At 44.0% G+C, this 70,656-nt stretch overlaps 6 protein-coding genes, 1 long non-coding RNA gene and 1 other non-coding gene across 9 annotated transcripts; 5 read left to right on the top strand and 3 right to left on the bottom strand.

Annotated features, from left to right (window-relative positions):
• Positions 1-11,405: 11,405 nt before the first annotated feature.
• Positions 11,406-14,957, top strand: LOC129591492 (uncharacterized). 2 transcript variants are annotated; one of them, XM_055487162.1, is made up of 5 exons: positions 11,406-11,767; positions 11,900-12,067; positions 12,128-12,310; positions 12,515-13,756; positions 13,847-14,957. In XM_055487162.1, the coding sequence occupies exons 4-5, from the start codon at positions 13,066-13,068 to the stop codon at positions 14,524-14,526; spliced, it is 1,371 nt and encodes a 456-aa protein (XP_055343137.1). In that variant the 5' UTR covers positions 11,406-11,767; positions 11,900-12,067; positions 12,128-12,310; positions 12,515-13,065; the 3' UTR covers positions 14,527-14,957. The 2 variants fall into 2 exon arrangements, with proteins under 2 accessions (XP_055343137.1, XP_055343138.1); XM_055487163.1 differs by having other exon boundaries at positions 12,515-14,957.
• A 3,469-nt stretch (positions 14,958-18,426) lies between these two features.
• Positions 18,427-19,233, top strand: LOC129591503 (uncharacterized). Its single transcript, XM_055487174.1, has 2 exons — positions 18,427-18,543; positions 18,656-19,233. The coding sequence occupies exons 1-2, from the start codon at positions 18,431-18,433 to the stop codon at positions 19,053-19,055; spliced, it is 513 nt and encodes a 170-aa protein (XP_055343149.1). The 5' UTR covers positions 18,427-18,430; the 3' UTR covers positions 19,056-19,233.
• On the bottom strand, positions 19,023-21,099 carry LOC129591502 (uncharacterized). Its single transcript, XM_055487173.1, has 3 exons — positions 20,849-21,099; positions 20,238-20,754; positions 19,023-19,195 (listed from the first exon to the last, which is right to left on the bottom strand). Exons 1-3 carry the CDS (start codon positions 20,942-20,944, stop codon positions 19,038-19,040), a joined length of 771 nt encoding a protein of 256 aa, XP_055343148.1. The 5' UTR covers positions 20,945-21,099; the 3' UTR covers positions 19,023-19,037.
• Positions 21,100-24,805: 3,706 nt separating this feature from the next.
• Positions 24,806-25,875, top strand: LOC129591525 (uncharacterized). Its single transcript, XM_055487194.1, has 2 exons — positions 24,806-25,194; positions 25,723-25,875. Exons 1-2 carry the CDS (start codon positions 24,893-24,895, stop codon positions 25,865-25,867), a joined length of 447 nt encoding a protein of 148 aa, XP_055343169.1. The 5' UTR covers positions 24,806-24,892; the 3' UTR covers positions 25,868-25,875.
• A 9,910-nt stretch (positions 25,876-35,785) lies between these two features.
• On the bottom strand, positions 35,786-37,464 carry LOC129591510 (uncharacterized). The gene is made up of 3 exons (XR_008690852.1): positions 37,144-37,464; positions 36,703-36,992; positions 35,786-36,555 (listed from the first exon to the last, which is right to left on the bottom strand). It is a non-coding gene; the product is annotated as an uncharacterized LOC129591510 (long non-coding RNA).
• A 1,611-nt stretch (positions 37,465-39,075) lies between these two features.
• On the bottom strand, positions 39,076-40,191 carry LOC129591516 (uncharacterized). The gene is made up of 3 exons (XM_055487186.1): positions 39,896-40,191; positions 39,540-39,836; positions 39,076-39,323 (listed from the first exon to the last, which is right to left on the bottom strand). The coding sequence occupies exons 1-3, from the start codon at positions 40,123-40,125 to the stop codon at positions 39,197-39,199; spliced, it is 654 nt and encodes a 217-aa protein (XP_055343161.1). The 5' UTR covers positions 40,126-40,191; the 3' UTR covers positions 39,076-39,196.
• Positions 40,192-51,076: 10,885 nt separating this feature from the next.
• On the top strand, positions 51,077-51,150 carry Trnan-guu (transfer RNA asparagine (anticodon GUU)). The gene has a single exon. It is a non-coding gene; the product is annotated as a tRNA-Asn (tRNA).
• A 7,920-nt stretch (positions 51,151-59,070) lies between these two features.
• Positions 59,071-60,910, top strand: LOC129591454 (uncharacterized). The gene is made up of 3 exons (XM_055487113.1): positions 59,071-59,193; positions 60,383-60,489; positions 60,609-60,910. The coding sequence occupies exons 1-3, from the start codon at positions 59,071-59,073 to the stop codon at positions 60,862-60,864; spliced, it is 486 nt and encodes a 161-aa protein (XP_055343088.1). The 3' UTR covers positions 60,865-60,910.
• Positions 60,911-70,656: the final 9,746 nt, after the last annotated feature.

Raw genomic sequence — 70,656 nt, 5'->3', positions numbered from 1 at the left:
GAATTACGGCGGAAATATTGGGTTTTTGCCGTAAAATCTATTCGAATTTTAATTCGAAATTGTCGTGTCGTATCGCCTTTTCGATCTCACTGTTTAAACTTTAATTCTGGTAGAAATATTAGAATTAAGACAAGCCGAAAATCGTGGAATTTACCTTCCACTGGTGACCCAGTGAAGGAAGTCGGAAACCGCTGATAATTTAATCAAATTATCGACCGTAATTTTAAACGCTACCGAAATCATTTCAGTTAATTTCCGAAGACAATTTCGGTGAATTAATGAAATTGACAGCCGTACTATTGTTGATGAACCGCTGGAATTGTATCAATAATTCCAAACGGTTTGTATAGCACAAGCCGAATAACCGAAATTATTTCTATCATTATTCTCAGTGAAATACTGGGGTTTAACCGCTGTACTTTCGCTGAATCAGCCGGATTGGCATTGCAGATTTTTATCGCAAACTTGAAGGGTCATCTGGGCCTGATTTGCCGGACAGCGAGAAGGTTTATCAACCTTCTAGCTGGAGACAAACCGAACAAGGGAAAGCCGAAAGTATATTGCTACCCAGTTATTGATTTATTTTAATAACTAAAGTATTGAAATCTATGGAATGCCGATCATATCAGTACAAAGTATAGAGTGTTGAAACCGACACCAGTAATCAAACGTAATAACAATTGCCGAAATTCATCGACGATTTGCTTTTCACTTTAATCGCAAGTCATTTTGCGACTTAGTCGATTATACACCGACCCATTTATGGGAAATAGATAACGATCCGCCATTTGATTTGCCGTATTTGTTATTAGAATATAATCGTAATAATTATCGATTATTTTTCGATAATATCGCCGATATGGAACGAACACCAGTAAATAAAGCGAAGCAGTTCGCTAATAATCTTTTACGAACAGCCGACCGATTAATTCGAAATCAGCCGAAAGAAACAGAAATAAATGATAACGCAGCCCGCAATGTTACCCGCGGGAAGGCGAAACAGATAGTAGCCGGTGGCGATGAGGTAGTACATCAGGTACTACAAACAAATAAACGAAAGCCGAAAAGAGCACCATTAGCCGATCTACCAGTACCAGAGTCGGTAGAACAGCCGGCCTCGCCAATGGTTCCTAAGGACCTGAACGAGGCAATGATTGAAGTAGAGACGCAGCCGAGTTTAGAAAGAGTCGATAGTATAACAGAGTCGACAACGTCGACCAAATCATCGGTATCGCTGATTAACGTTAGCGAACCAGAGTCCAAGGAGTCGACCGACTCCTCGGACGAAGACGATAACGAGCCGACAACGGTAGTACCGTTATTGCCGAAGGCGCATTCCAGTCCAAGCCTCATTGAGAAGGTTTTGGGAAAGGATCTGACGCCGGTTTTAAAAATCCCGCCGATACAACCGACAGGAGAGAAAGGGCCTCGTATGAGCCTTTTAATGCAAGCTACCGATACAGTGGTAGAACTGCAAAATCAAGTCTCGGATCTTAGGATTCGACTTGATAAAGCCGAACAGCTTATCGCAAAGCGTAACAAAACGATTTGCGATATGACAGCCGACCAGGACAATTTAAATGAGCAGTTACGGACTGCCAAAGGCGCCCATAACCAGGCGAATAAAGCCGCTGTAGGGCTTGGAGCCAAAGTCGTCGAACGCGATAATATAATTAAACAGCTAAAAGCCGAACTAAAATCCGAAAAGGATTCGTCGACTAACTTCCGCAATCAGTATCTCGAAGCTATACAAGAGAACGGGAAGTTGAGTACGGAGTCGAACGACCGACTCATTTCGATCTCTAAGCTGCAAGAGCCAAATGAAAGAGTCCGGTCGGAGTTTAATGTATTAGCCGATAGATACAACAGCCTACTGACAACGCACCAGCAGATGGTGGCTGCCGCCGAAAATCAAATCGAATATGAAGAACGGCCGGCCACGCGAATGCGTACTGGCCAGACCGAGACCATGCACTCCCGCATGGAGCCGGCCCCAACAATAGATCATATTAGCCGACAACAGGTATCCCAGATCGAAGCGATGGCAATTTGCGACGCTCTGAGGGATGAACTGCGTAAGTTAAACAAATGTACGAGCCGAACCAATAGTCCAATTAGGAAAGCCGACCTAGCCGATGCCATACGACAGCCGGTCCCTAGGCCGTCGTACAATGGCAGTAAAGAAGACATTGATAGTTTTCTTATCAAGTTTGAGCAAGCCGCAAAAGAAAACCGATGGGTTAGCGATGAGCGCAAGATAGCCGAAATAACGTACTGTCTAAAGGACGAGGCAGTAATCTGGTACAACGGCCTGCTCACGTCCCCGAATAAGCCGACTACGTACCGGGAGTGGCGTAACCAATTGGTTGCGCGGTTCGGTGATACCAGACGCTCTGTAAATGCGTTGTCCGAACTCACGAACCGAACATACCGTCCAGGTCAGGAATCGCTTGAGAGTTTCTTTCAGGCGATGATGACGCTGAGAGATAAGGCCGGTTATGCCGGTACGCCGGATCAATTTGTGACCTTTCTAATGAAGGGTATTAAGTCGCATGCAACCTTGCATGACAAAATCGAGGGCATGGATCCTCGTACGCCGGAAGAATTCCTGGAGAAGATTCGCTACTTGACGGCGAGTAATCCCGAAAAGTATGTGATTCCAGTCGGCAGTAAACGTAAGAACCAAGACGCCGACTCTGTGACCGTTCGTACGGTACAGACCCAGTTGAAGCCGGTGAGCTATGCGGCAGCAGCTGCTAGCCCGCCGCGTCCCAATAATGGGAATAATCGCCGACCTTACCGACCACCTAATAATGGCAATGGTAATGTTAGGCCGGCAAGTAATGCCAACAGTAATAGTAACGTTAGACCAGCCGGTAGTAATAACAATAATCAACAGTCGAATCGTTCCCAGCTGTGGGCCGAGAACGCCGGACGTATTCCCGAGAATACTGACCGGACCCCACGGTTGGAGAAGCCGATGAGAAACGGCCGAGTCGTTGAGTACTGCCAGCAGTGCGATGTTTGCGGGCACTACTTTGAGGCATGTCAGTTTAAAGACGTTCCCCGAACCGAAAATCCAATCTATTTGTCGTATCACGATCCGGTTACGGGGAATCGCCGGTACGCCCGGGATTTCCGGAGCCGAAGCCAAGCCGGTAGTGGAGCGGGCACGCCTAACAGCGGCCGCTCCCGAAACAACTCACAGTCGCGTGTCCAAGGCCAAGGCCGACCGAACGGTCCAAGGCCGACGTCACAGTCACCGCCGCCGAAACAAAATGAATATGCCGCATCAGCAAGTAGCCAGGAAAACGACAACGGGGAGTAAATTCCGGCAGTACTCCCCGGTTGCCTGGTGAAATGCCGGATACTACTGAAATAATAACTATTAGTGGTATCCGAATCACCGAAGCGATCGAACTAAATGAGCCGATTATAAACGAAATCAATATTGATGATTCTAAAGTCGATTCAACTAAAGAGCCGAAGCGGGCGCCACCGTTAATGGTGTGGGCACGTATCTTAGGCACAACCGTTATGGTTATGGTCGCCACTGGAGCCGAGACGTCACTCATCTCGAATGAGTTCGTTGACGAACTGAAATTAGAAAAACTACCGTTAGTTAAGCCGTTAAACATTAGAGGAATCGGTGGTATGTGTGGATTTTTAGTAACCCACTACTGCACGGTACCCGTAAAAATATTTGGCGAACTAATTAACCATTCTTTCTATATTAAGCCGACCGTCGATGACACTAAAGTACTACTAGGTCAAGACTTCTTGGCCGGTACTACCTTTGGTGTCCGTAATAATGAAGTACAATGGATCCGTAGGATTAATACTCTTATAGCCGATCCATTAACTATTGAATCTATAAAGCCGAACACTATTCAAGAAATTGTTCCGATACGCGTGGCATCGGAACCAACTATTAATGCTATTGATATTCTTAAAGAGCCGACCCCTAAAGCCGAAATTGTTCCGATACCCGTGGCAAAGGCCACGAGCAAAAGGAAAATTAAACTACCGCCGCCTAGAAAGTCGTTTGCTAAATTATGGCAAGAATATCGAGTTTTTGTATCCGAAGTACAAGAACTGACGAAATTGTTTTATAAAACCCGACAAGATATTCTTGTCTTAGGAGACGACAGTACGCCGATTTCAGGCATTAGTCCTAAGGAAGCCCAACAAATTGCGAATAATCTAGATTCCGCTTTCACAGCCGAGTATCTCTTGATGCTAGAGAAACAAGAGAAGTTGAAGGAAGCATTTGAGTACTTCAAATTTAATGTACCATATGTTTTGCGAGCCGATTTAGAAGGAATGATCAAACTAAAACCCGAATCAGCTGTCAAGCTGCCCTATCGATTAAAGCCGAAATATAAGCCGGATAACATGCCTCCCGAACTGGAAGGCATAACTAAAGCTAACCGAGCGCCTCGGGCACATTTTCACCCAATGGCGTCGGTAATCGAGTTCAGCAAAGACGAACCGACTATAGAATGTAGATCGCAACCAAAGCCGAACGGTGAAGCCGCATGTAATTATGCGAACGTCGAGTCGAACGAGCAGAATCATGCCGATACTATTATAGCTAATAATGTACCAGATTTAAACGAAACTCTACCCAATATTCAATCCTATGACGCGTCTAATCTAATCATTGCAAATGTAGAGCCGGTAGTAAATACTGAATCTACGCCGAATAATAGGGAATCAGCTGAACCTGATCAGTCAACTGACCCCCACAGCTATTGATAAGACTTGGGAATTTTCTGAGTCGCCTACTATTGAATCTACTTCTCGTAGCCCACGCCTCCAATCGATTAAGGTGTTCGCTACCGATAAAATTCTAATCAATCCTGGTATAAATATGGCTGCAGTAGTAGCACGATTCGACCCAACTGAAGAATTTTCGACCGATAAGTTTATGTTCTTGCCGAGCCCACATGTCTACATGGAGAGGCATATTAAGCCGATTGAAGGTGTCGTAAGACCCGCTAATGGGAAATTTGAACTGGGATTGTTCAATTTCCATAACAGCCGAAAGTCGATCAAGAAAGGTCAATTCATCGGTTATCTCGAGCCGTACGAGGAGATAGAAGATGATGAGATCTGTATTAATTCCGTTAAACTAGCCGAACGAACGCCGGAAGAACAACAAGAAATCCGAGAAGCCGTTGATACGCTTAAGATTAATTCTAAGCTAACAGCCGAACAAATAGCGAAGATCAAGGAAGTATTTCTCGAATATCCGGATCTATTCGCTACTAAACGCCGACCTTTTGGTGATGTTACAATTGTGAAGCATCACATCGATACGGGTGATTCCCCGCCGATTAAATGTAAGCCGCACCGTACCTCTTGGCGAGGTCGGGAGATAATCGAAGAGCATGTTAAAGAAATGCTCGAAAAAGGAATTATTCGGCGATCAAATAGCAACTGGTATTTCCCAGTTGTGCTGGCTTCTAAGAAGAATCCAGACGGTACTATCGGCACACGTTTCTGTGTCAACTATATAAAGTTGAATGACGCAACGAAAAAGAATAATTACCCTTTGCCGTCACCGGATGAATTGCTTCAATCCGTAGCCGATAATGAATACTATGTAGGCGTCGATTGTAATGCCGGGTTCTGGCAAATACAAATGGCCGAAGATTCAATTGAAAAGACTGCGTTTATAACGCAAGACGGTCTTTTCGAATTTTTGCGCATGCCCTTTGGTGTGTGCAATGGGCCGGCAACATTCCAAGAGACTATGAATAAGGCTCTTGTAGGAGTACGCAATGAGAATATCTTTGCGTACTTAGACGATATTATTGTAGCCGCAAAGGATTTCGACGATTTGATTCGTAAAATCCGACTAATGTGTGAATGCCTCGTAAAGGTCGGCTTCACGCTTAAGCCGAGCAAGTGCCATGTCGGTGAAACCGAGTTGCACTTCCTTGGACACATAGTGTCTAAAGCCGGAATCAAAACCGATCCGGAGAAAATCTCCGCGATTCAACAATATCCGAAGCCGCAAACTGAGAAGGATCTCCGATCTTTCCTCGGTCTATGTAACTACTATCGCAAGTTCGTTAAGGACTTTGCTAGCCGAACCCGAGCCATGTATGGCTTGCTAAAGGGCGAAATCGATGTGAAGAACAAATGGACAGCCGAACATGATGCCGAGTTTGTCGATTTGAAAAATGCGTTGATTAACGCACCGGTTTTGGTCAAATTTGACCCAAATAAGCCGACAGTTATCGAGTGTGATGCTAGTACAATAGGGATAGGAGCTATCCTACATCAGGATGGTCATCCCATCGTTTACGCTAGCAAACTCCTAACTGATGCCGAACGTAAATATCCGATCACCGAATTGGAATGTATGGCTGTAGTATTTGCATGCCGTAAGTTCCGTCACTTTATCGAATATTCACATTTCTATGTGCAAACCGATCATCAAGCGTTAACAAACTTGTTACGCTCTGTGTCGAGGAAAGAAGGCTTGAACGGGCGCCTTACCCGTTGGGCACTTCAACTGAGTAGTCACAAGATGACTATTCAGTATCGGCCGGGCAAACAATGCGACAATGCCGATGCTTTAAGCCGACATCCAGTCGGACCACCGGTCGAAACAGCCGACGATGACGACTGGGACGACATGAAAGATCGGAAGTTTAGTACTCCGACCATTCGAGTCGTCACTATCACCGACCCAGCCGAACATGACGAAATCGAAGATAATTTTAAGTATTATCGAGCCGAACAGGAAAAGGATCCTGTAATCGAAAAGCGAATTCATGCCCTTGAGGGCCGAGCCGAAAGTACTACTTAATCAAACGCGATCCATACTTGAGTTATGGAACGGCGTTTTATACCGATTAACCGAAAAGACGGCCGCCTTGATCGACGGTTCGTCGCCGAAGCATATGCGTGTCGATATAATGCATGCTATGCACGATACACCGGCTAGTGGACATTTGGATCCACTGAATACGTACCAAGCAATTGCGCTTCGTTATTATTGGGACGGCATGGTTGCCGATATCGATAAGTATGTACGCAATTGTTATTTGTGCCAACACCGTAAAACGGAACGGAAGGCACCGCCGGGTAAGCTACAACAGATAGCTATCGGAGCTCCATGGTTCCGAGTACAAGTCGATCTGAAAGGTCCTTTGCCGATTACCCCAAGAGGTAATACGTACATAGCCGTCGCTATTGACGAATTAACCAAGTTCGTAATAGCTAAGCCGATTCCTAACGCGAAAAAGGAAACTGTCGCTAGTTTCCTTATTCACGACGTATTTTTGCCTTATGGCACGCCGCACATTTTAAATACCGATCGTGGAACTCATTTCCACAATAAGCTTCTTGAAGCGATCAACCATCGCTTAAAGATTCAGCATCATTTTGGTGCTGCCTACCATCCAATTGGTAGAGGCTTAGTCGAACGTCAAATGCAAACTATTGCCGATTCGTTGGCAATGTATGCCGCCGACGGACGGGAAAAGAATTGGGATACCATTCTCCCGTTTGTTATAGCCGCTAAAAATCGAGTGCAAAATGCAACCACTCACATGTCGCCGTACTACATGTTGTACGGACGTGAACAAGTTATTCCAGCCGATACGGTCACTAAGACCAATGTACCAGCCGAACATCCGTCGATAGCTGAATATATGGAAGAATTTTGCCATAATTTGGCGCGAGCGCATGAGTTAGCCGAAATTTATATGCGAGAAGAATTTATTAAAACGGCCGAACGTTTTAATAAAAGCGTCGAGAAGACGATTATCAGATCGGTGAACTAGTTCTTCTAAAGCGAGAAGAAAAAGGTGAAACCGAATCTTTTCGAGAAAAATTCGGAGGTAGATGGAAGTTACTGGCTTCCCGCATACCAATGCAGTCGAAATCGAGAATAGGGATAAGCCGGGAGAAACTCGCATTGTCAACTGCGAGCGTCTCAAACGTTTTAATACAACCGAAGAGGATCGTAAAGGAATAACCAGTACGATCTCCTTGCCGAAATCTGCCGAAAACGGTTTAAATGTGAACGCTGAGCCGTTCATACCAGCTGACACTGTAGAAATCGTTGAAGCCGTAAATAATAATACCGAAAATAACGCCGAAGTTAATAATGATGACGATCAGTGGGAACCCGAAAGCGTGGTTGCCGGAACTACTAGTCGCAAAAATATTAAGAAAAAGCCGATTAAATTAAAACTACATGTACGCCGCAATAAAAACGGATACGTACATGTGCGATAATTGCCGACTATATCCCCACTAATATGAGGTTCGTACCTCCTGCCGAATTAAAATCCCCACTATTTGTGTGGTCCATACCTCTTATCGAATTTTTAACCGCTCCTATCTGGGGAATTTCACTATTAATCTCGAATTAATCAGTGACTAGCCGTTGATTGCAATTGCCGATTAATTACTGAATTAATTTTCGAATTATTCATGTAATTATGAGCCGTACAATTCACCGGGCTTACTGTGTTGTAGGCAAGTCGGGATGGCCAAGGCCACCGTCAGCCGCAGCGTCTGCCGGGATCAGGTAACACTATAACGCCGCGAACGCCGCCGAACACAGTCCGTCTGAATGTTGTGGCACATGCCCAATCAGACGATGAGCCGGTCGAAATACGGACAGTTCGAGTTTCTCGTTCTGCCCAAACCGATCCAGTAACCATTATCGATCATGATCCGTTACATGAATTGATAAGCCGAATGCAGGAAGACGATGGCGAGAATTTTCCGCCAGAAGAGTCGCCGGAAAACTTGCAAAATATTCAAGCCGAATCTAATATTCAGCCGACACAAAATGTAGTCGTAGTACAGCCGAATACTCGCACGGTGGCAACACCGGTGCCTGTACCATTATTGCCGATTAATTTGAACGTATCTCGGAGTGAACCTCCGTCTACTCAGCCGGCACAAAATGTGCAAGAATACAGCTGACATCAAATCACGGTGTGATTCTGATTGAATTACCCAGCCGCAGCGAGATTCGTCTCACACAAACGCCGGTTATTACCCGCACTGCCTGTGGTACCTGGTGGTCCGCAGATGAATTTAGCTCGAATCACCATTGGTGATCAGAGACATACGCTAATTGTGGGACCAGCAAATACCCCACTACCATCGTCGATGCGGCCGCGAATAATTAATGTTAGACCGATTTTGCCGTGTCCTATTCCGCCGGCGCAGCCGCGTATGGTTGTTGCCCCGCCGAATACCACGGTGCGCTACCGACCTACGGGTAGTAGTAACACACCGTCACAAGGTCGATATATTCTTTCGCCGACTGATCAACAGTTTCCTGTCAGTACTCTAGTACGACCGGGGGTTGTTCGAATAAGTACGCCGACTCGTATGCCGAATATTTCTGTACCGAAGAGTACTCAGCCGGTGGCACAGTCTGATCGTGTGTCCAAGCAGTCCAGTGATGGACAAGCCTCGCCGAACAAAATACCACGGTTGTCTCCAGAAGACACCGGTAATCATACATCCGAAACGGCTCTGCAAGAGTCCGAACGCCGACAAAAGTTGCGTCAGGATAAGGAGGAATTGCAACGACAAATCTCCCAAGTCCGTGACCAATTAAATCGTAGCTACTTTAGTAGCGAAGACGAAGATGAGCCGAGACTTGTAATCGATGAACCGACCGTCGAAGTAGAGCAGTTGGATCAGTCGATGCAAGATCAGACGGGGGGAAATATTAATAATTCCCCGACTGTTCGTGTGCCGTCGCCGGAAATTCCGGAGTACACGTCGATCCTTAAGAAACCGTCGCCAGATAAATTATCCGATAAATCGTCAAATAAATCGACGAGTAAATCGCTGAATAAATCAGAAGAGTCTTCGCCGTCTAGTGCGTCTCTTCCGTTCGAGCAGGACCCACCTGCAGAAGAGTTACCCGTCATGATCGATGCCGCTTTAGCAGCTTTTAAGGAGCTGAAGAACAAGGAAAGAGCCGCTTCATTCACCTTCCTATTTCAATTCTATAAGGGAAGGGTGAATTACAATGCTAGTCGTGAACGTTTCCGATTAGCTATTCAAGGCGCCGTTAATCGAGGTGAAATGCTAGAAGTGTACTTACATTGGTCAAGTACCATTATGTATTCGCCGACAGATCTACGCCGTCGTTGGTATGAGCGTATGGTTATTAGCACGCCAGAAAGTTTTAGAGAAGCCGTCACTATCGCTATTCACGATATCCATAACAGACTTGGTTCGTCTGTAGCCGAAATAGCTAATTATATTACGCTAACTATGCCGATGCGACTTGTCGCCGCCGCACAACAGTTTCCTATGATTTTTGAAGCTGTTCATGAATTAGTCCGTAGGGAAATAATTGTGGAAATTACCGGATTAAATGTGCGTTATGCGTTAGCCGATACAAACCGTACGCGGTTGAGTGCCGTCAGTGGTGTCCCAGTGAGAGACTTGGGTTTACCACCGCCGGATAAAAAACGTAAGAATGTTACAGTCATCCGACCACCGCCGCCACCTCCAGAACCTACGCATGCTGTTCTGGCAGATGCCATTGGTCAGATCTTGAGATCTCGACAACAGCCGATTTTAGGGAGAATTACCGATACGTTAAGACACCGGTATAGCGCACAAGCCGTAGCAGTCGCGCTTAATCGCGAATATGAACAGGGCCGACTTGTACGTCAGTTTAATCACCGCCAATTAATGGCATACTATACAGTAGCGCCGAATGTTTCCTTCTTGCAAGATTATCCGTTATTTGACGCCACTCAATGGCAGGAAGTAGTCATCCGTACGATAGCCGAAATTAATGATCCATTGGGATCGACAGTCGATGAAATTGTGCAGTATATTCGCACAGTTCGTCCCGAAATGGGAGATCGTGTCGACCACTATGTCGAATTAGCCGTGTCCGAGTTGGTGTTTGAGCCGCGCATCATTTCGGTTAATGATCCGGAACGGGGCATCACTTGGCGAATTAACCCAGCAGATGCACCCGGTCCATCACGCCGATAAATTAATCGATAATAAATAGCCGATTTACGATAGTAATTGGTTAGTTACTATTAAGCCGTATAATAGTTACCGAATAATAGGTAGATTATTTATTAGCCGTTATTATCCCCTGCTCAATCGTGGTCTGTGCCTTTCGCACAATCACAAACAGGTCGATTAATTTGAAAAATAAGTAGCCGACAGAAGCAAGCCGAAAATTAACTATTAAATATGGTGGTTAAATACTTTAAAGCCGCTATTATTCCCCCACTAAATTGTGGTTCGTACCTTGTCGCTCTCTAGTTAATTGCCAATTAATTTCCAAATAGAGATAGCGTTAAATAGCTGATTAAAATAGCGTCCAATAGCCGATGGTAAATTAACCAGTATAATTATTGTAGATAATATGGAGCCGACGCAGTGTTATCGCTGCCGTTACAACACTAACCGCCGAAAATGCGCCGAATGTCTCTTCGGAGATAATTTGTACAGCGAACAGGAGAAGGATACCGTCGTAAGCCGACTGGTTAATGAAGTCCTTTCCTGTAATCTGGATGCGTATGTCACACTCGGTGAGACGCATTTCGAGCCGGTATTCCAGGCCAAACCTTGGCTGCGTATCAGGATGAACGATGCAGCCAGGAAACTCATAGTCGCCCGCGAACCACAGTGGTGTGATATGCCACTGCCTGCCGATTTGCCAACACAGCCGAATTATGTTGCGCCGATGCAGCTGCCGATCAGTTATCCTGCACAAGTGCAGATGCCGATGAATCAGGTAAATAACTCTGACTCCGATACCGACACATTTTCTCTGAGTGAATGGGAATGTGTTCCGCTAAATCGTTGTAGTTGTAATCCCAGTCAGTGGGAAATAGACGTATTAAAGTTAACCGATAATATGCCGCAGGGATATACAACGAATCCCATGTCGCCGCAGCAGATGTTGCAGTACCAGCAATATCAGCAGTACCAGTCGACACAGTACCAGCCGGCGCAATATGCGCAATACCAGCAGCAAGCCGATGCCGCTTTTAATCAGCCGCAGTATCAAAGCTATCGTCAGCAGCACGAGCAGGTAATTAAATTAATTATTCCTACTTGTAAATTACAACCGTATAATGAACTGCTTTTACAGCAGCCGCCGAACAGTGCCGACAGTGCAGGGACTTCTGATCCCTGGCTGAGAGAGTGCGGTTATCCGGGAAATACTGCATCACAGCAGTATCAAAGCCGTGCTGCATCACAGCAGCGTCCAGCCGAAGTGCAGCCCAGCACGTCGCGGGTAAAGCCGGACGCGCGTGTCGGACTGTCAAAACAAGTAGGTAATCTCTCCATTGACGACTCTAAGACGTCGGTGAGAGAACCGTCCTCTAGTGACAGTAGCCGATCAGTGTTTGGTGCTCGTCACCGTATTGAATATACCTTAGAGCCGTCTGAAAATCACTCCCATTCTGGCAAGAATATTGTAGTTGCCGGGAGGGACTTGTCGAAATATGAGACTAAAGTTTCCGCTGATTTGCAGAATCGTGGCAGACAGCGCGGAAATCAGCCGAATATTCGATCTGCTAATTATCAGCAATCGAATATACAGCGTAAGGAGCCGATTAAACCGCAGACTAATCCGCCGAATGAATCGCAACAGCCGCAACGTGAGAGTAATTCTCGCAAATATCGTGGTAATCGACGACCACGCCAGCCGACTATCGACCCGAATCAAGTAGTGCGCGATATAAAGCACTACACAGCCGATTTTAATATTTATATCCATAAGCTCGCTACCGTCGCCGGTATTACGAAGACTAACGAGCGAGAGATGATGTACTTGCGCCGATTAATGACGTACGCCGTCGCTATATTGGAGAAAACCGGGTTAGGAAACTGTGTGATGGAATTTGACTATTCCACAGTCGATCTGTCGCGTTCTCTGGAAATCCGAGATATGCAACCAGCCGCCGGAATAACTTGCGTTCAGTGCTTGATCGTAAGCATTTGTTCACGCCGTTTACATCTGTCGATATTGAGGTTATTTCTCAATTTCGTATTTATGGGGACGCTACGCCGGAAAAATTCCTTATGCAGTTTGTACTCCCCCAAGCCGACCCTGCGAAGTTTTATTTCTTTTGCAAGGTAGCCGATTTCATGAATTATGAATTGGACCAACGGGATATTAAATGGGAAACGATCCCGTATAATTCTGGATTAAAAGCCGCTGTATTGAACATGTTGGCCGCGCTACTTGGTAGCCATAGCGCCCATAAAGCAATTTATGGTGCTATTAATCGGCCGGAATACGCCCAGATCACTGACTTAATTGGTATGCTGGGTGCGCCGTTAACTGAACAGCAAGAAGAGCAGGTGTTAAAAGACACCATTGCCGCAGCCGGCCCTGTCCACATGGACACTGACCAGCCGGAGGAAAGCCGTTGTTATGACGATATTGATGACCGTATGAAGCGATATGGTCAGCGTAAACAACAGTATGATATTGGCCAGAGTTATAAGAAAAGGCCGCTACCAGATTCGCCGGATACTCCTACGGGAAGTAAAACTGTACAGCCGGAGCAGAAATTCCGTAATAATCGGAATAAACAGTCAGGTGATCCTGCGACGCCGCAATTGCGAGTGATGGGCGGGAAACAGCCTGTCAAGCCGACTCCTCCCATTACACAGCCGATTATTATTCCTGTAGTCAAGCCGAATTTGCCATTGGCAAAATTCGGGTCTGCTCCATCGCTGTTGGGCACGACTACGGTCAAGTCCACAGGTACGAGTACTGAGCCGCATAAAAATAAGAATGTTTCACGACCGCCGAATAATGGCAATAATAAAGCCGCTAATAAAACGGGTGTTGCAGAAAAAACACAGCAGTTGCCAGCTGTGCCTGCACCTGTGCCGCCGATCCCAACTGTTCCTGTTGAACAGCGGTCAGCAATTGCTGCTAAGCCGAATGAGCAACCAGCGGGTGTTGCATTGTCGATTTCCGCCGAAACGCAGCCTGTTAATGCTGCCCCGCCGAAACGGAAAGTTAACAGACCGAAATCTGTTAATACAGAGCCGAGGAGGAAGGACATCCTTGTCGAGCATTATCTGGTAAAATTACCGATTTCTCGAATGTCCGATGCCGAATTTGAATTTTATAAGACGACGAAGTCTTATGAAGATGAAGCCGAACCGAATTCCGACGATTATAAGCGGAATACGATCGCGTGTTTACGCAAGATGAGTGAGTCCGATATGAATAAGGACCAACTTGCGTTTTTTAACCGATACCGTTACGAATACCTAGATGAATATCTAGACGATGCCGATGTTACTGAACAGCCGCTTATTCGATTGCCGCCACCGCAAGGTGAGGAAGATACCGAAATATTCCACGATACAGTGGAAAGCGTGCCGGCACAAAGTGTGCAGCCGATGTCTGAGATATTAGGCGATGCTTTACATGCAGTCGCCGGAGCCGCTATAGCCGATTCTATTTCTGACACTGCTGTCGCTGCCGCTGACGCTGACACCGATATGCTGAGCGATGCGTGAGCGACGATGCCGAGATGCTGCTCTGGAGGACAAGTTATTCTCCAGAATGAGACGAATCATCATGGAATGGGATCTCATCAAATTCGCCAAATTTTTGTGATTTTTCTAACCTAGTATATGCGCCGCAAATTGTGTTCGGTCGCATTTTGCTCATTATTTTTGTGTTGTTTTGTTTGGTGTGTCCTCGCGGGAGCTCGGTGTTCCCACCCGTGGCATGCTAGGAGGCCGGTGCCACCACCCACGATAGTGGGGCTGCGTGGATGCCGCACCGTCTCTCCGGTCTGTTTTTTCGATATTCGACTGTGCATTAAAATGCACAGTCTCATTCCGTGATTTAGCCTTCTCCCAGCCAAGAATATCTTGACTGGTCGACCTGTGTTTTCCTGTTTGCTCCCATCTGGGCTTAGATATCATCCTGCGGATGATTTCATAATTAGTCGGGCTTCATTGCCTTTATTAAAATTGTCATTTTAATAAAGATCTGTTTGGTAGCACGCTAGAGTCGTCCACGTTTCTGTGCCACGCACACAGCGTGCTTTCACATGTACCAGTAGTCTGCGCAGCTTCGTACAGTTTCTTTGGCTTGGTGCTGCTTAACGTGCTACCCTTCGTACACTAACAAATTTAAATTATCCCAACATCCCTGATAACTACTCGTATTTAACTTAGCAATATTACTGGCAATTTAGACTTATTGTGAGGAGGTCTGCACTACGTATGCAGATGCCTCCCCGGCATCATGCGCTCTATCTGTTGTGACGCTTCCAGGCTCGAAAAAGACCATCCGACTTCCGGGCTCCAAAATCCCCCGACTGCTGCGATGCTCTAATAGGTGGATGAGTCAATGATCGAGTTGTTTCTTGGAGGTAATGCCAATACAGCGCAGCGTGCACACTCCAAACTGGAAGCTAGTATTTGGTTGAATGCACTTCCTTGTGCCCACACTGACAAATTCATGGTTAGCAAGATTTCTGAAGGTGTCAGTAACAAACAGTGGTAAAAGATTGTGTTTAGTGTCGACCGGTATTATTTAGCGGATTTCAACGCTGTTTCTTGCGCGAAATGTTTGCTTTTCCCGCAGTAATGCTGTAATCAACTCACGCTGACAGCTTAGCTACGCCTAGCATTTTCACTGCGCGGAAATCCTGCAAATTTGTATAACTCATGATTCTGGCTGCAACGATGTGTTTCGGAAATCAGTGAAGTGTTGCCGCGCACTGAGCCGGTGATATTGCCAGAAATTAAAATGACCACCGTGGTTAAGCAAAGCAATATTCCCATTTCTCCAAAACACACTTGAAGTCGGTGCCTACCGGCGGAAAAAATCGTTAATGTAAGCATAAAGAACCGAAACATCCGTAAAGACTTACATTATTTTAGGCCCAACTCGAGTGGTTTTCCAGAAATTTTGTTGTAATCCCTATTGAGCATCCAGAATTGAAGAGTGCTGTGTGCTTCGAAAAGCGCATAAATGCATATGCATACATAAAAACGATGTCAGTACCACGAACCGAAAACTTACTACTAAGAGAATCGGGAAAGCTGAAGCAGCAGCGAAACCGTACTTTTCAAGATTCGAAAAACTATTTAAGCACAAAGTAATCTCTTTGCATTTCACATTGTTTTACCGAAGTTTGAAAATTTACTAGAAAAGTGAAACTGCATTTTTTTGCTAATTTTTGTCATGAACCCAAAAGCCGCGTTTATTGTGACCTTTGGTTTGCTGGTGTGCTATACGGTAAGTTGACAGTTAGCTTGCTATTTTCAGAACGACTACAGTTTGTTGTCGGCTCTTCATTATAGTGGATGGCTGAAGTGGGTGGTCAGAAATGGGCAAGAAAGGCGCCGCCCAAACCCGATTGCTGCCACGCCTGGTTTTATTACTGCGAAGAACCGAACATGATGGATCCCTATCCTTATTGGAAACCGAATGTGCAGAATAAGTCATGGCCAATGTCATGGCATCCTTGCAATAGCAAGGGTGCCAAGGGCTAACTGGGTTTTTAACGCGGTCCTCTCCGGTGCCCGTCATATCTGGCTGAAAAAGAGTTTTCCCACAGTATGCTAAAACGTCCAACTCTTCAACTGCTTGTCTGCTTATCAGTTATGCTGCAACGCTACGCATTCCGCATAATTAGCTTGATCTGAAAATGAATGTTGTGCAGATCTTGAAAGTTAACACTCGCCCTCGTCCATGTGCCTGAGAGGCACATTTAATCATTCAGAAATTCATGGAACGTTACACTGGCAGTGGACTTCTTCCTATCTAGGCTGAATTCCTCAGAAAATTAGTTTGCTTTTTACTTATTCAAACATTTACTAAAAATAAATGAACTGAAAACTTTAAAACTACGAATTCCAACCGCTTCCGGTTGGTGAACAAATGGCAGCCTCCCAGTATGGCAGCGTGATTTGGCTTTGCTGCGAATATTTTTTGCGAAGTCCTCACTTCTTTCAAATTCAGTTTACCGAATTAAAAGTAACTCTTTATATTTGCGTTCTTAATAAAAACGAAGAACAAAGTGTAAAAAACATTTTGGATGAATATCAGACCGTTCTACACTCAGATTAGGACAAATCCATGGGCTGCGCCTGCGCGGCACATAACAAAACTCCGTGTAATTAAACCATAGACGAGTGCGAGTGTTAATATTTGTTTTCCTTGAAGTGCGCTTGGCGCGGTACGCACTACGCGTATATGAATTTATGTACCTCATACATGAATTCATTATATACCTACTAGCTTTCCGTTGAATTAATACTAAATTTGTTAATTCATCAACAAGCTTGTGTATTACTGCTTCCAGTTTTATGCGTTGGTCCAATATTGTGCGCGAAATGTTAGTTTATTCTTTGCAATAAAATGCTTGATTCCGATTAACGAATTCACACAAGCACCCTTTCGTAAGCTTCGAGCGTGAAAGACTGTGATCACTTCGGTTTGGGAAATTATGAGTAGTAATTAAGTCATTGCTTTATGGCTGCGTAGTACGGCTTTATCACGACTGATAACTTCAGTTCCAAAGATAACTTCACTTTTTATACACATCCCTGTTTGACTGACCGCTAGAATTTATACTGTATCATCCCTCTAAAACGGACAGTCTTGCAAGCTGACGCTTTACTTTTCACGTAACCGTACCGACTACCGATCATCGTACGCAGTTACAAAACTTAATAATTAGAATCATAAGAAATTTCCGCGCCAGGAGGTTGGATGTTATCCAACCTCCTAAGGCTACGATAGTAATTTACATACGTAAAATAAACAAACTAAATCTCTACGGCCGATGTTGCACAATCAAGATTAAAAAAAGCTTCTTTCATGGTAAAGTTACTAAAACTGCGGCCGCGTTTCTTTTAACAATTGCGAGGCTAATACGATCTTTTAAGAAACCCGTAGATCTGTTTTCTCCCGACCTGTCCTCAATTTTACGTCCGAGAAAGCTGACCATTTCTCTGGCTGCTTCGATGAGCATAAAAACTATTACAGTTCTCTAGCACAAAAACCGCGACCGCGCGCTGAACTTTTACATTTTTAAGTTGCCACAAAAATCGATGGCATTTAGTGCCCGATTAGCTGATGACGCATGCAATGCGATTAGTACAGTGTGTTGCCAGGCTACGGATAGTTCGGAAGAGCGATCTTCGCCTGTGATTGCCTTCGCCCCCATTTCAATTCAGTACAGTTTCGATCTCCGTTCACTATTGAAGTGTGCACAGTGTCAGTTTGCGTGTCCTGCATTCCCCAAACTGCGAGCTATTCACCTATTGTATTTGGTTGTTGATTTCCTCTCCGGCTTTTTTTTGAACGCCAACATTCTGTGGAAATAATCATACATAAAGCAGAAGCTTTCATTAGCTTTGTTCACTTACTTTCGCGATGGACAAAGAACTACCGCAGATGAAAATCAGCGCTCCGGCACAGGGAACTTCCACGTTCTCGGACGTGCCCGACGAAGTCATTTCGCATATCTTTTCGTTTTTGGATGTCATCGACATATCCAACAGTACCGTGTAAGTACTTTCCATTCTCCAGCATTTTTTTTATTTGATAATATAATCCTAAAAATGACGTTGTTAACCGTTACACCTATGATCACAACCTATGAACACTTTATATTCACAGCGTGTGCAAGCAGTGGCAACGTGTCAGCAACGCCGTCGAACTACAGAAAAAGGTCATCATTGATCTGCTGAAGTGGAAGACTCATCAACCTCTGCCTGTGCCGGTCGAGATGGACGACTATTTTGACTTCTGCGATATAAAGGAAGTTGGCCACCGTGCTCTGTTAAAAAAATTTGTTACAGCAAGGACTCGCAATATCATCATCCGCTGGCCAGTCGGCTCCTCGTCGTCGCCGGAGCCAGTGATGATCGAAGACCATCCCGATCTTGAGTATGGCGAATCATTTCATTATTGCCATTACGAGGCTGTTGCAATCCAGCGGCAATTGGTCGACATCTTTGGGTCATTTCCTGGTGCCGCTGCCACAGGCGGTATCTTTCCATCAATGCGAACGCTGTGATCTTAACTGTTCGTCTTTGCCAAATGTGACGAAATCCTTCTCAGGCTTAACTTTTTTGCGTTCAGCGAATCGAACACACCCAGCAGTTAGTTCCTGTATGGCATCCATAGCCTGATGGATCTTCAGTATCTCCCATTTGTCTGATAAGACAAAAACAGGCAACGTGTAGAATATCAAATAGCGGTATGAACAGTGTAGTCCTACATACAAGCTCAACGTGACAAGCTTTATTTACGTGTGCTCACTTTCTCGTCAGACTGGTACATAAATCATGATAAATGTGGTAAATAGGGGGCAAAACCAGACACGGTCCACAGTTCCCCAGTACTGCTGCAGTCACCCGGCCGGTGCTTCACGTTGTGGTTAAACATGGTGCTTATGTACCACGCCTGATGTAACCATATGTACTGCCGTAACGTTACACTCCATGCGGGTGACGTCAACTGGGGAACGGTGGACCGCGTTTACTTTCGCCCCTTATATGTACGACCTTCCTGGTCGCGTGTATTCCTTTACCACAACCCTGCTAATTCCAGAATTACTTGGTTCTGATAATAATTATGTGCTGTGGTGACGTACATCTGTACGAAGCAGTCAGTATGAATACTGGCTGCCTCTGGTTAACAATAAGTATTAAGTTGATGTAACAGTAAACTATACATAATACAATCCTTCACAATAATACATACAGTGTTATCATAACACATGCAGTATTATCATAATAATTATTATGTATGTGACCTAGTTTGTGCCAGCCTTTTGCAGGAATGGTACAATATCACCTAAAGCTCGTTTCCCTACTGGGTTGTGCAATTTGTGCCGCTGTGGTCAGGCGAGTAACAGGATGTACTGCCTTGTACAAATGCCACACAATGCAACATTACAATTTATAAACTACAACGCTCTGAAGTTTCAAATTAAAGCGAAAATATAAAGGGCATCTACAAAATAGATGCTTTGCAAGCAAGTACTGCATTATTTATGCCACGATTCACAGCGGACGCTTGCATGTGGTGAGGCTCAAAGCAGCTTTTGTAGCTGCAATAGATACCGTACGCCTGCGCCACGTTATAATACTGTGATTATAATTTTGGACAAGATTTTTGGCATGTTGTCCCTATATCTACCGGGACTACAGTACTCGGTTCGTGATATCGTTACCTACAAAAATTTGATACTCACCGAAGTCGTCACTGTAGAATTTATAGGGAACGGTTTTGTTAGGCCAGAGTAATCGCTTCTCCACGTAAAGAGCGTTTGGAGCAGTTTCTTGAGTTGCACACGGGAAGCACGTGGAGTATTTGAAATTACAAGAGGAGTCCGAATCAGTTAAATCGAAACCGCCAACCCTCCTGTGGCATACTCCATAGTCGTCTGAGGCTTTTACATTCTCACACTGCAGTCCGCTGCAACACGGTGCGTAAATGGCAGGTCCGCACTTCTGTCCAGAGGAGGTGCACATCGCTGGACCGCGTGTTGTCGGCGAGGTGACATTAACTGCAACGGTGGTGACTGGTATACCACTGGTATTGTCCGTTTCATCGTCGTCGTCATCTGGGCCATTGCGGGGTTGCGTGCACGTCCCGAATCCATTCTCATCAAGATCAACACAGCGCAGTACCGGGCAGCACGGTTTCAAACCCGGTCCGCATTTGTCTCCTTGGAAACGACATCCGTTGGCAGCATTACTATTCCGGACCTGTGAACGGAAACAGTTGACCAATTATGAAATGTTAAGAACTTCAAACCCCCGAAAATATTACGAATGGCACAACACTTGTCGCAAAACGTACCGTGTTGAAGAGTGCCAATAAAGCAACGATCATCCCAAGTAACGACCCGAACGTACGTACATGTATTCCGCTCCCGTTGCCCCGAGCAGTAGCCATTGACGTAAGGAATTTGTTGCCCAGGCAATCGAAATGGACTAATTATTTTCGAAAAGCACATCAAAGTATTGATCTACGTCCAGGGCAGATCAGCAACGCATTTTATAGGGCACATTTCTCACTGATCAGCAAAGTTGCTTTGTAAAATCGCATGACTGCACAGCTAAACGAGCCGGACTAAAACGCACATGGACACCAGCCAAGAACTACAGTAATGCATATAACAGAATCACCGACGCCTGAAGTGGTTTGGAGAATTTTAAAATTCTGCTTACAAGTACAACAGCAAAAGTCAGCAATACTAGGAAAGCTCTCGACAAGCAAAAAGAATGTCAGGACTCCCGTGTAAAACAAAAGTGTTTACTGGGAGCACTTAATAAAATCATGCGTGGCATGCACTTCCCCAGCACTTCACGCTGCTGGACGTCGTGTGGTTCGTCGCAAAAATTCTTTGCGAGGAAGTTCAGGTAGCTGGATACTTCCATTCTCAAGAAATACCTATCTATGATACTACACATGAAGAGCAAAATTACTCACAACTCACAAGTGACAAATACAGTACTATATACCAAATATAATATTTTCAGTAAAAAGAATTATGACAGGAGAAACCAACTCTACGCAAAAGAAAAACTGTTTTCCAATCATTTATGTTGCTAATACTTTTTTATAATTCTGCACACTCGTTAAGATAATCAGCATGTATTACCGTATAGGCTGTGAGGCGTTAGGTATATACCATTTTTTGAATAAAATAGTGCAACAGTGGCACATGTACCTGTATTAACCCTTATACCTGTATTAACTTTTTGGGAGCACACAGCCGGTTTGGTTAACAAAGGTTTGTTGAACACATCTGATGTATCTCGTTTGTTTGTTTTTCCATCAGCTTTTTTGCTACTTTATTTCTAAAGGCCTTTTTGTGATGTATATTCTCCCTTTTACAACGGCGCCAAAATTTTGTCTTACTGCCAATTAATAATAATTATTTGTTTTTGATTTTCTGCCTGGATCGAAGATCTTGTACGTCTGCAGCTGGGCCGGAACGTTTAGTGAGACTAGAGAACGAAGACGTATACCTTGCCTTTAAGTTAGCTTTAGGTTAGCTAAACGGGAATGATATTATTCTGTAGTTTTGTGACATGGATTGCTTTGGAGTTAAGTAACTGAGATGGGCACATCGTTATTCAGCGAAAACAAAGTTCAAAGTAGAAGTACTACATTAAAAAATATTATGAGTGCTTTTGTTCTCGGCTTCTGTTCGGAACGTTTAGTGAGACTAGAGAACGCACTCAGTATAATGTTTTGATTGACAGTCCAATGCAATGCTCTAAGAGTACGAGAGGAATGAATATTGGGTTTGCGGTGACAAACTGCATCTACTATACACGAAATCGATACATCCAAACAAGTGACGTGACGTCACGGTGACGTTTGAGCCATATATACAAAGCCTAATTCTGAGCGGACTCTACGTCAGTTGTTTGGATGTATCGATTTCGTGTATAGAGCAGTTTGTCACCGCAAATCGACTAATGTTTTTCTCGTACTCCAACGTAGAGTTACGGCAACGGGCAGACGCTAATATACGAGGTATTTTACTCTTTGTCGGTAATTTACCTGAAGACGATCAAATCATAGCTGATCAATTACCAAACAGACCAGAGTCACCAGACCATACTGGTTGCGAGTTGTCAGGTGACGCGCATTACTTCTGACGGCCCAGCAAATCTGTCACGACGTGGAATTTCGTACTCTTTAATAATTCTTCAACTAAATACGTAAACGACAAGAAGCACACAAATACAACAAGTATGTAGTACGACATTGTAGTGGCATATCTTGCCATGCATCACATCTCCCTTTGTTAAGAAAAAGTTTCTTAACAAACAAAACTGGGGATTTTGCATGCATTGAATTGCAGGGAAACAAAAATCCACATATTAGTGAGACCGGTAATTATATTTACCGTCTCTGACAAAAGTTTAATTAATCCGGTATGCAGAGTACCGCGATAAAGGTACCGCAATTCATTTAGTCTAACAAGACATAGATACATCCAGCGATCTGTAAAAGTAACGAAGAAATGGTATTTTACCGTTTGGCTCAACAAAAACTACCTTGCAACTGATGCGATTTCTTAAAAAGAAACAAAAAGTTGAACAAAAAGTCATGAAGGACACTTGCACCACAGCCCAACAATACTCCTACCCTTAACTCACCATCGGTTCAGTGTGCCTGCACCAAAACCGTTGTGCAAGTTTGATACTTCGCTTACAGTAGTTCAGTACTGAAACTAAGAGTATGCATGCCACTCTAGTTGTCACTTGACTATACATGTAGTTTTCGTACATACCGTAATTCCGTCTCAATAAAAAGCTAAGTTTGTTCAAGATGGTATTGTTATGTTTCTCTAAACTACAGAATGCCAGTCCATGAATTGAAAACGCTTATTACATAATTACGCAAAGCCGCTTTCTTAACCTTCGCTACGTATTTCGTTATCGTACACATTAAAAGCTGTACTAAAGTATTTCCAAAATTTTACGACGTTCATTTTCAAAATTCCGGCATTTAGGTGTGGAGATAAAGAAAAGTTTTTCAGGGTCAAACGACAAGTGCAGTATTGTGAAAAATATTATAACACGAACAACAAGATGTGCCTTCAAGATGTCTAAAGATTTTTCAATCTGATTTTTTCTAAATCGTTTCTATCTTGTGTAACCGCGATCCGTCGTCTGAGGAATGGTTGGCACGGTCGGAACCATCCTAACATTAAGCTGACTGTCAGTAACGGATGCGGCAAGGCTTAGAATGCGCGATATGCGTGATTTTAATTAATTTAGGCTTAATGTGCGGCTAGAATAGCAGCCAACCGGTATTGTTGCGATGCGTGTACTTTCTATTGTGGTACGGTGATACAGTGTTGAATTGTGGAAGATAGTATTTTGGAATCCGGTAAAACCGATATTCGATGTTTAGACATCCATGTTCTGTCATAAGCGGCAAACGGTTAGTTTCCTTCGGCATTTATTGGCTAATTATACAATATCTCCTCGTAGAAAGTGCAGGCGCCGAATCAAAATATAGTCCCTGGGGCAAAATGCATTTTCTCTCTCTTGCAAAACTGATTAAATGCAGATGGCTCTGCGTCGGGTACGTGGTTGCACTCTACCTTCCATTGGATTTCGAATGGAATAATTTCCGAAGTGACATCACCATGCCGCAGATCCTACGCGAGCTAATTAAGCCATCCCATCTTGCAGTTTCAGGGTTCAGTATATTATTACTACACATGTCCATCGCGCTTTTAACTCCGCAAGGTGAGTTTATTACGAAGTAGTTCAATTACTCACGTATGTGTTTACTTTAAACCACAAAATCGTACTACTGCTGCTTCCCTGTCTGCCAGAGTATTGATGCAAAATAGATCAAAACGACGCCCGGACATACCGGAGCTGTGACACAATTATCTGCGATGGCAGTGGCCAGTGGATACCGGCCTCGAGTGTTGTGACGACACCGACAACGACTGCTACAAACCGTCAGATCCATCTTCGGTTTCAATGGGAAGACACCGCATCCCGGAAGGACGAAGACGTCAAACCCACATCATCCCCACATCGCCCGTTAACATCAGCGCACTGCCGGTCAACATTCGAACATTGCTAGCTCCTCTTCCGCAGACAGGCCCAGTCTATGATGGCCGAGTATTTTCTGGAACATACCGTGCCAATGGTACCGTCGACTTTTATCTGGACAGCGCCCGATGACCGCACGCGATACTACAGTATCTAACCATAATTTTCCACAGCTTCGTTCGGAACTGCAGTGAAATCCAACTTGTCGAATGTTACGCTGACTCTACAGAATATCCATCTGGGCGCTGATACATTGCAACGCATTATTCCCGCCTTTGTGAAAGAGATTCATTTGGAAGATGTGACTATGCATTGTCATTTCCCAACCGGATCGCTAATGGCAGAAGAGCCGCAGATTGTGGAAAAAGTACAGGTGGAGAAAGTGATTGTCAGCAAGGTTGATGATGCCTGGCCATTTGATTTGCGGGGACGGAATAATAACGGCGGATCGTTCATGTACACGATCGTGTCCACAGAGCAGATCAACTCGTTTGAGTTCTTTGGACAGTTTCTGCCAGGCAGTTTGTCAGCGGAGGAAGAAGCCGTGATCCAGCGCAAGGTGCAGTCCACAGATCCAAGTGGTCCATCGCTGGTGTCGTACTTATTCATGTACGTCGTATCTAATTATGGTACCTTGTACTTTGTACGACATTCAAGGAGGTTGCACCCTACGCATATATTTATACCTAATTAGCGCTTGACATTCCATGCTTCCAAGCCCGAAATACTCATACAGTGACACAGTCATACTCAACCAGAGTGCCATATCTACCGGTACTGTTATACGATAATGTCGTTTTTTATGTAGTGTGGTGCAAGTTGTACCCGGCGTAGTCTGGCAGTATGGCCAACGCTATGGGCCAACGAAACTACTGCGCCCGTGACAAAAAACTGAAAAAAGCGCAGACACGGCGTTGCTTTTAGTTTTAATTTTGCTTAAAACTAACATGATGGCCTAAAGTTCCTAAATTAACAGGATGGCCTAAATAAATATTCACTGAAAACTAAATAAAGTGGCCGTTGAACACAAGAAACGCGGAGGCGAAGCCGAGGCTGTTTCTTGTAGTAATTAATAGCGCGTTTTTGTGCTTTATGAACCTACCATCTGTACTGCACGAAATGCTTTGAATTGCTTAGACATGGTGGATGGCCGAAACCAGCGGATGGAGTTTACCCAATAACGCCGGTCAACACACTGAACTTGACTCTGGATCGGATTCGAACGCTTCCGTCCTGGTTGCAGCATCTCACCGTGCAACTCCTTAGTCGTTATGCAGACTGATGTCCAAGTGTTGGACTAATGGAAGTTGCTGCGCTCGCAATTCATGTGGTTTGAATAGATGTTGTAGCAGCTCGATCGTCTAATCATTTCGTTAATTTTTTGGTACTTATTCATGTTTGGAAATTTTGTGTCCTATTGACTTGCATGGTTACGCAGCTTACCCAGTACACACACTTTATCACACTATTTTTTTGTTGCTAATAGTAATGGCTTAACTGCATAATCAGAAGGAAGAGCTTATTACAGCTGCCCTTGTTTGATGCCATGTTCTCTTTTTACGTTAACTATGAATGCCGTTTGTGTTTTCGAATTCTGAGTTTGGTGTCGTGGCTGAAGTGGTAACTGTACACTGTAGTACAATGTGGAAGAATAGAAATTCAAGTCACGAGGAGCGGATCATAGTCAAGGCAAAACGGTATTGACGACTCTCGCCAGGATGGCGTCCCGTGGCGGTTGGGAGCCGTGCGCCCACGCTAAGCCCAGAAGTCATCGTAGACCCGTAGCAACACGTGCTTTTCCTGGCATTGTTTAAATATCACGGGTTCGCACATTATTCTGCTTAATAATGCGGCAGTCACATGAAAATTAATAGAACACTAAGCTCTATCAATTGGGCGACCCATGTCTGATAAAAAAGTGTAATATGCCCTGTAAATTGTGCGGCGATGCCGATGGCCGTCGTATTACAGAACGCCTAACGTGCGACCGTTTTCGCGTGTTACATGGCGTATGCGCATTTCCCATTTTGGCGCACTGCTAAATTCTTGTAGTAAGTGACGTCAAAATGACACACTGCCAGTCTGCAGTCCCGGCGAGAATCACGAATGATATCGTACAGTGCGTACGAGCGAGTAAAATAATCGTTCTGCCGCTTTGCTTTTCCGGCTCCATGAAAATTTATTATTCGCTTTTGTTACGAGTATGGCTGGTTGAAGTGCAGTTTGTATGGACAGTCATAATGTGACGTGGTTTGCAACGGAAGGAAGTGGCCATGAAGTATCAGCCAATTAGTGATGGGCTAAGGCCTCGTCCCGAATTCGAAGCGAATCTCGTTGCGATACAGCAACTCCACCTCGCGAGGTGGCTTCGCGTACCGTATCTGTAGGCGTGGCCACTGCATACAGCCACCTCATGCGGTTGAGCAACCGTACCATAGCGAGATTCGCTTTGAAATCGGGACGAGGCCTAAGTGTACTTTGATCTCTCATAAAACAATCAATAAAATGTTGACTTTATGGTTTGTCTATGAGTGCTTTTGAGATGGAAGCGTGCTCTCTCATCTTTCATATTTTGTATCAAAAATCACTGATGAGTGCTCGAGGGAGAAGAACTTCTTGTGAATGTATTAGTATCATCTTGCATGGCTGGCATCTCTGGAATATCTTGTCTGGAAGTGTTCTCTGGAATATCTTCTTAGCCTTGATGTAGTTATTCTGTGAACAGCTTTTAATTCAATTTGGCGCTACAATACAGTCACAAGTTTCCATAAAAGTGAAAGAATTGTACTGAATACACAGCCTCAGCCGACTACGGAAATGGGCGGCCTAATCACACAGAACATTTCGTCTAAGTTGGCCGATGCTGGTGCTGTTCCCATGACAGAGGCCGCGTTCCCGCGTTGGACGTCAATGCTGATCCGTTGTCGCAAAAACTCCGTCGCCCGTACCTCGCCTGTTTCCTGTTGTATCATCTTCCCGACTTCGGTGACCAAATGAGATGCGTCCGGTCCGAGTGATCCGAGTGTTTCGACGCCAAATGCACGGAACAGGTAATCTCGGGTGAGTTCTCGATACTTCGCCACTTTATCCTGCTCTGCGCGCGCCGCGGCTGCTCCAGCTTGCTTCGATGTTGCCGCGATGTGCGACAAGGCTACCGTGCACACACATGTGGCGTCCCAGGTCAACATCTTTCCTCTTTCCCATGGGACCAAAGTCACTCCGTCGGGGCGCTTGCCATTGGGGTTATTCTGTTAGCGGGGCGTTATTCTGTTAGCTTGAAAGAGTTTAGATAAAGGTCATCGTGATTAAGGTTGATTAGGTTAGCGTCACCTTATTTGTCATACAGCCATAAGGTTAGCACCACAAACATCAACTAACACCTATTAGTTGACACTTTGTAAGAGCCAAGTAAACAGCAAGAAGTACAGATACAGTACTGCTGTAGTATTTCTGCATCATGAAATCGTTTGATGACTGCTGGATCAAACCAAAGAAACACACTGGGATCAATAGCAAGGGCGTCAGTAGCAAATACATCGGGTAGTAAATATGACCAACTACTGGTGATTTAGGCTTTGTAGTACGCTGCAGTTATCCGACGAACAATCCATATCAGGATAAGAGTGCAACTGTATTGACATTCACGAGGTTAAATATGGATGATGCAAAAGTTGTGCTGCTGTTTTCCGCTCTCGAGCGTTGAACCACAGGCAAGATTTTATGAAATCCAGTGGATCCCGGTTTGTGTCGGTATCAGTAAGCTGAGGCAGTTTTGGCTTCGCGCAGCGGTTCCCTACTTGGTAAATAATCGCCAGTTCAGTGGAATATTGTTGGCGTCCTACTGCGTACTGCTCCGACTCATCACCAGATTCGTTTGAGCATGTCCACTTAGTAATCAAAGGACGTCAACCTGTACATAGTACAATGGCCACGCAGCCGACGCTCCAGATATCCGTTTCATCTCCAATCTGTTCCTGATCCAGATCTTCCGAGCCGGTGCAGGCGATCAGCTCCGGCGCAGCATACAGTGCGGTATAGCAGCCGTTGAGTATCTCACTAGGGCTTCCGCTGTTCGCGCGGTGGACTTTAAGGCCTTCGAAGTCGACAACGACCACTTGGCAGGTATTTCCGTTGGTTCGGACCATCAAGTTCTCCGGTTTAATATCACAGTGGGTGATTTTGGGGGTGAAACGGTAATGAATGTAGTCGAGCTCCATCAACACGTCCCGCAGAAAGGATTTTATGTAATGATGAGGAAGCGGGGGATCTGTTATTGATGTTGTAGCAATCGTTCTGGTTTGGATGTTCTTTTTCGTCCATTCATGCAGATTCATTCCTAAAAAAAAATTATTTCCACACTCCCTGTTTTTATATTCCACTGCTAAAGGGAAATGCCTCAGCACAGGGTGATGATGGCCCCATTTCCTGGTATACGATGTGCAAAAAGGAACCTGTTTTTGCGCGCTAGATAGGTAACACTTTTTGCAGCTCGATTTTGCTACTACTTTGGCCACTCTGCGTACATCTTTTTATAAACTGATCACCCCCGTATTCTAATTTAAAAGAACAGCGATTTAAGAATGATACTTTTCAATTAAGAAGCAACTTCGTTCATATACTTATAGTACATACATAATATGTACCTTGCGATACGTTTTCTAACAATTTTGCTCGTAAATCGGCCACACCACATGTGACGTATTCTTTGAATAGCCCCTGAACGCGTACGTTGCGGAATCTGGACTCACGCGTTTGAATTTCAGTTTGGCATTCATGAAAATCTGTTGATGGCCTGCATAGTTTAATACCTGCTAAACAGATGTGAGAAACATTGAAGAAAGTACTGTTTTACCAACATGTACGCAAAGCCAATACTTTGGGTGAGCACTTCTTACACCAATCTTAACCGTATGCTCCTTTAGTCCTTCGTACCTTTTACTCCGCCCATTACCTTTTTGCTCTAACAGGTTAACAGGCAGAACTACAAATGCTTTAAAATCACAAAAAAGCATCGGCGTTTGACAATTTCCAAAATTTTTTTAAATTTCGTGGAACATTGCTGCTGGCTGCGATTGTATTGCAGGCAGGACACGTCAGGTCACAACCCTGGACTCGCATCCTTACGCAGTGGACTGTCGCAAGACTGAGTCCTCCCGTAGTGCACCCTATGAGCCCTATGTGAAAAGGTCAGCAATGACCTTTGCCTATGTGTACCTATGGTGAACAACTAGGCAACACCTGTGTGACCATGACCTTTATTGCGTAAACGCTTGCCCACTACAACTACTCTATAGCTAAGCAGCTAGGCTGCTGCTGAATAACGGACTGACTGGCTGGCAGTCGGAAGGCCTCCTTATATATGAGGATGGCCGGCTAGGAGGGGGTGGGGCTTTTGTGGTGACTGGCTCGATGACGGCGGTATGACAGGAAGTGACGTAAGGGTAATGTCATATGATGTAATCGACCGCTGACTGACCTTGACGGTATGACGCATGTCGTGACTCCGTCACAGAACCCGTGGGAACCCGAGCTGCTGACGGACGGATCTTCCTCAGTGAACGAAGTTTCGCTTTCCTCATGGCCCGTTTATGGAATGAAGTTCAGCTTCCCAAGGAGTCGTACGATTCCGTCCGACGATTCGAATCGTGTCACTCCGTAAAATGGATGGATTTAAATCGGACCGATTGTTTTATTCATAAAGATCTAAGATGCTTACTCTGACACTTTTTGCCGGATATTTAATAATGTTTTATTTTTGTTTGTTTTATGAGCTGCCGCTGCGGCAGCACATTCTTTTAACGGCAGCCTACTACCTTGTGCAGGATATTCCTGATCGTTGTAGATATTAAGCTGAGTAACAAACAAACAAACGATGCCGTGTGTCAGAGCCGCTTGCGGGCAAATGACTAAACAGCTTAGCGCAATTCTGCTGTTTGTTTAGATTGAGCATACTGCATACTGGTCGTTGCACGAAGGCGAATAACGCATAGCCGTCGCAAAAGAATCGGCCGTACGACGCCGACCACGCCCCATGCTTTCGCAGTTTTCTTGAATTGTCCCTGTTATGTCACAATACGGCGACTATAAGTCTACAAGGACCTTAACCAAGCTAAAACAGAACCCCCCAACCAGAAAAGCAAACTTAACCCTCGAATTCAATGTGGTACCATCAAACATCGACACGTGCAAAAACGGGACTGGCTGCTTTGTTTACCTGGGTAATATTGGCATGCCATGCAGTAGCAGATGACGCTCTTCTCACCGCGTCCATTGTAGCACAGCATCAAACCGTAGTACTTGGCTACGTTGGCATGGCTAAGCTGCAGAAGAACTCTGGCTCGTTCGACCACTGTATTTTGTGAGACATTCCCTGACAGCGGCTCCGTTGTTTCTTTTAGGAAGTACTCTTGTTGTTCCCATACCAGGGAAAACAGTCTTGTTCGGGTCACGCCAGTAATGTTGTCACTGATTAGTTGCCGCTGTTCGTCCGGAGGATGGAAAACACCGTGAGGAAATATCGCCTGTTCTGTATCCATGCCAAGTCGGCTTATTAAATACTGGCTATAAATTTCAGTAGGGAAAAATTTTTAAGAATTGTTGTCGAGGCATCTCAACTCGAACTGCTTGCACAGCGCTTGTACAGAGCAAACAACTGTGGTTGGTCAGGAATGCATGGTCGCGAAAATAGCACTGATTGCGGTTACTGTGGTTTACCAGAATCGAGAACCGCCAGATCAATATGTGATCATCACACCAGATCACTCTACATACCTCTAAGATCACAAGCCGTACTCCTCCCGTAAATTAGAAAGAACTAAAACTAAAGTCAGGTTTAGAAACATCTTGGCAAATCCCGATAAATCTGCGCTGCTGTGCTCGTAGTAAGCTGGTCAGAACAGGTCGTCATTGCATGGTTAATCATTCAAACAACATTCGACCGCTTGTATATCAACACCATAGACAGGAAACATTAGCACGGTTTTGCGCAAAACACCAACCAGGCCGAAATTGCCGGCTACGCCGCAAAGAAATGCGCCGCCTTTTGCGATCAGTATCGTTTTTATTCCTTACTTTCCCGCTGATACGCGCTCGGACTGAAGGAGGCTGACGTTTTGGATTACGCGTTAAACGGCAAATTCCAAAGTCCGGCACATGATGGTGCTTAGACCGAAGGAGGGAAATATTTTGTGTTGCCGGAGCAAACACTTTCGTACCGCTTCCGTATTATGCCGTAACGCCTATGACTACCATGGCTTGCTGTCAACATCGGGTGCGCACATGCTGCGCATGCTGCGCACCGTAGCGCTTCCGTCCGTGGTATTTACGGACGGAAGCGCTAGTACAGATATGCCATGTAAATACATATGTAAATACCCCCTTACGCGGCGCAAATTAAGCAAAGCTATTACTCACCCAGCCCTCGTTGGGCTACTTCTGCTTTCCATTATGCAAGGCCCGGTTAGGTGGTTGAGCACTGTGTCGTAACGTCGTCGAGGGGAACCGAATCGGCATGGTCATTGCATATTAGAAACTTCACATTCCGCAGCACGATGGACAACAACTACTGCAGTTGTTGTTATTTGCAACGGGGCAATGCAAATCCGATGTACGAGCGCATACAGGAAAGCTCAGCAGCGCTGCACTTACGATTTCGGAGACAAGCCTCGCAGAATGCACCACCGCACGATCTGCTGCACTGGGAAACGCCCATAAACCTCCTTGGCTTATGGAACTGCTGACTTTCGTTCAATTTTGAATTAAAAACCAGAAATGTCTTTTCTGTCCTGAAAATTGTGCCAATATGGTTATTTTTTGTTACAGTTTCTCATCTTCTTTAATTTTGAACACATGGGCACTTTTCTGGTGACCAGGTTTTCTGATTATTTGGAAGCAAATTCCTTCTGTCGTGTATAAGCGTTCACGCTGGTTAGAGCTCCATGAACAATCTTTACTCTTCCACGCCTGTAATGCTCAATCGGTAGGCAACTCTCATCTCAAACTGTAACAGAATAACTATGGTGGAAATAAGACGAACGTCTCAGGAACACGAATCAGGAATCCCTAACGAAGAAACTAACCACAACCTCCGGTCGCAGGTTCTGTGAGGATCGGCAAGAGCAAGGTCGATTGTGACGCGAGCAAACCTGTATACTAAGCGATAATCCGGGAACGACTATGCACTTCCGTAGGAACAAGTATTAACTGCCTCTTTAATCCAATTCTCAACACAGTCCACAACACAAGGAAATCGTAATTAGAAAACAGTCTCAGAAGTAAATCTCAGACTACTATATATAGTAGAGAGAACATTGATTATCTGTTATGGTTTAGGTGGAGGGCGGACAGAAGGTGGACAGAAGGCGGACAGTCAGCATCCGTATACATCCCGGCGTGTGATCCTACTCCCACACGTCACTTCTGCGAATGCAAATAAAAGCCGACCTTGCAGCTTGTATACTTCTACTTCTACTGTAAAAGTAAAATAGGTGGCGATATAAATTTGTTTCCGAGTAAATATCGCCGGCCCCTTTTCAAAATGCCGGCATAACTGATGATCGCGTAAGTACTGTAGATCGCGTTCCATGGTACTTACTCTTAACTATGTTTGTTAAATTACGGTGTTTGCAAATAGTCGTGTTTGCAAATAGGTTTATGTCGTTTGCATCAATTCTCCAGCAAGTCAAAATAAGACCATAAAACGTACAGTGTAACGGCATGTAATAGCGTTATTGTTTGTGCATGAAACTTCGGAGTAAAAGAACTGATCATAAAACCGAAAGCATGGAAAATGCAGCTCCCATTGACGTCAAACGCGATAAATGGAAGTTCAGTTGTGTGTTTTGATAATTTGTTCTTGGTTTGTAATGGCAATGCCAAAATCTTTGCATTTCTAGCGAAAGTTCATACGTACGGTTCAAGATGGAATCAGCCTGTACAACTGCCGACTGGGTGGCGTCCCGAAATTACTCTGGAGACCTTGTGTTGCCGGATGCCGGTCAACTGCAAATTATTGCGGCGATTGTGGACTGTCTTCAAGCACATCATGACAACCAGGAATCTGGCTTTGACTTTCGACCCAGTCAGGTAACTATCCACACAAATGGAGTGACACTGCATCACTTCGACCCGAGCAAGCTGAACGCTAAATTTATCAAACACAATCACGCCGAAGCGGTGCGGGCACTTCTGTATCTCGGTCCGGGAATACTAAGAGGACTCGACATGGAGGACCCTGAGGCGGTAAAGATGGCCGACATTTATGGAATGGGATGCCTTTTCTTGTATATTATCAGCGGCAACGACCCACAATACTATACTACGGAGAAGAACGGTACTAAGCGGTGGCTCAATCGTGAGCCGAATCCCTTTGTTGGGATAACACTAATTGTGGGAAATGGCCGAGGTCGGCCCGAATACGAGGCCTTTTGCCAAAACAACCCTCCTCTGAAAACACTTTTTGACCTTTGTCTGCGATTTGAGGCAACCGAAAGACCGAAGATAGCCACAATTAAGGAGAGCTTGATTCCGGCCTGCAAATCATATTACATATAGCAAGGTTTCGCTTTACAACCGGAAGAAGGAGCGCCTTATCTGGAAACTGATGTAGAAGAACTGCACAGACTGGGCGGAAGCGGTAGTTTTCTTCGGTGCAGCGACAATACTGCCGGAGCAGGAACATTCGGGCTTCCTAACACTGAGGTTAAACACGTTCGTGGCACTAATACGGTCAATTTGGCGTTCAGAATTGTTTCGATGCGCGATTGTACCGGGAAGAGCGGGATCGTTGAAAACCCCGCTAATACAAATTCCGCTCGCCTCAGTTGGAGAGAACTACAAAAATTTTCCTATCAACCTCCCGGAATCCTTTTGTGTAATGAGTGCGGTCTGGGTTAACACGATTTCCGTGAACCGGCAAACAGGAATTTGTTGTACACGTACGTCATCCTACCAGCTGCAAATTATTTTGTTTTGCGTTTCTGTGCTGACTAGGCGTTTGATCTTTTCATATAGGTAGAGTAGACGCTTTTCCGAGAGATACCGCAAACAATACGATGACACTGGAAGCGTCTAAACTTATCACTGCGCCGCAGATATCGCAAGCGATCTGGAATATCTGCACCAGTGCAACTTCTTTCACGGGGATGTAGAGCCGGGAAAGGTGCTAATAAAGCTCCGGTCAAGTATTATCGGAACACTGTTAACTGGAGAATGGAGTGATGCGTACAGATATGTGCTGAGAGACTTGAGTGATGCCGCGAAGAACGAAGGAGACGCCGCGCACCACACAGGCTCAGCGTGTTATGTCACAGAAGATGTTAAAGAATAAACTTTCGAATACACACCGAAAATTTTTCTGCTAGTATATTCGGATTCAGCGCTATCTATTCACCTAGAATAAGTGCTAAGAATGAAAAAACTAAGTTTTTTTTTTGTTTTTGACTACATGAAGGTAATTGTTGGGGACCGGCAACTAGAACTTCGTTTTAAGTTTTTCTAACTTTGAAAAGTGTTTTCTAGTTTAAAAAATCCGCTAATTCCGTAGCTGTAATCAATCGGTTTGTGTTAAATAAAAAAGTTTGGGGGCAAACTGAAATTGCTATAGTATCCTTAAGAAGCCCATGGGCATAAACATGTTGAATTCACTTCACGTACGAAGCAGTGCTTTTGTGACTGATGCCGAATAAAACAAAAAATAGTAAACTGTGCATCGAACATGTTGCAAAATCTTCGGGCTGGTTTAATGCGCACATCGTTGCCGTATGTATTTAAACAGTATTTGCCATAGTCATAGGCCCATAGCCTGTGTCAGAACCTAAGACTGGTTGCTGAAAATGCAAGCACATTTATGTGACATAAGTCGAGGGAAGAATGAAGATTGATGGATTTAACGTTCTTCTGGAGTTACGGTCATCATTCAAAAAAAATAAGACCTCGGACGATAACAAAATATGGTAAGGTGTTCCACAACAGTGTACGGTGAGATTTGCTGGTAGGCAGCACTGATTGTCTACATGGCATCCTGTCCACACTTTGCAGCCAATTCTGCGCTAGATGAACCGTCCATCCGTTCCACTACTTCTTTCAAACGCCTGAAACCAGATACAATTGTTACAGTACGTAAATGTAAATCAAGTAAAAAATAATTATATAACTGCTGCCCGCTATGATAGCGCGCAACAGTATCTCTTGCAAGGCATTTCCGCAGCTGCGAAATAGTTTGCAACGATAATGAACCCTATTAAACAGATTACAGTTACAAATCTCGTAGTTGTCGCTGGTTTCAGATTTTTTTGCTTTTAATCTCGTCAAGTTCAGAATTTGACATTTCGATGTCTGCATAAGATTAAAACGTGGTTTGATTTTTTGGATGATTACTTTCCAGTTGAGAAAGGCACTATTATTTATTTGAGAATTAAAATAATACTTTAATTTTATCACAAATACGCACCAAAGTGTTTGCTAAACCGTCTTTGCTTGTTATTTTATGGGTGTAAGTTTTACATTATATTATTATCTGCATTATTTTGGTGGAAATATTACAACTTTACATTTTGCCGTTTCTGTACAGTGGATTATTACAGAAATAAAAACTGGAACAAGGCAGCCGTACGTTTCAGTAAAAGCACCTCAGAGCAATATACAAAAGTTATGAGAGGAGAGTTTGTTCCGAAGGAAGAATTACGCTGAAATTTATGAGCCAGCGCATTCACTTGGGATAAATTGGGATAAGTCACTTGGGATAAATTTATCACTTGTTTATATTCTGTTAGTAAGCTGTTTCTAGACAAAATTAACAAGTAACAGGAAAGAATGCTAACTAAAACTAGCGGATGCGCTCAGGTAGAGCAGTGAGCGTTATGCATCTGCTTGTGTCCTTCCTTGATTATGTCCACAACGTCTTGTCCACACTTTGCAGCCAGTTCGGTGCCTTGGGAGCCATTTGTGCGCTCCAGAACTTCATCAAGCATTCTGGAACAGAAGCAAAAATCTAACCAGACAATGATGAGTATATACAACAATGTAAAGCTCTTTTGTCCGGTAACAACTTTCAGCAATTACATTTCCATAGGTTTTTTATCAGTGTTTCGGCAGTCACCGTTATGCGGCGTAAATTACCGGCAAAATGTCTGGTGAGCAGCAGCTGCGTTTTTCAGTGGAGTGCCATCTCCTCCGGTACCGGTCCGATGATGCAACAAGACCGCAACAGTGCCTCAGCTTTCCACAGACAGTGGGCAGCAGCGCGATGGAATTTGACTGCTCCGATGGTGGTGTCGCAGATTTTGGTAAAGGCCGTCACCATTTCGGCCGTGTACCATCCATCGGTGCGATTGTCGCGATACTCTGGGGCTGAGTCTGGGCACCGAGTTAATAGCTCTTTTCGGCAAGGGCCGCTTTTGTTAATCAGCCTGAAATCGATCACAAGCTCGCGGTTCTTTATTTAACTGACCAGTATACGTATTATTACGCATGGGTAACATGTTTATTTTTCAATATGCACATCAACGGGTACCACTCAGTATATACAATGGGTAACATAAAACAGCAGGATAAACAAACCGGCAATGCGCGTCGCCAAGATGGCGGGATTCTTCAAGAAGTGCTTCGGGAACGGGCCATACTGGGTTGGATTCCACATTCCCCACTAAGCGTATCTGCATCACACTGGAGGTTTCATTTCTCTGGTATTCCAAACACCGTGCTTTGAGTTCCGCGCAGGTTTCACCGAATACGCCATACGCACTCAGCGTGCTGCAAGAAATCAGCAAAACGGCAGTAAAAGTTGTGCAATTCATTGTGGATAACTGGCTGGAATCGGTTGGCGCCCGTGGCTTTTCTGGCTGTGGAAAAATCTGTTTACTTTACGGTGCGTCGGACAAGGTGCGCCGCAACACTGGGAAACAACCGGGCCACGTATTATTTAACTGTAAAAGTGTTTATGCTGTGTTCAGTGGCAGATATGCATCAGATTTTCGATCAAGTTGTCGATAAGATTGATTAAGTTATCGATTAGGCTTCCTCATTTGGCTAAAGCACGAGATATTTACAGCAGTTGTCTGCATAACAGTCTGATGATCTTATGCAGTACTGTAGCTCGAGGATCAAACTGTTTTTTTCAGTGCAAATTCTAGTGGTGGCTTCGTCAGAAATATCAGCACGGATCGTTCGTTCGTTCGTTCTAGCACGGAAAGACGTTCTAGCAGGATCACGCACAAATGAAGGAGAGGAGAAGTTAGTTTACAGTATCAACTGCTGCATGCAGATACCAATGTAGTCTGATTTTTCTGCAGGTTTTTAAGAATAACACGCTTCTCTGTACGCCCATGATCGAAAAATTAAGATATCCCGTTTTAGAAACTTGTGATAAAAGTGTGAAGATGTGACAAAAGTTTGAAGTAGTGATTGTAGTGAGTGGGGGTGTGGAAAAGAGGTCGAGGAGGAAATGCTGCGATGTGAAACGTGTAGATGATGCACGAACCCGCGGTAGATGTTGTCAGATCTATGGCAGTGGCGTGGTCGTCAAGCTGAAAGTGGTAGTGCAGTTGTGCGTGGAGGTAGTGAACGGTGAAGTCGTCAGCGGAGGAGTGTGAGTGTGGTGCCAGTGTTTGGTGGTGGCCAACAAAGACGCCGAGAGGCCGAAGGTGACACCCGTGACGAGAGGGACGAAAAGGAGCGTGCATAGAGAGCGGCTGGTGGGTGACCTGGAAGAATGTGGACGAGGGAATCCACGCTGATGGTGCCTTGGGCAAGTTTACGGCTAGTAAAAAGCGCGGACATTGTGTTGCGACATTCTGTGCCGATAGGGATGCTAGCCCGCGATCGAACGAGGCGGATAGAAAGTCAATGCGAGCGGGGATCGGACTTTCTATAAGGGCGTTGGTGAATCCGACCGATTATATCCACGACGTATAGCCACCGAAAGGAACGTGACCTCGACCGAAAAGGCCGTCCACCAGAAAGGATGAATGTTGTGAAGAGCCTGCCAAATTTAATTTGTGGAATATGGAATTGAATTCTGACAATATGGAATTTTGTTATGTTTTTATGGTATCTCGGCTCTATTTTGGCTTTGTTAGTGGGTGTCTCACTTGGGAGAGGTGGGGCGTAGCAGCGCCAGTTCTAGTATGTTCAGTTCTGGATTAGTTCAGTCAGCATGTATTTGAGGTCACGACACTTGATAGCAAAGAAATTCCATGGAAATGCCGAGTTCTATGATGCTCTGCAATGCTTTGAAAAAAATTTGTAAATTTTTCGAGAAGGTAGCATTGCGACCTGTTTCGGTGCCCGGTTTTATTTAAATAAACCGGGTCCGAAGCGGCGCTACAGGAAGAAGCTTCTTGGTTGCCCTAAACGTACCAGTACCAGTATCGGCAGCTGCGTAGGAAACTTATTCCTGGTTGTCATTTTTTACGCATTCACCATTCAGAACCAATTCTTTAAATGGATAACAAATTAGATGAGAACCTCCATAATTTTTTAAAATTTGACAGTACCCGAGGACAAATAGATAAAACTCGTAGGTGTTTAATGAGATATAAAGTTACGAGGTGATGTTTGAAAAAGGGATAACAAACAATACATGAGACAAAACAAACAAATCACGAGATATTATCTAACAGTGGGCGGTGTGGATTTGCTGGTATGCAGCTCTAATTGTCTCCACCGCATCTTGTCCACATTTTGCTACCAGGTCGGTGCTTGGTGACCCGCTCATGCGTTCCGCCACCTCTTTGATACGGCTGAAGCAAACATAAGCAAAATACAGAATGCCAAAACGTATACAAATTATTTAAAAATATTTAGAGTCTACTAGTCATAAAGCTTATACAAATATAACGGATTTAAAAAGCAGCATAACTGGCAACAGTATCCTTGAAAAAAGGGTACGTTTAACATCCAACCTTAATCGGTGCCAAATTACTGTACGATTATTTTCAATTTTGCATGAGACGTACTGGCAGAGCTTCTGGTGGGCAGTCGTGGCATTCATTTGCTTGTTGTAATCCGGTCCGTGATCCGGTCCAATATAGCAGCAGCGCATGAACAGTGTCCCATCAGTTTTAAAACAGTGACTGGCAGCGCGATGCAGTTTTACTGGTCCGATGGTTGTTTCACAAACTCTGGCCAGGGCAATCTGCATCTCAGCATCATACCATCCATCCCATTCACTGGACCCTGTCGTGTGGTTACCGTAAGATTCGGGACAACGGCTAAACAATTCTCGCAGGCAGTAGCCGGTGTTGTTGAACTCTCTACAATCAGAAAATATTTCGGAATTTGTCATAGCGCGTTAACCGAAAAAAAAACTAACCGGCAGTGTTGTTCCCCCAGTTGCCGGTATTCTTGAAGTAGTTGCTCCGTAACCGGCCATGTGGAGCTGGATCCAGGAACAACCGTCGCTAAGCTGTTTACGGTGGGTCTTTCGGCTTTTTTATACGCCGTACATTTCGCCTGCAGTTCGTCGCATGTTTCGCTGCCTACGGCATATGCAAATCCCAGGCAGGATATCAATAATAACACCATAAAAAATTTGCAATCCATACTGGCAAACGATAAAGACCGGCTCGGATATTCTTGAGTGTTGAACAACGCTCGTACTGTTTCTTATTCGACCGGTGGAGTGTCGATTGTGGCTCGCCTTGCAACAGCAGTATTTAAAGTCACATTAGCCAACATACGAATATTGCATGTACAGTTGTACGAGTATCAGATTTTGGCTACTTTTTCAATCTAGATTTTGCGACAACGCCAACTCAGAACTTCCTTGCTTGCACTGCAGTTAATGGTTTCCCAGCAACCACCGGACATCTGTGACCGTGTGAAAGTTAGGGACTTTCACACGGCACAGGTTATCTGATTTACGATGTACCTGTGCAGGCTGTGCTTAATAAACACTGTTTGCTATAGCTTCGAGCTACATAATCGAACGTTTGCAGAAAACATTATGTATTTGAGAGAAAATATTTGCTATGTTAGAGGGAAAACAAACGTTTAGTCATTCGTAATGGAACAGGATCGTGTCTAAAGTCCGAATCATTGCGCTACCTGAACGAGCCGGCAAATCATATGAAAAAACCGGCGAGCACATCTATTAGACACCAGAAGGTGATTGCCAACAGTTCTATAGGTTTTTTTATTTCTTCTTTAGACAGACTACATTACTGCGTTGTAAAATATGCTCGAAAATGAATAAATGTTGAACGTACCCGCATACACGCATAAATATGTAAATACCCGCATACACGCATACAAGACCGCATTCGGTGGAAAACGTTAAATCTCCAATTAAAACCGTATTAAATCGTTCATTAAATTAAGGCATTAAATCATTAAAAAATTTCAGGGCTAAATAATAGCGGTTCAATCATTTGTCGCGCTCCTTTTTTGTCGCTGTTTTAATTGACAAGGCTGAGAATGCAGAAAATCAATAAATTTGGATGGTTCAACTGACCACATACCTACTATGATCAATTGCGCTATCGATCGGAATCGTCACATAGTGCAGCAACGCACATAGTATCGATTGGTAGTCCCTTATTTCTTCCTAGTCCATTCCTGTTACTGGCTTAGCGTGTATTGCTCTTGGTCAATCACGACTCACGCATGCAGCAGGATTTGCACTCCATTTACGCCAGAGTTCCATGCAGTTACCCACCAGTGCATGCACACTCCAACAGAGATGTATGTCAAGTTGTAAAATGAATGTCAGTGGTAATATATGTCCTCTCCAAGAAGAATCATTATTTGCCATATGTTGAATGAAAATTAATCATCCAGACGAACTTGTAAAAAAGGTCGCACCCAATAGTCCACCCATTATGGAGGATTTTTTGTTTGCGCGGATATGCACAACTCCGCTGTTAACGAATGTTTACAGCCGATTTGTTGTGGACATTGAGGACGACACTGAGGGCGACGATAGGACCGTATACCGTGGATATGTCTGTGGAGTGGAAAATGGTCAGTGTAGGGTGCAGATCGGCTGCATGCAGCAGCAACTGCGGTTGGTGCCCATGAAAAAGCTGCGCAGGGTGGGCGTATGGGCAGGACCAAGGTACTGCATCAATGACACTGAAATAGTTGAAGGAATGGATGTTCTTGTCAGCACTGATGAGGAGCATTCGGAATCATGGCAATCCGTGTATTCTGCTGAAGCTAAAGGCTGTCTGAATTTTACGTTACTGAATGTCGAAGTTGAACTGCCGAATGGAACGATCAAAGCGTACCGCGTGTTGGACGGAAACGATGCCGCCTTGAAGCGTGTACGTCGGGCGGGACCGTTGGGACCACCCGTGACCATGGACTCCTTCCATCGCGTGCTGATTCCTTTTTGTGAATTTACGTCAGATATTCCCCATATTGCAGATGAACTCGAGCGCATAAAGGACATGCCACATTTTCACAGTCAATTTATGTGGAGATGTTCGAGTGGTGTCACGAAAGACATAATGTTTCTCGGGGTTGAGGATGAATGTGTTGCCGTGTTAGTTGCGAAAGGGCGTGGCGGAGTCCACAGTGAGCGGTACATTTTTGATCACTCGGTCAACGCTATTAGACGGTTCACAACATCACTGTCCAAGCGGATCACGCACACTGTGGGAAGAATTTTGGACCAACTTGTCAGCGTGGTTGTGGGCATGGAAGGTTAGTAAACGTTTTCCGGTGACTGAAGTACACAGTCTATAGTGTATTGTGGAATCTCGTGAATGTCCAAATATTATGGAGATAGCACCGGCAGTTGCAAAGCGAATGTTGCAGTTATGAATGCACTTTAGTGCTTGTCTGCTCATGCTGCAGACGGTTAGTAATAAAGAATACGAGTATATTATATTGCGCTACATATATCACACAGTGTTGTTGTCAAAAATCTTCCTCAACTCTTCTGCAACTCGAAGTCGAACTCGAACACTTAGGTATAATGCCGGAATTAATAATTACCTGTAACTGCCTCGAAAAATTTTCCAGTGCACTCTGATGTTTTACTTTTTTTGTAGACCTGGACAACCGTGATGAAATACGTTTTAGTGATCTATTCCCGGAGTTGCATCTAGCTGTGTTTTCCTCTTTGGATGTGTTTGATCAACATCAGATTCGCAGGTACGTACTTGGCTGATCTGATTCGGCTTATGGTATTTGCTACGCGTGCGGCGTGCCTCAGTTATCAGCGAGACTGCGACTCCACATCCCACCCAGTCACGCGGGTGCTTGTCAGAGTATTCGTTACGGTTACTGACAAGGGACACGAAGTTAGCCAGTTATAAAAAATGCGCAACGCTGAGTTGTACTCGCATATACATGATTTTGTTTTGCTGCAGTATAGACATCGTATTGACAACACCCTTCTTGGGCAGTCCTGATCTCTTTGCTTTCAGGACGTGTACATGGTTTCGCCATTTATTGTCTTCTGAAACAATCCAACAATGTCTGATTTTACCACGCCAGTCAATGAACGTCCTCGATACCCTAAAAATGTTCTCATTGCAACAGTTTGCCGACTTCAGTGAGCACCGCGCTACCATGATTTACGTGCTGTGCAGCACGGTAACAAAACACACCAAAATCATTTACCTCATTGGTAACTGGGAGAAATGTCTGTTTGCATTTTTTGTGCGTGAAACTCGATTGGCTGGTCATTGCTGACAATTCTATACTGACGTTCCACGAGCTTCTAGAATTCCCGGACCAATGGCCCATATTGCACACGGATGACGATTTTGTAACGTTTCGAGCCACGAAACAGTCGGCACCTGATTATGCCAAGGTGACCGCCACCTGTTGCTGAAGAACTGCTGCTTTAATAGCAAGCTTTCATTCTGTTTAGCGGCGATCTCGTATTTTTGCCCTTTTTATCAACGAATTCGCCATGCGCCGCGCTATCATCGACCTCAGGCTTGTTGTCTGGACCCCTTCTATATTACAGTTCCCTATTTTCAGTACAACTTTGCGGAATCAGCAATATCCACATTAGTCGAATCCTTCCAATCAGCGTTAGAGCGGTTGTGTCCCGCAGTTCCGGATGATAAGATCAGAGCCATGATAAGCTGGCTGGACTCCCTAACAGAAAATGATCTAAGAGAGAAACACTACGGTATCTGGCCATTTATTCCATTGTGCTATGAATTGTGAGTGAAACAGTTGCACCGGTATGACATGCTGCAAAGCTGAGATTAACGGTTATGGTAAACAGTTAAATTGGGTAGGTGGAAGAAAGAAACGCCCAAGAACCTCGACGACGTCAAGAAAGATGTTGCTACAAGGTTGCCTCCAAAGTGTTTGCTCATGTTGACGCTCGCTTTGTTAATGCCCGTTGCGAAACCGTGTACGCCAGAAGGCTCTGATTCGAGTTCAGAAGTCAACATTTCCGATTTGGACACATCTGCGTCAGAGGAGTCCGACACGCACTCAGACTCTGGCTCTGATACTGTCGATTAACGTAAACAAATTGCATAGCCTAAGTTTGGAAATGAGTCCGAAGTTTGGAAGTAATATGTAGCGCTGCCGTGGGTACGGTTCTTTTCACGCTAACTGCGCTAAATTTTCGATGGTCGCCTATGGATACGGCGGCGACATCCCCGTATTCCTGCTTTTAATTTCGCCTACGAAAATGAAGTACTGAAGGGCTAAAGAAAAACGGTTGCTCGATGCTTTCATTTTTGGTAGAAACCTCATTAGCCAATGACGGAATAGAGCAGTACAGTAGTGATGTGTGCGTAAAGTGACGGCTTTACTCGTACTTTCTATTATTCTTACACTTTCTCTTTTGTGTTCGGATTTACTTTTGGTTTTTTCTACACGGATGCGCCGTGTCTATATAAGTCTGTGAGAGGCAGTACTTTGCATGATCAGTTCTCTCATTACGAGTTTTGGCAGTTTCGGAGTTTCTAATTAAAATATCGTCGAAGATGCAGTTCTCGCTTCGCGTAGATTCTTAGACTTAGCTATGCCACATTGAGATTATCAGCTCATACTCTGTCGTTGAGTAGGTCGGTAGGATAGATTATTACGGTAATTATTCCTATCGTACTGATCTCTCCGTCACCAACAAATGTTTTCTAGTGGCATTTCCAGAAATAGCCGCTGTCGCTTCTTTGCGCGTTTCTGACTTCTAACATGCTAAATCAAAGTTATTTACAAAAGTTAACGCAACTGATTTCCGCGGCAAGTGACCACTAAAAGCGAGCATTGATTTTCTGGCGGACTTTGTGTAGAGTGTAGACTATGTGTAGACAGTGTAGTACAGTATTTGCAAAAGTAGGTAAACTTTTTTATTCTACAGTGAGTTATTTAAAACGACGACAAAACGGGGATATTTATTGCAATTTGTAGGTACACTGTTCACCGTATTAACAATAACATTGTTTGACATAATTATTGATTTTTAACTGTTATTGTGGCCGAAATTGGTGGCTGATTCGATATTTGATAAATATATATTTCTACAGAGCAAGAGGAAGTAAAAGACAGCACAGGCTGCGTAAGCTTCATTACAGGCGCGCTTGTCGTATCCAGACACCGAGCCCTTTCACTTGTGGTGGTGAACAGTAATGGAAGACTGGCAGGTGTGAGTGCTAGTATCACAATGGAGTGTGTAGCCGTGTTCCGCTTGCTTCTTTCCGCAGCATTCCGTATTGGCGCAACTTCCGCCGACCTTACTCTGGCACGTTCGCGCCGCCTCCGTTTGTGAAAACTGCAAAAGCCACATAATACAATAAGGTGTCGGCAGGATTCTGATTACTGGATAACCGCTACGAGTGGCGCGTTTGTATCATCTTTCCTTAACAGACAACGTACGTTGCAAAAATGATCCGATATTCTAACATTTTATTAGATATTAATTGGTCAAATTAAGCAAAAGGTCACACTTACCAGTGCGAGTGCGGCTACCACAAGGATCAAACACCAGCGTAAAACGTTCATGATGAAGGCTAAGGTTTCCTTGACTTAAATTAAACGAGAAGCGAGTTATCGGTTTGATGCTCGAATGAAATCTTCTGCAGTTCTTGGGCCTTCGGTTGTCTTTATAGACCGGTTCATACACTTAACTTCCGTGTTCGGTAGAAAAATCCCGTGTTGACTTAACTCGCTGGCTCAAAACTTGTTATTGTTTTTTGTTCGCTGTTGTTTGTTGGCACGGTAAGGGATTGTACGGTAAACTATCCTGCGGGCATCCATGATACTGTATCGTTTTGTTTCATTCATATAGCGCCGCTTTTTAGGTAACCAGCAAGCATGCAGTATTTTGCTTGGTCCGCGGTCTATAGTTCCTTTTTGCAGAGGCATAAACATAATTAAGAAGTTTACCAAGAAGTGTTTGTTTTTCTGAATGAGTTTAATGTGAAATGCAGTTGTTGGTTGTCAACAACTTTCCCATTCAGTAATCAGTGTTAGCGCTAGTGCGATGATATTAAGCGCGGAAGTACGATCGTTAAGAGTGAAAGTGACGAGGCAAAGTTATGTTTGTCTGTGTTATGATAGCCAATTATTTCCGACAAAAACGCAATATCATCTAAACGTTTATCAACTTCGCACTCATTTATTGACAAGTTAAGTAAGTTAGCCTGCTTGGAATTTTGTTTGCGCTAGCTGAACTTGTCGGTGCTTATGCTTTCTAGTGCGTTCTAAAGGTCAAAAGAAAATTCTGAATATACGTATTTATTGTTCGTGATACTGGCATCAATATTATACGATCTTTGTTTATATAAAATAATATCTAAATGGGCAATGAAGCATTTGGGAAATGTAGTTTCGAGTCTCGTCAAACCATACCATAAAATGCATGATTTACCGCATGCATGTACTGTGTGCGCTTTCATATTCCTTTCCTTAACCGCTAATTACAGCAACTTTTTTCCATCTTTTCATGACAAAATTGATCTGTAATCACGGGGACGAGATTTAAAATAACAGCCAAATATTGCTTTGCCAATAGAAATCAGAAACTGAACAACTGATACTATCGGTTGCTAATGTAGCCGTTTTAATACGTGAAATATTACCGTGAATATGAAATTGTGAATACGACTTAGCAGATTGAAAGAGCACACGTCCATGATACGAAGTCAGAAAATAATCCAGATATATATTACGTGGATATATATTATGGATATATAAATAATCCGGATATATATTACGTGTTACATGATGAATTTGGCAGAGCTAATTAGGGAACGGAAAAAGGTCAAGACCAAATCGGCCGGCAGCGCATGTGAAGTAGCTTTATTAGGAAAGTATCGGTAGATGGCAAGTCGGTAAACGGTAAGAAAAGAATCAACATAATGATTGGTACTTTTGCGAAGAAATGGCTTCCTTGCAGTAACGGTACACCAGTCCTTTAAGTAGGCGTAAACAGACACAGTCAGGTTAAAGGCTAGGCATATCAGATCATACAGAGTGTACATCAGGTATTAGCAAGCTATACATTAGGACTTTGAAACAGTGACATACGTAACTGCCGAACGAAAAAGCTGACGAAACGATGATGAGGTCATTTTCGGCAGTGGGCGGCATATAATTGGGTGTACATATGGTTCATTAACGCTATGCACGACATCTTTTCCACATTTTCCAGCCTTTAACGCGCCCGGTACATGGTTCATGCGTTCTTTGACTTTTTGAAAGTCCTACAATATTTTGACAATGAAAAATTATTAAATATCCACAAACACGTTAACAGGGAAATTTGGTGAGCATAACTAAAGAGCTTTTTCAAAATATCAAAACAAGGCGACAGTTCCGAGATGTCTGTGGTTTCATACCGGCAAATACTTTACTTTTAAACAGCACTTAATAACGTACTGCGTGATTTCGCGTTCATTTGTATAACTCAGTAAAAACATCTAGCACTAAGGTAAGCATCATTACATTTTGGGGCGGAATTTAGTGCTAGTGGCTTAAATGATGATTAAAAATTGGTGACTGCTGTGCGCCCCGACAAACAGAGCGCAGAGAATTTGGGCTTTGCGCCCCGAATTTCCGGGCGCTAAAATATCGGCGATTATTGCCGACTACTGCCAAGGAGAGGCAAATAACAAACACGTGATGCATGGTGGGTGGATTTTAATTCCATAAAAATCCCTGGCAGACGATTGGTCTACCGGTACAAGGAAACACCTAACACAAAACGCCTGCACACAGGCAGGTAATCCTCCGTAAAGAAATCAGTTCTACTGTACAACAGTAACAAGAACACCAGTTCTACAACAAGCAATCTAAACAACTCTGAAAGAAAGTCCAGAATGGCTGGCGATCCTTCCGGTGAATCCTGCGGTGGGCGGGCGGGGAAACGATTTCTGCGTTTGCTGCGAAGCACTGAAGGCTGTGATCCGGGTTGGTTGCTTTTATAAGCGGCCAGAGGATCCGGTTAGCGGCCCTGCAGTGGGCCGGTGTACAAGCGGATGGTCAGCTACGTCTGGCCAATAATAACCAAATTCTGCGGACAGAATTTTCCACATTTGATGTCTTTCCGAAGGTTTTTATATTTTATTTGGCTTCTTTTTTTAATTATGTATTTAACCTCTCAGTTTTCCTTTCGTATAGTTAAATACACTGTCTTGTTTGATGAAGTAATATACCAGATTTTCTTGAACGACAGACCTTTGTACAGCTATCTTATTAACAGAACTTGTAACTTGAGTCACAACAAGAAAAATAAATAAAAATGCAGTTTTAACAGGCTGTAACAAGCTAATAAGCCTATAACAAGATACCAGAAGGCGAGTAAAAAAAAATAAAACGGCGAGTAAAAAAAATAAGTAAAAACAATCAACTACCGAAAAAAAACATTAAAATTTCGATACTTCTGCGCCCGGACATTCGGGCGCAAAGCCAAATTCTGTGCTCCCGCGCACTCGGAGCGGACAGCTAAATTCTGTGCGCCCATTTTGTCTATTTGTTGAGCGAAGCTCGCCTTGAACATTTTGAGAAATAAATTGACGACTCCGACGGTTGTATCGCAGGCTCGGACTGTGGCGATCTGTCATTCGGACGCATATCATCCTGCACTATATGCTGTTCCGCGATTGTTATAAAACTCTGGGCAGCGGTTAAACAAATCCCGCATACAGAGTGACCGGTATTATTGAACTCCCTGCAATTAACCATAGACACGTCTGACTGTACAAAATGATCGCCGCATTATTATTACAGTATCAACTACAATAACAATATTGCAATATGTCAACGAAAAGAAGTCGAAACTGCTAATGGTCACTTCTGCGTACAGTCGTGATAAGAGTATTGTGCCAGCTGATTTGAATGGGCATAAACTTGAATCAGAAAGTCAGGCAAACACTTGGGGGGTGATAACTGATGAGAATTTAAAGTGGACTGGTCAAATTAAAAAGGTCAAAAAAGTGCTTACCATGGAGTCGCCCTCATGAACAGTGTACTCTGTAAAGGTGCCCCAACGCGTTGGACTTTATCCCACATTCGTCCAGTCTCACCTGGACCGTAGCGCCAGTGTCCGCGCTGGAGCCGCTGGCTGTTGCGCAAAGTAAAGCTATTCGAGCTATCGCCAACTATGTCGCAGTATCTGCCACCAACCTGATGGAGCAATACGAGATTGCACCACTGTTCGAGCAATGGAAACACCAGCAAATGACTTGACTACTCGTATACAAAATTCTGCACCAGAACAAGTTCCAAGTGCCCCGTTACCTCAGCGAAATGATCGTCGTAAAGCAGCAAGCCAATCCGTACAGCCTTCGAAGCGGAAACCGGACCTTCATCGAAGCGGAAGGGGCCACAAGGACGGGGAAGTCCACGATGACCTGGAGGCTGAACAATATCATGAGCCAACTGAACCCAAGCGGAAAGGATATCCTTAGCATCCCATCACTGTCTGTTTTTCGCAGTGCGTTGAAATATGTTAAAACTGCTGGTTAACTTTCACTAATCTTCACCTGCCATTGATGTAGGGCTGCTACTGTCTAGAACTTGTTATGATAGCCAGGTTTAAATTCCCACGCTAGATGACGATCCTAGTTCTTAAAGGGTCACCTGCTACTTTGCAATAAAACAAACAACATTTTTTCAAAAAAAGCTTAAAAAACTCTCATCTGAATGTTTCTGTAATATATGTTAATGAGGCATAGTGCATAGATTTTTGCTAATTGTTTGTGCATCTTCATCTTTTCTGGGTGCTTCTACATATTTTAGGAATTTTAGCACTTATTTATCTGTATGGAATTTCTTTAATTTATTGTACCTTTATTTCGATTCATAATTATCACAGTAATAACCAAACGCTGCTGCTAAAAATTTAGGTTATGTGGCACTATCGAAACATCCAACACCATCACTAGCGTTTTTCAACGGTTAAAGGAAAAAAAAGTAAGGTCAGTGTCTGTCCCGATGCATGGGGCAATTAGTTACATTACAAAGCAATGGGCGGCATACAACTGCTTGTACCCTTCCTTGATTGTGTCGATAGCGTCTTGCCCACATTTTTCGGCCATTTCTTGGGCTTTGGCTCTCATGCGACGGTCAGTTACCTGAAGAATTCTAAAGAAAATTAATCAAAATTTAAATATGTATAAACGGGACACTACACAAACGCGTAAGTGTTTCCATACTCCCGTGAAAAAGTCATTATTGAACATTTGGGCATTCGCAAGGACCTACTGGCAAAATCTCTTCCGCTCGGCCGCTGCACTGTCGTTTCTCTCGCCTTCACTTGCAGGCTCGAAAGTAGGCCAGCAGCACGAGTAAAACGCCTTGGAATCTTGCACGATACAGTGATGGACCGCGCTGTATAGTCTGACCGGTCCTATTGCGGTATCGCAGACACTGGCCAAGCCGATCCGCAGCTCATAGTCATACCATGTTAGATAATTTGTTCCCGGATAATTGTATGATTCGGGGCAACGAGTTAACAGGTTTCTCAGGCAATAAGCACTGTCATCCAACTGCCTGTAATGAAATTACGCGCTCGTTATGATTAGCGAAGTACTTCGGGATTTTTCAAACAACCGGTTACCTTTAGTATGAGTATTCATTTTTCCTTCATGACAATTCATTCGTTTTAAACGGCCGGTCACTTCCGCTCCGCTTAAGCCGCGCTTTTAATTCGCTATTATTTTTGTTCAAACAATCGGCTGCGCAACCGAATTTTGTCATTTTAGTGCAAAACCGAATCTGGTGTAAAATCACCTGGCATTGGCAGTTCATCATGCACAACGCTACATTGACATGACCGGTTATCAGATGTTCAAAATGTGCAGTAAAAGTGCCCCGTTATTGAGAAAAACCGAAGTACAGATAGAGCGCCCAAGAATTTTAGAACTGGAATTTCGGAATTCAGAACCAACTTTGATGCGTTATTTGTTATCATTGTTAGGTTCAGATCGTTCAGTATATTGCACATTAGCTACGCAGCCTACGCTCCGTTTAAGAGAAGTGACCCGGATATGTAGCACCAAACTAGGGTGCATGGACAAAACATTTGCTTTGGCGCACTCCCAAATACAATTTTTAATTGTTTTATAGTGGAATAGCTCTTGTGGCGCAACCGGTTAGCGCGTTCGGCTGTTAACCGAAAGGTTGGTGGTTCGAATCCACCCAGGAGCGGAATTTTTCCGTGCAGTTGGCGTCGAAACACTCGGACCACTCGGACCGGACGCCTCTCGTTTGGTCACCGAAGTCGGGAAGATGATACAACAGGAAACAGGCGAGGTACGGGCGACGGAGTTTCTGCGCCAACGGATCAGCATTGACATCCAACGCGGGAACGCGGCCTCAGTCATGGGAACAGCACCAGCATCGGCTAACTTAGACGAAATGTTCTGCGTGATTAGGCCGCCCATTTCTGTAATCGGCTGAGCTGTGTATTCAGTACAAATCTTTCACTTTTATAGAAAATTTGTGACAAATAATGAGTGCTATTTTGTAAAAAATATAACAGAAAGAAAGATATAGTAATGTTTAATTGTTTTATGGCATCTTGTAACCAAGTGATTTGTCTATGTTCGTGTGACATCCGGCTGGAGAGATGCGTGAAAAAATTTCCAAAAAGCTGTAATGCATGGAGTTGTACCAAAAGTCTCATTACAGACCGATTTCTTTCAAATTTGGAAATAAATTTTAAAATGTTCGAAATTCGTTTTGAAATTTGAAAACCAAATACTAGAACAATGTAAAAACGGTGCAAACACGGTTCGGTGGGTCAGAGCAGAAGGCTCTGCTGCCCTCAGGACGGCCGCCCCATCCGCCGCCTACCTGGTTGTCTCAAGCTCAAGTACAAATATCTTGATCTCAGCCAACAACGGCGATGACACAGTGGCTGAGCTACGTGGATCACACTCGGTAGCCAGCGGTTCGATTCCGCTCCGTCGCCATTTTTCAGAATTTCCTCAACAGGAAATTCTTTCGGACTTCATCTGGCCGCCCTCCCTTCGCTGAGATACCCACGGACAGCCGTATTTATGGCAGCCTCTGACTGGTGAAAAACAATCATCATGCATATGTGCGTTTACAAGCAAAATTTTAAAAAGATCGGTCCATTTTAAATTACTTTTGTAGCATCTGAATGCATCTAAGCTTTTTGGAATTTTTTTACAGCGATAACTCGGTTATTGCGCGCGCTAACGGTTTTCACGGCTACGTAAACAAATCATCTGGCTACAAAGTGTCATAAAGCAAGAAAAAAGTTTTTTGGGAGTGCAAAATAAAAATTTTCGTGCATGTATCCGGGTCACTACCCTCAAGCGGAGATGTATAACCGGTCTGATGTACCATAAAAGTTTCTGAAACTTTTATGGTAGCAGTCTGAATAACGGTAACTTTGACTGCTAATGGTGTGTATTACGGATAGAACGACCGAAAAAACTAACCGGCAAACCACATTAGCAATATCCCGATATTGGCGAGAAATTTCATCCGTGACGCGCCATGTTGAGTTGGATTCAAGTGCGATCTTCACTAACCGTCCTATTGCCGGGTTGTCTTTCGTCATCTGATCTCGGCATTGTTCTAGCAGTTTCTCGCAAGTTTCGCTCAGCAAGCCAGAAGCACAGTGTCCAAGAAATCCACAGGAATATTGTAAAATTTCTACAAACCATTTTGCATAATTTTAAGCAACGGCCTGAGATTCCTGGAACGATAACAAAAAATAGATATCTCTTGTACAATTTGAATGTGCTGCGAACGCGGAGTGCCGATTGTGCTACTCAAATACCTATATCATTTCTGAGTTACATCTCCTTTGCGATCGATCAGTTCTACCACAGAGTTAAAAATACTGCATGCAGCATGTAGTATCACTGCTCTAGCATAGTGAATTTACAGCACACGATCACTAGTATTCCCTACTCATGACACTGCACATGCTAACTGTTCCCGCACGCAAACAGCAGGGCAGATAGACGCTGTTTTCTCGGATAGAGACTCGGTGCTGCTATTGGCCAAGGCTCTGCAATATGCTTGCTTAGTGCATATCCTTTGTTTTTGCTGTTTCTGCTTCAGTAGTATGTTGTAAGACGTACAGCGTCTGATAAGATGAATGTTCATTGAATCGCTGATTCTGTGCGTACCCTTTTCCAACTGACACAACAAAGAATAAAAATTCCTTACTACGCAGTATTTAAACTTCCGGTTAGAACTTAGAACTGGCAGAGATATTCAGGTCAAATGTAGTACCTGTTTAAACCAATGGAAAATGTGACACCACATTCGAACCTGCAGAGAGCTTTTATGTGAACATCCCAAGTACGAGTACGACATTTTGACTTGGGCACGCTGATTGGTGACTTTACGCTGAACACAAACACCGCTGATTGGTGACTTTACGGTCCACCCACTGTAATGCATTATTGTATCATCCTTCTGGCAACCGGATGTACAATAGGATTGTGTCAATAGTTATTAATGCAGTACTGGCTGTTGTTGCAGTGTGTTTTTTTTACGTTTCTGAACATTTTTTTGCTGTTGTTAAGTTGTGGCGCACGAGATCCATTACAGAACGCGCAGCACGCAATCAACAATCAACCACAACGTTTAAGGTAAATCAACAGTTACAGTGCACACTGGTTCTACAAACGAGTTATCATTGTGACTGACACAAAGATTTTTCCGTGGCAAATTCCAGTTGATCGGGAAGAATAATACTCCTCAATAATCGCATCGCCACACGTGGAACGATAGAATCACGAGCGAGCAACAACATGTTTATCCAGTATATTGCTAGCTGGACAAAACACGGCGCACAACAATAGATGTCGCAGATAATGAGAGATGAAAACAGCTTTTCTTGGGAACAAAAAAGATTTTTCCACGATAACCGGTGGCGGTGAATGGATGTCCATGTCATACGTGCGTCACATCTCAGCGAGGAGCAACTTCATCGGGCCGCTGTCTGTGTCGCAGGTTCTGGCCATCGCTATGTGCCACGCGGGGTCATACCATCCAGAATACTTCCCTTTGCGATTGCGATAATCTCTTGGGCAACGATTGAGCAAATTTCGCAGGCAATGGCCGGTATTATTGGCTAGTCTGCAATTAAATTCGAAGTCGACAAGCTTTGTGCAAATATCGGAAGTATCGGCTTTGTGCCATTATCAACCGACACATAAAAATTAAAATTAACGCATATTTTTAATAAACACATCTCATAGGACGGGAATTGATGGTGTGATGATTGTGATCCAAAGTCGGACATTGTGGTTCAACGTTGACAGGACTGGGTGACGGGTTGACTTCAGTATATAACTCCGAGGATATGCCCGAAAGCGAAATTCTCTTTTCCATAATTTTATAATATTCCGTAGCCGAATCAGCTGCTAATAATAGTTTTATCACTATAAACTGCTGCGGCTTTCATAGCAGAATGGAATTTTAAACTTGGCCGAAATGTATTACCATTCGCAAAAAAACGCTTAAATGTAAATCATTTATACGCGCACCAGGTGGAAAACAGATTCAAAACGTTTATACGTTTTATATTCTTATAAAATGTTTTTACAGTCTTATAAAAAATTTACAAATACCACGTGGAAGATGTGCTTTTCATGCTTAAAATCAGTAATGGATGTTTGGATAAAGCATCACGATTCATGAGTACGTAAAAAATCAATTATCTGCCGTAAAATACGGGTTGTTGTAGATTTTTAGTCCTGCGTTGAACAAAAATGCAACCAACCGGCAGTACGTTTTGCCCATGTTCTGATATATTTTCGGGATTTCGTCCGTCATCGCCCATGTTGTATTGGGTCCAGATGGCATCAACACTAAGCGTATTAATCTCACAAGTTCTTCATCCATGTAATTCCAGCACTTATCATGCAGTTCCTGGCACGATTGACTGAACAACACATACGTGAACAGTGTAAGAGGAGAATCCTCTTTACACACAGCAGCTGCCCATCCGCCGCCTACCTGGTTGGCTCAAGCTCAAGCACAAATATCTTGATCTTCGCCAACAGCGGCGATGGCACAGTGGTTGTGCGTGGATCTCACTCGGTAGCCAGCGGTTCGATTCCGCTCCATCGCCATTTTTCGGAATTTCCTCAACAGACAGGATCTTCATCTGACCGCCCTCCTCGCTGAGATCATCACGGACAGCCGACTTATGGCTGCCTCTGTTATAACAGTGTGCAAGAAATTAACACTAACATTATAATCAATTTACAATCCATTCTGCAAAGCGGTGATCAGGCCCGTATCCCAGTTTATTTATGCAGTTTATTTAAACGATTGTAAGTACCGTATATCGTGTGCTCCTCTCCCGTATTGTAGTTAATAATTATTGAAGTCAGTTCACGTAATCAACTATTATTGAACCAGATCGAGATCCTTTGCAAGCACATACAGTGTAACTGATCGGACTCGCGCTGGCTTCCTTTGCCAGCGCGAGGCAGCCGCTGGCTGTCACGGCTAAATAAGAGAGACACAGGAAGACATAGAACTGACTTAACTGAGCTAGCCATTACTGCGGCTACCGTCAGCATCTTCCAGGATCTCTTTTCTCTGTAATGAACGGCAAACCGGCTTGTCACTTATTGTACCGACGAGTCGATAAAGGTAGCCGAGGGCGTTGGTCTCGGAGAAATACAACCATTTCCGGCTGACTGACAGGATGGTGGCACCTATTAGTTAATTTTTGAATAAAGGGGTCGGCTTTTAGCGCAACCCATATGCCAAGAAAAGCTAGCCCTGAATTGTCATGGGCCTTTTAATTCCTTTTTATTCCAGACTGTTGCAGATCGTATTTTTTCCATCGAGCAAGCAGAAAAGTTGCGAAATTGATTGAACTTTTGTCAAAACTCCTGGTGTAATTTTGAGAAATTACTTGCTTAGCCAGTCATCAGTTACCGCTTCAAAGAGACCAAAATCATGTCAAGCAGATGTCTGATCCCTATAGGTTAGCGAGTGAAGACCACAAAATAAGGCATAGGCAAAGCCGGTGTTATTTTCTTAATATTTATTGTATATTTTATTGACTACAATCGAAAATAAAACGATGCTACCATATCGTCACCGTACTTTGCTGATTCTTTATGGTTTTTTCAAAATGAAATCGTTAAGCACCTGAATGTGCGCGATGTCTGTTGCAGAAGATAATCTCGTAGTCGATTTTTCTACGATAAGGTCAAAAGGGAAATGGGGCGACATCATTGCTTTGCGGTGTCGGAAAGTGTTTGGCCCGTAAGCAGACTGCAGACCCATCGCTCAAAGTTAATTACTCCAAAATCAGTTTGCGGTTTTTATCGAGTTTCTCAAGCCTTCAGAGAAGATGGTACTGCGCACAGTGCGTTGCCATTTAACCCATCGAGCGTCTACCTGTGTGTTGCGCTGCAGCATTACGGTGAACTTAATTGAACGCAGAAATAGCCGCCGTGTGCGTAATAATCCAGTTGTTATACTGTAAGCCGCCTGAGCGAACGGTTGAATTACAAAATATTTAATAGATCTCTGGATGATTAGTGCGTGTTTGTGCTCTTGAGTTAAGCATTTTCTATACCTTGCTCTTTCATTTGAATAAACCATACATTTTGGACTCCAGAATTGGATTCTGTGCTTACATTTGCATCAGATGATCTTTTTACCGAGACAGCTGATATAAACACGTCTTTGCAACGTGCGCACTGCGCACCTTCCCGGCATCGAAAAATAATTGCAATCTTGGCATTGAAGGTCGTTCGACGTAATCAGTGATGGGAGCAGCGCATCGGGACTGTGGCAGGCTCAGGCATTGTAGCGGAAACCGCTTTCAGGCTGCCACGCTTATATAACGGAGACAGTGAAGACTATCCACAGCATCCCGTTGCTGCAAGTCCCTTCGATATCACGTCAGGATTCTTCCGTTGCGATCATCGCCAAGAGGATTGCCAGCTACTGTAACGAGTAATGTACTTGAAATTTACGCGACACGCTACAATAAAAAGACGTCCGCCACGGAACGGCATTACTTCGGAGGCCACACCATTTCTAACCGATTTTCAACATGATGGCGCCTATCGCTCCCTTTCCAGGTTTGTCTCAACTTTCATCCAAAAATACTACGTTCGTTTCGGTTTTTCACGACTGTTTGTTTTTTTTTTGGAAGCTGCATATCTTAAAAACACAGGCAATGGAACTGTGCTATGACATTCACTAGAAGGTCATTCGTTCACTAGAAGGTCGAGTAGTAGTGGCTTCGTAAATAACTTGTATCTCTTTTTAGAGTCCACGTTGTACCCCGTCACTGGTTTTGTTCTGAACGGTTTCGAGCCGGAAGTAATGGGCCTGCATGACCTTATGCTGCAACATACCGGCACAGTACCAAAGTCGCAGGATATTCATGCGGTCTTGGGTGAGTACACTGGCTGTAAAAGTCTTGATAAAAAACAACCGGTTTCTTGTTTAAACACCGCTGGTAAACAACAAGAAACCACTGGATGTGTTCCTGTTCCTGCAACGTGCTACTGCTTACTTTCAATTTAAATAAAAACTGGAACAGCAGACCGACCAGCCGAATTGCAACTTTTTTACCAACGGCGTAACGCTGTCGCATTTGAAATACGAGTAATTAATTATCTATTTAACAAAAACTTCTTGTTTCACCGATCGGTGTCCAATATGACGCTGACGCCGCTGCAACAACAAAATCATTTTCATCGTTCTGCATTCGAATCAACATTTTCAAATACTGTATTTCTTTGCCCGGGTAGACGAAATATTCGAAGACACATGCCGCCCACCTGCAAAACGCATTTGCATTGGAAAGATAGAAACAACTGTCCAGCCGCTGTCGTCTTACCTAAATCAGCAACCAGCGGCACCACGACCACCTCTTGTGCAACAGGGATTCGCTCCACCGTTACCCGCCACCGTACCAAAAAAGCGCAGTACCAACGCCTACGCGCCGTGTCAGAAGATCCAGTATGTGGATATGTTCCGGCGTGAGCGCGGGGAGAGCGGCCCCCTGTCACAGCGCCAGTTTGCCAAAAGACACCACCTGAGCCACGCGCGCTTCTCGGTGTGGTGCAGGTACATATGTTGCATTCAGCTAGACAGAAAAACAAAAACAAAAATATAAAAGTATGCGTTACCGTTGGTTGATGGTAATTCACCATTCGTAGCAACCGTGAAAATAACGGGTGACGCTCAAACTATTGAGCCTGAATTGCTTATTCAGCAGCTTAAAAAAGGAGCACCTAGCTGCGCAGGTTCGGAAAGAATGTGAGGTCATCGATAAGCAAATATTATATTGCAGCGTACCCAAAAAACACCAAATCATTATCACAGCCCACAGGTACAGTATCGCAGGCTGGCAAAACCAAAGTATACAAATGTCGTATATGAACGTTCGCGAATTGTCTTGTTAATTCGGCTTATGGCGGGCTCACACCAGAGATAGTACAATTATACGGTAAGATATACAGTACATACTACATAGCATATTCTGTGATACAGCGTCATACATTCACAGTAGGTCAACAACACTACGTACACACTGTTGTATTAAGATTGAAAAAAACAACCAAACTCTCCATTAACAATCCTATTCCTTCCTGGCAAAGTGCCCAAAACTGCTGCGGCATTTCCCTTCATGATAGCCAAACTAATGCGCTGTTTAAGAAAGGCCGTGGATCTGATCTCGCCTGTCTTTTCCCTAATCAGACGTCCAAAGAAACTGACCACTTCCTTAGCAGCTTCCCCTAGGACTCCCATCGTCTCCACAGCAAACGGATAAAACCAATACTGATCTCCCAGCGAGCGATAATTATATCGATTTCGATTTTCCGCTTGACGAGCTGCTGCTCCAGCCGCTTTGGCAGATCCTTTCAGGTACGACTGAGCTAAAGTGTCTGCGCACGTGGCGTCCCATACCAGTTGCTTTCCCTCCCGAACGGGAACCAACGTTGCACCATCGGGCCTCTTGCCGTTATCTCTCAGCATTCCTTTAGGCTCCAATTCACAGGGAATTCCTGCCGCGAAACAGCCACGTTCAAGGATGGAGTTAAGTTCCACATGTTGACTCCATCTTCCTTGGTTGTAGAGGCATGCTAAACCATGATGGCCATCCGGAGTTACTTTGAAACCACACCCTCGGCATTCATGGGCAGCTACCACTGGCAAACCAAAACGCAGGCCGATAGCAATTCTCACTTGGTCATCGTTAAGGACGGTTCCCAGGCAAGCCGCCGGTAAAGCGTGCACCCAGGCTGCAGATTCTCTTTCCGATGCTGCCAGTAGTAGGGCCATTTCTTTCTCGTTTCTGCTTTTAATGGCTTGCATGCGTACGCGTGAGTAGTTCATCTCCACCACGGCCCAGTCCCAACTCTTCTGGTATTTCCTGATTCCCTCCGCAGGCAATTCACATAAATACCGATCAGACCATGTCTCTGTAGCTTCCTGCAGACCTGACATTCGGTAGCCTGGGATTATTTCCGAACACACCTGCGATACCGAGGTAGCCGAAGCGATAAACGCCGACAATGCTAGCTCCTCTGAACGCCGTATGCCCAGTCCTCCGCGACCAACCGGAAGGCACATCTGCAGCCACTGCGTATCAGTTACCGCTACGTTAACGATCGAAACGACAGTGCTGCGCATAAGTTCGTCAAATTCCCTCAGCAGATCCGGACTTTCGTAGGCCTGACTTGTCCGTAGTATATACAGTAGCTTTGGGTCACTCAGACAGTTACGGAGCAAATAAAGTGCCTGCTGGGACGGCAACATTTTCAGCTTTTCCACTAGCCGGTTCTGTAATATACAACCAGATCCAACTATCCCATGCAGCTGGCATTTTCTGCAAGAAATTCAAAAGTAGATGAGCCTGGGGAATACCTACATACCGCGAGAGGCCTGCGTAGTAATTATACCCGCGTGTGATCAGCGGTAACAACATTTCCTGTGATCATGAAAATTTCTGCTTAATTTAATAGACCCCATAAAAATAGTCTAATCGTAAATTCAGCTAACAGGCTTAACAGGCAAACAGCCTTAGGTTATCAGCCCGTTTTTTGTTTGGTGAGCCTAGCCGCTTTATTTAACACCGGTTACAAAAACCACTAACACAATTACGCTTTATCTCTTGAAAACATTTGCGGAAAGCTGATCGATCGTAGGAGCTCAAAGAAACTTGTGACCTATTTTATTAAATGAGATATGCAGTATTTACATAATAGTTTTATCTTTAACAGCGTCCAGGCAAGAAGGAAGATAAAGCGCTTATAAAGATAATTCCTGTTCTCGCAAACAATAATTAAGTACTTAATAAGCAGGATGGATTAGAGAACGCACTCGTGAACATAAATTTATGGTTTACTAGTCCCAATACGAACTACACTGCTGGTGTTTCAGCACGTTTTTGACCGGATAGTATATTACTAATCTAACACATGTCGATAACCATCGATACTTTCTACTCTTCAACACGATCAGTGAAAACCAGATCGATCGTAGTAAAGAGGCTCAAACTTATGCAGCGTACGGCTAATTATCCTAATATAAGCCTGATTTACTGAGAACACAATGCATTGTCAAAGTTTATACCATTAATTTTACGTTAAACAACAAATAACGACAAATGCAATTTCTTCGTTCAGGGAATACGACAAACTGAAATCCCTGGACGCTTCACAGTTGACGGTCAGACGGGTGCGCAGGCCCACTCCCCGGTATCCGCTGCTGGAGGAGCGGATGGTGGAGTGGATAAACGGCCAGCTCGTGGCTGGTCATGATGAGCCGACGATCACGACCATCCAGACAGTCGCGCGTTACTTGGCCACGCAACTGGGCATCCGAAATTTTACGGCCTCCATCACCTGGGTGCAGCGTTTCCGGCGCCGCTGCGGCAAATGAAGCAATCATTTTGCCAGCGTCTAACAACGAGCAAGAAATGCAGCCATCCCCTCCTAGTCCTTCTCCGATATTTGCACACCGCATCTACGGTGTTTGCACATAGTTATTGTATGACAATGCGTTTTATTGAATGCTGATCCTAATTCCTAGCCTAGATGTTTCCCAGGAACGGTTTTGGTTAGTTAAAGTGCATTCAAATGCTAAAATGGTGGCACCTGTTGAAAATATCAGCACTCTTTTAATTAAAACCGATATTATCGGTTTTAATTAAGCTTTGGTCAGTTTGGTTCATTAAAAAATGGCCTGCTGTGTTGCAATAACATCAGGCGACGCAAGAATAAAAGAAATACGTAAAAAAATTAAAAAGGTATACCTATATTCAAAGCAGTTTCCTTTGTCTAACTTTCTTGGACGATGCATAGTTGTTCTTCAACCACGTCACTGATTGGAATTATGGAGAAAAGGATGGGTGCATGAACGTGAAATTTTTACAGAGACAACTGATCCCCACGACTGAAGAACGTGTGTACCTTTTCTCCCTATCGGAGTCTTTGTATTGACGTTAATTTGCGTAATCAGTGCCGGTGCTGCACGAGCGTAAAGTAATGGATCTGGCTCGAAGTGGCTTTCTTGCCGGTGCGAGACAGCCGCAGGCTGCCACGGTTAAGGAAGAGAGACGGAGAAGGCAGAAGGATCGCTTTCTATCGCATACCATCGATAGCTGCATCCGCTCCTCCCGTATTCCAGTATTTTCTTGCAATACAATCAGACGCGCTGTTCTCTTTTGCGTCTGTTCTTCTGTAGCGCCGAACACAGCAAGACTTTCGCCGCGAAACCCCGCCGATTTTGCAAGTAACGTTATTTCCGGTTGTTTAATAAGATGATGCCGTCAACCATTTCGTTCTCTGCAGGTAAGAAGACTGGTTTTTGTGACGGGATGTCATCAGCCGGCAAAACTAGGGAATAACTTTTATGAATCTGCTAATCGCAATGGAGATGATCTAGTATCTCCGAATAGATCCCGCATATCGCCCCGACCCCGGATTTGATTTGGAGGATTTCCACCAGCAAGTTACGAGTCTGCACTATCCCATGTTACAGTATACAGGCACCGTTTCTCAACCGCCGGATATTCATGCGCTTTTTGGTGAGTATTTTGCATACTTGGTTAACTGTCTTCATGTTTAATCAAAGGCGCTTTGTTTTCCACCGGTCACGCGCTAAGGACTATGCCTTAGCGCTAAGTGGCACGTTCGCACTTATGTATAAAGGATCAGTTCTATAAGAATTAAAAAATCTTAATGTTAAATTAGAATTAAATTAGAAAATCTTAATGTTTAGTTGGAAATGTCGATAGTACCAAATTTTTAAAACATACCATTTCATTCACTCACAACTTTAGGCGGTTAACCAAGAAAGTCTTGTTTGGGAAAAAGACTAGCGGTAAGACAAAGGAAACTGCTTTGAATATCAGTACACCTTTTTAATTTTTTGCAAAGAACAACCGGCAAAAACAACTAGTTCAAACAACATTAAGCATTAAGACAATGCTTGGTGTCTTGATCTAGCCGAATGAAATAAGGTTTTTTTATAATATATTCACAAAAACGAGGCATTTATCCGTCTAGCAAGAGAGTGTAAGATTCGAGATTCAACCGCTTTAATGCCTCCTAAGCAGTTCTTTTTATGTTCGTAATAGCATTGCTAAGTAGCCTTTTCGTTGCCTGTGGTTAGACGAAATATTCGAGGACGAATGCCGCCGTCCAGCGGAAAAGGCAGCCCAGCCGCCGCCGTTGTCGTCGCATCATAATCAGCAATCAACAGCATTACGACCACCGCTAGGGCGGATGCAGGTGGCAGTTTCCCCTGCACCGCAAATATCATCCACAATGCCACCGATAAGCATTTCTAAGAAGCGTTGCACCAACGCCTATTCGCCGTGTCAGAAGATCCAGTATGTGGATATGTTCCGGCGTGAACACGCGGAGTACGGGCGCGTCATGTCACAGCGCCAGTTTGCCAGGAAATATCAGCTCAGCCATGCGCGCTTTTCAGCGTGGTGCAAGTAGGTTGGCGTTATTTGGTTTAATATCGATAAAATTATGCGTAAAAACTCATCAAAGCGTAAATTGTTGGTTCACTGTAAATCGCCATTGTACGAGTACTTACTACGAGTTTTTCGGGAATAACAGAATCGAGCGGCAGGGTTACGTGCTCGGTTTCTGAGGCGCTCGTGCTTTTAACACCGTCGAGCACACAAGCATGAACGGTCCCAAAATCATAGTAGAAATACGTAATCGGCTATCATCCAGAAAGTTGCATAGAAGTAGTTACGGTGCGCTCACCGCAAACGGGTTAGAGGAACAGGCAGTGACGCAACAATCCCACGCAGCTGACATTTTCTGCTGGCAAGAAAGGGCAAAAGTAGATCGATCTTTGGTATTATATATGGAACAAAAGCATTATCTCCGCAACAAGAATATATTACGTCCACAAACCGTTATAAAGCATTGTTGCCCTTTCAAAATCTGATGAGGAAATGTACGAAACATGTCTAAAACTGCGCGAAGCCCAGAGCAAAATCGTATAGAACAACTATATATCTGTACAAAACGCACATTACTCTAAGTCTCGTCTAATTTGCCATTCGAACAGTAATAATCCGGCTTTGACAAACTTGGGACGTCCGTAAAACAAAATATCGTGCCGCACATTTAAACAGATGATACAACATTTTATAGATAGTGTATTTTCCTTAGCTTGGGCGTTGTAATGCCAGCAGGGTAAAGCCGCTTGGGATCAGTAAACATCCCAAAGCTCCATCTATTTTTGCCCTTTCTTGCCAGCAGAAAATGTCAACTGCGCGGAATTGTTGCGTCATTGCCTGCTCTTCTAACCGGCTTGCGATGAACGCACCGTAACCATGCAACTTTCTGGATTATAGCCATTAAATATAGCCGATTATGTAATCTGTATCATGATTTTAGGACTGTTCATGCTTGCGTGCGCGACAATGCGAGCGCCTAAGAAACCGAGCTCGTGACCCTGCCGCCTGATTCAGTTAATGCGGAAAAATACGATATCGGTGATCACGTATATTTTGCCAGTCTATACAGCTGAATGCTTGCAGGAAGCACTGCATAGGCAATAATTTTTGAATCGAACCGAGGTGCGAAAACGTTCACGAGGCAATCGAGGATTTTTTGGTGAGGTGCCGTAAATCTTAGCGGCGCAGCAAAGATATACCATTCCAATAAAGAATAAAGATAATATGAAGAGATTGTTGAGGAGATTTCACTTGCGTCGTAATGATGATTTCACGGTTGGTACTGTCGCACGAGGGCATTCATATACAGTAGCTGAAAGTTACAAAAGAAAGGGGGGGCTCTATCTTTAATTGCGTTCAGGCAACAGGAGCAGAACGTAGGCGCTTAGATAATTCCTGTTCCCGTAAATGCTAACTTAATCAGCAAGATGGAACACCGATGGCTCTGGTAAGCACAAATTTACGTTTGATCAAAATAAGAGCTTGACGGTTGGTTGCCACCAAGCCAGCATCTTTTCGACAGGGTAAACCTACCGCTAGTCTGACTCAGGTCGGTTACTATCGATTTTCTTAAACACGATCGGTGAAAAGAGATCGATTGCAGTCTACATAGACTATAGAGGCTCAAAATTACGTCGAGTTCCGCCTAATACCATCTAATTACCCATTTTCATTTAATGAGAATACACAATGCATTATCAAAGCTTATACCCTTATTTGTACAGTAAACAACAAATGATAATAAATGCAATTTTTCTCGTTCAGAGATTACGATAAACTGAAGTCACTGGACGCTTCACAGTTAATGGTTATGCGGGTGCGCAAGTCCACTCCCCGGTATCCGCTGCTGGAGACGCGATTGCTAGAATGGATGGACGGGCAACGCGCGGCCGGTAACGAAGAGCCGACGGTCACGGCCATCCAGACCTGCGCGCTTTACGTGGCATCGCAACTGGGCATTAAAGATTTCGCGGCCTCCGTAACCTGGGTCCAGCGTTTCCGACGCCGCTGCAGCAAATTAACTATCTGTGGCGCTGCCGTCTGGTGACTGTCACTGTATAGGACTGGTTTGCTTTTGAAGAAACGCGGCAATATTTTTAAAGTTTTAAACAAGATCGAGCATATCGACTGCCATATAATTATCGTACTTTCTAAATTTTGTTTTCACACTTTTCCACGCTAAACCCAAACCCGTCGGTAAACTGCATGCAGCATGATCACGCTTTCATACATTACTACAGAATCTTTGCAGATATAGCATTACGTTTTGTCTACCATATTCGATTACAGCAGGCTACTGAGCGGAACTGTTATGCTGCATTAGCGCCTAAAAATTAGAATGATTACATAACGTTGTATTACACAATCGCTGCAGCATCGACGGCCTGGGGCTAATGTTGCCTGAAAAATACCGTTCGAACCGTGTTTTCTGAAAATAACACTCTTCGTTATGTTGTAACATTTATTTTGATCGACATTTGACATCGTACCACAAAATCGTACACCAGATATCGATTTTTGCCTGCTTACGGTAACTGATTTTGTGCCCGCCTTGACTACACGTGTGTCAAATAACCAAGAAAGTACTCCTGGACTATATTATATCAGCGCAAAATCGGAGCAGATATCCATCTGCAATTGAGTACATTATCTGAATCGTTGTAGTTATATGCCTAGCACAAATCCCGCGTTCTTCGCCCACATGCACATTTCTAACGCAACTAAAATCACCAAATACACTAAACCCACAACTCGTCGCTACAAAGAATGGATTGCAAAGTTTTTCTAATGTTTCTGGCGATTTCCTGCCGGCTTTTTGTGTATGCCGCGCTCAGTTCAACCTGTGAGGAACTGCATAAACAATGCCGGGATCACCTTGCAAAAGAAAGGCCTGAAGCGGTGAAAACAGAGACGCTCGCTCCTGGATCTAATACAACATGGCCCGTTACGGAGGAAATCTTTCAAGCATATCGAACAGTGGCGACGCATATTGCCTGTAAGATTCTATCGGCGGCTGTTAGCATGCGTCCCAAATCCCAATAAGGGCAGTAATTACTGTATTATTTCTACATGTGAGATCTCGCCTGAACAACAACAACCACTATTATCAGGGGAATTGGGGTTTATTGCCGTAAACATCCAAAGCTAGCTTACTCGCCGGGTAGAAAACACCCGCACAACGGGTAGAAAAAAATAGGAACAGTCGGCTTCTGATAGGAGCACTGCCGCCAGTTCAACATTTTTTTATCTATAGTTGATTTGCGGTTTGCACACCAAGCCGCAAGAAAGATATTTTTGGTCGTATCCAGGAAATAAGCCTTGCAGGATGCCTGCTTGTTGTACTTATTTGATGCATTTGAGCAAGGCTAATTCATAAGCCCGTAACCCGTTGGCCAGTCACCACTGGCTGTAAGGTGATTTACAGTAGAACATAACACTTTACGAAAAGGTGCAGCAGGTTACGTTCTAAGATTGTGGAATTATTGCCAGATGTTTCACGAAACATTTCGTTCATTTTTGTTGTAGTATTTACTGCCTGAATGCCTGTGAGGACGAAGAAGCAAGTTATGGCAAAACTCTACTTCGATATTCTAGTACATGCTTTTTCACTCAATGAAAATCAAAAGATATTGCTCGGCTTGTATATTCATTTATCGAGATGGCCGTAGGGCGTAAAGTAAGAACTTGTGTTCTCTCGCGATAAGAACAGTGTTTGCTGATAAACAGTGTTCTAAATCTAGTGTCATCGTTTCTAAGTAAAGCGATGCAGTGTTTAGCATGTTTTGTTAATCATATTCTAGTACTCCGGATTCTTGAAAATAGTCTGCATTTCTACTTACGGGATAATCCCTCGAGAATTAACATACACGAGTAGGTTACCAGAAACGTTTTCAATCGTAATGGATATTTCAATGTTTTAGCTGACACCGACGCTTTTCTAAAGTCAGCTGGTGCCGGTTCCAAGTGTTTTTCCTGGAGAACGCACCGGTTAGTGCACTTCAGTTGTCTCGATTTTTTGCGGTGTCATCAGCTTAGTGAGCGGCAACAGTTTTCGGGCTACGTCCTTATAACAAAATTTTCGGTCTTTATATTTCATAATGTTTCCTCGCTCTAGAAATGTTTGTTAAACTGATCGCTTAAGAGTGCCGAAAACAACTTGTCGCACGTGCCATTCATTTCTGCTCCTTCGCCGCCTCCGAATCGCTCCACAGTGTCTTTAACTCTCAATAGAAAATCAGAATAAGGTCCGCAGAAAATAACTATTTGAATCACAGCGATTTGCCGGTCGGTTTCGATATTGTAATTGTAGCATGCGGTTTAAGTAACCGGTGCCTTCGTTTGTAAGCGCGGCGCTTTGTATCTTCGGAGTCACGAAAATGGCATCTATTTGTACATAATACTCGTATTTCCGTTGTACCACGTGAAATAAATTTTTATTATAAGCGACAAAATGTAGTGCGTACGAGATGTGGTTCTGCACCATCTGCAACGAATCTTGAAAAATAAAGAAAACAGCAATTTTAAAACAAGACATTTTGTGAGAGCAAAAAAATTGAAAAAGCAGCCTTAGGCAGGATGAAACAGCATTGATTAACAGCACCACCAGAAGTATTTCTTGAATATGGAAGCAAAAGCAATGAAAACCAAAAGTTCTGTTTCGCTCGTTAGGTTTCTTGGACAACAAAAAAGTTAATGATATACGAAAGCAAAAAGTAGGATTTGATGTTTACAACGTTGACGACAATGCATAACTCAACAATGCGTCCTACAGTGAACCCTAGGAAAATTATCAGCCAGGGAAACCCTTGACCTTTAGACAGGGATGATTCTCGTGAAAATCGGGCGGTCCATCCATAATCCAACTACCGTCAGCGCCATCATGGCACGTATACGGATATTCGTAGCAGCAGCCTGATCTAGCCTTTGGATCAGACACAGGCAGAGGGGGATTCAGTATGCAGGGGTGTTCTTTCATCCTCAACGGTGGCCCATCGAGTATCAAGCTGCCAGCATCTGATCTCCGGCAAGTAAATGGAGAACTGCAGCAAGATGGAAGAGGGGCATCTCGGGGAGATGGTGCGTTTGGCCGTGCCGTGACCTATTGTGATGAAAAAGAAACATCATACGATTTTGCACTACGTTGCCGAAACTGGTATTACGTACCGTGCAGTACAACAGGAAGCAAAAGGCCAATAAAACGGTAAATTTTGGATTCATAATGGAAGCCAGGATACTAGCGAAGAGAGTACAATATGGCTTTCGTAATCACTTCAGAAATACGGAATTATTTGTACAGAGTGATAAAAGTAATGGCACCATTGAGTTTATATACAGTAGTCAGCGAACGTAGTCGAGTGGATTTTGTGATGTGGCGGAGCCTAGAATTCTGCTGATAGCGAACCTTTCGTATTATTCTACTTGCGTTCAAGTGGGCTGCTCAGCGATTCTTTGAAGAATACGGTATAGCTAACCATGCTTTCAGTTTTTAATACGTGTATGCCAGTCCCGATTTTGCGAAATTTCTCGGGAAACTCTTAAAACACCTGCCGCGAAAGTATTCTTCTTCAAGAAAATTTGGCGTTTCAGACGCTTCTGAGCGATGTACTTGAAACCGCCACTGCCTTCGTAGAACAGAAAACTGACAATATTTTTTTATCAACTTGTACAAGCCAATGCCATTTAAATTTAAACTTTAAAACCCAATAATTACAGCAAGTAAAACAACTCTTCTGACTCTCGAGAACTTCCGACCGTCCCCAGGACAGAAGCCGCGTTACCACGCTAAATTTCCACGCGTAGAAGACTAGTTGGCGGCATAATTCGCCACAAAATCCTTGCTGAAGAAAACTTACGTATTGTTAAATGGTTGACGGGCCAATTTTTCGGCTAAAAACTGAAAAGGTTATAATTTTTCGATAGCAATTGTTTGTTGTATGTTTCGCGGGTTAAATTGTGCACTTCTGCACCTTAAAGACTTTGTGGAGTGAGTACCTCAGAAGGCAGAAACAGACTCGCCGACACAACTAAACGGCAATGGGCCTCGCCGACATGTTGGTATTGTCGAAGTTCATCCACAGTAACCGGCCACGTTTGTTCAGAAATGTTAACGTTTAAAGCTATGTATATTCCCATCCAGCGTCTCGTATTTACACGTTCTTCAGCGAGATAATCCCAAAATTTTTCGTCCAGCTTCTCACAGTTATCGCTATATACGACATATGCAGATGCGCGCAAGTATCAATACTGTAAATATTTCACAATGTATTCTGCTTGACGCCTAGTAGCGGCGTCGACACTTCTCTTTGTCGGTTGGTAATCGTAACCGGATCGTGTGCGTGAAAGTAATGCGACCGCGGAGTGGGGATTGTAAAAAATATTAAATTTTTTCTTGTTGATATCATCAAGCGCCTGAATGTGTGCTGTGTCTGTTGCCAAGGATAATCTGGCTGTTGATCTTTCTACTATAACGTCAAAGGTGAAACGGGACAGCCGGACAGCATCGTTGCTTTCCGGCGTCGAAAAGCTTTGGCACATAGGTTTGGAATTTATTTTATTCAGAATTAATTCGCGATGTATTTTTATCGAAATGCACAAGCATTCCGAGAAAATAATACTTCGTTCGCCTTCCGATTTAATCCAGCGAGCGTCTGCCTGTGTGTCGCACTGCAGTCCCAGTACTGGCTAACTTAACTGATTGCAGAATGGCGAATAATCCAGTTGTCACGTGCCATCTTCGTAAATGGATGAATTGTGCATGACATCTCTGGGTGATTACTAAATGTGTATTCTCCTGATTCAAGAACTTTCTAATACCTTCACCCTTTTAGTTAAATAAACCATGCATTTGTGACTCCAAATCTACTCTGTACGTAGATTTGCATTATATGAAATGTTTACCGAGACAGCTAATGTGCACGACGTTGCAACGTGTGCATCTGTCCCGGCATCGCAAATTAATTGCAATCTTGGCGTCGAAGGCGTGCTTCCGTAATCAGTGATCAGAGCAGCGCATTGGCATTGTGGAATGTACAGTACATGCTCAGGCACTGTAGCGGAAACTGGCTTTCTTACCATGGCGAGGCAGGCTCTGGCTGCCTCGCTTATATAACGGTGCAGTTCCTCGCTGCAGTTCCCTCCGAAATCACTTCAGTATTCTTCCGGCGTGATCATCGGCAAGGGTATTGTCAGCTACTGTAACTACAATAACAAGACTTGACATACCATTTTCGACTGATATCCAGGATGATGGCGCCTATCGCTCTCTTTCCAGGTAATAAGATTAGTTTTTGGTTCTACTTTCATGCAAAAAACCAGGTTCGTTTCGTCTTTCTCTCGATAGTTTGTTTTATATTGTTGCAGCTGTATTTCTTGAAAACACCGACGACGAAACTGCACTAGAATTGAATATGCCATTCACTAGCTCAAACTCGAGATTGAGCTACTGCAAAGATTCTTCGTAATTCGATAATAACTCGCATTTTACCATAAAATTAAGTACGTAATGATTATAAGCAACTGGACGCATAGCACCGGCTGCTTGGAGGACCATTTCTACGTTGGCAAAGTAGAGTATAATCTGATAAATGCAATTGTCAAATGCCGACAATAGCACGACATTCCTTTATGATGGTGCAGCACTGGTGGCTGGTGAATAATGTGGTATCTCTTATCAGAATCCATGTCGCACCCCGTTACTGGCTTTATTCTGGATGGTTTCCAGCAGCAGGTCTTGGGGCTACATGACC

Source organism: Paramacrobiotus metropolitanus, unplaced genomic scaffold, assembly GCF_019649055.1.
Source record: "Paramacrobiotus metropolitanus isolate TYO unplaced genomic scaffold, Prichtersi_v1.0 Parri_scaffold0000046, whole genome shotgun sequence".
Classification (NCBI taxonomy): domain Eukaryota; kingdom Metazoa; phylum Tardigrada; class Eutardigrada; order Parachela; family Macrobiotidae; genus Paramacrobiotus; species Paramacrobiotus metropolitanus.
Note: the sequence above shows the minus strand (reverse complement) of the source record. Positions and strands in the feature narration are given on the sequence as shown.

Coding starts and splice junctions, on each gene's coding strand:
- LOC129591525 (XM_055487194.1), top strand. CDS start 24,893: ATGCATTGTCATTTCCCAACCGGATCGCTAATGGCAGAAGAGCCGCAG. Junction 25,195..25,722: donor CTGGTGTCGTACTTATTCAT/GTACGTCGTATC, acceptor TGAATTGCTTAG/ACATGGTGGATGGCCGAAAC.
- LOC129591492 (XM_055487162.1), top strand. CDS start 13,066: ATGCAGTTTGTACTCCCCCAAGCCGACCCTGCGAAGTTTTATTTCTTT. Junction 13,757..13,846: donor GACTACGGTCAAGTCCACAG/GTACGAGTACTG, acceptor CGGGTGTTGCAG/AAAAAACACAGCAGTTGCCA.
- LOC129591454 (XM_055487113.1), top strand. CDS start 59,071: ATGATGGCCATCCGGAGTTACTTTGAAACCACACCCTCGGCATTCATG. Junction 59,194..60,382: donor TCGTTAAGGACGGTTCCCAG/GCAAGCCGCCGG, acceptor TTGACCGGATAG/TATATTACTAATCTAACACA. Junction 60,490..60,608: donor GAGGCTCAAACTTATGCAGC/GTACGGCTAATT, acceptor TTCTTCGTTCAG/GGAATACGACAAACTGAAAT.
- LOC129591503 (XM_055487174.1), top strand. CDS start 18,431: ATGAAAATCAGCGCTCCGGCACAGGGAACTTCCACGTTCTCGGACGTG. Junction 18,544..18,655: donor GACATATCCAACAGTACCGT/GTAAGTACTTTC, acceptor TTATATTCACAG/CGTGTGCAAGCAGTGGCAAC.
- LOC129591502 (XM_055487173.1), bottom strand. CDS start 20,944: ATGGCTACTGCTCGGGGCAACGGGAGCGGAATACATGTACGTACGTTC. Junction 20,755..20,848: donor TATTGGCACTCTTCAACACG/GTACGTTTTGCG, acceptor TTCCGTTCACAG/GTCCGGAATAGTAATGCTGC. Junction 19,196..20,237: donor ATTCTACAGTGACGACTTCG/GTGAGTATCAAA, acceptor TTGTCTTATCAG/ACAAATGGGAGATACTGAAG.
- LOC129591516 (XM_055487186.1), bottom strand. CDS start 40,125: ATGGATTGCAAATTTTTTATGGTGTTATTATTGATATCCTGCCTGGGA. Junction 39,837..39,895: donor CTGGGGGAACAACACTGCCG/GTTAGTTTTTTT, acceptor TTCTGATTGTAG/AGAGTTCAACAACACCGGCT. Junction 39,324..39,539: donor GCCCACCAGAAGCTCTGCCA/GTACGTCTCATG, acceptor TGTTTGCTTCAG/CCGTATCAAAGAGGTGGCGG.